General features: G+C 37.9%; 1 protein-coding gene and 1 long non-coding RNA gene across 2 annotated transcripts; both read right to left on the bottom strand.

The window, feature by feature from the left end:
* Positions 1-212: 212 nt before the first annotated feature.
* On the bottom strand, positions 213-3,069 carry TCF21 (transcription factor 21). The gene is made up of 2 exons (XM_518871.8): positions 2,620-3,069; positions 213-764 (listed from the first exon to the last, which is right to left on the bottom strand). Exons 1-2 carry the CDS (start codon positions 3,067-3,069, stop codon positions 675-677), a joined length of 540 nt encoding a protein of 179 aa, XP_518871.2. The 3' UTR covers positions 213-674.
* A 35,034-nt stretch (positions 3,070-38,103) lies between these two features.
* On the bottom strand, positions 38,104-70,803 carry LOC104006982 (uncharacterized). Its single transcript, XR_681021.3, has 3 exons — positions 70,215-70,803; positions 54,371-54,502; positions 38,104-40,890 (listed from the first exon to the last, which is right to left on the bottom strand). It is a non-coding gene; the product is annotated as an uncharacterized LOC104006982 (long non-coding RNA).
* Positions 70,804-72,089: the final 1,286 nt, after the last annotated feature.

Genomic DNA, 72,089 nt, shown 5'->3' with positions numbered 1-72,089 from the left:
TAATTTCTATTAGCCTTAAAAGTAACCGATATATTTCTTTTTTAAGGTTTCAGTATAAAACATAATCTGCATCTTCATTATGAAACTCATATGCAATTTTCTTCTATCTCTAGAAGTTTAGATTGAGGTTTAAAAGAACCATTTTCATTATCAAGCTTCCCCATAGTTTCCCACTTTCTTATTCCAAATATTTTTAAAAATCACACCAAATATCAGAGCTTTTAGCAATATAAAGAAAGATTTATTTTCAAAAGTAGCAAAACTTGTTTGAAAAAAATATATATCTTTAAGTGAATTACTTTATAAATGTGACTGTCAAAGTCAGCTATCCTATGATCTACATTTTACAACATATTGTACAAAAGATACATTGATAGGCTCTTATCTATTTATATATTTATAATTACATATTGCACTTGGACCAGCAAGGCTTGCAGAGTCATTCACGGTAGAAGTTAATAAAGTTAAATAGATGGCAATCTTTGTAAGTACAATTGATCTCCTCTGGTTTGGAAACGAATCTCCTCGTCGTTGTAAAGTGTTCTCGCGGGGTGGGACAGAGAGAGGAGCATTGCGAGGGGGAAGCAGAGACAGAGAGCACTGAGGGCAGGGGTCGCCTTCCCGGGGCCCGCTCCCCCCGGGAGCGCGCCTTTCCCAGACTCGCACCTCCAAGGTCAGGACGCGGTGGTTCCACATAAGCGGCTCGCGGTCACCACTTCCTTCAGGTCACTCTCGGGTTTCCCGGCCACCATAAAGGGCCACGTCTGCGGGAAAGAAGAGGGTGGAGGAGGTAAGTGGCCGTGGCGGAGGGGGTGGGGTGGACTCGGGCCCTGAGATGAAAGGAAGGGGGGCGGTGGGGGCAGGCGGTGCGCTGGAGAGACCGGTTATCTCTGCAATTTACTCCCGGTCCTAGCGCACCCTGCGGCTGCATAAAGCAAATAGCTGCTTTGGCGCCAAGTCACAGCTCGAAGTGGTGGTGGTGCTGGTGGTGGTCTTTTAGAACGAGAGCCAAAAGGGCTCATACTGGGTTCCCTGTGAGACTCAATGCAGGAAGCCCCGGGAAGCCGAGAGTGGGTGGTGCTGTGGCACTGCCTGGAGGCAGACGCTTTGGCAGTCTGAGCCGGGAAGCCCAGAACGACCTTGTGCCTACTGGGCACCGAGTTCGGGGCGAAGCGCCCTCCTGGCCTCCTTCTGAGGCGGTGGTCGGGTTTCAGGGCCCTGTCGCTTTCATCGCCTTTCATCACCATCTATTTCCCTAGTCCGACTTTCGTTTCTTCCATCGCAAACACCGGCTTTGACTACAGCTTCTAGATTAATCACCACCTCTTAAGGAAAAAAAATGCTATACTACACTGACTTTTAATTTAAGATCGTCTTCATGCTGGACTGAGAAAGTATGCTTTCTCTTCCTTTCTCCGGGCTGTTTTACAATAAAGCTCATTTAAGTTTCTTATTCAAAGATGAAGAGAGTAGCAGTTGTAAATATTCGAGGCAACACTTTCATTTTAGGTGGAGATTTTAAAAAGCTATTTACTCATTGGGGGGAAAAAAACCCCAAACTTTCAATTGGAGAGAAAACATTTTTCATGGCAAAATGTGGGTTTGCATCTTCTTCTCCAGCAATTCCAGAAACCAATTCGGTGAGAAGACAATTCAGACCCCTCTCACTACTGCTCTAGTGCTGGCTGATAAGACTTGCCTTTTAAAAGGAAAAATCTCTCATTCTTATCATATACAAACAGAGATCCTAGTAAGTTGTTGTTATTGTTTTTCTTTACATCCTAGAAATTTTAAAATAAAATCAAATGAAAAAAATTAAGATATTTTCTTAAACAGTAAAATACATTTGAGAAAAAAGTAGACTCAATGATTATCAGTTTTTTGTGTTAAAAAATTAGGCTCAATGGGCATTACTTTTTAAGATAAAAGGTAACATTTCTTAAATCTTGGATGAGAGTGACCTATTTTAGTATTTATTACACTCATACTAGTGAGGATTTACTGATTTTGCTGATCATTACTAGAACTTCTGGGATTTAAAAATATTAATCCACTTATAGGAGAAGCACAGAATATTTAAGTGGTTAAGGGCTTACATGGACAATTTGGGGGGCATAGATGTGTCCTTATCCAATGGTCCTAAATATGCTTGTGAAAGAAACGGAGTTGGGTGTTTTTATTTACAAGGAAAGGAAAATCAAGTTCCACTCTCTGCTAAAAGAAGAAAAAAGGATTAACAAAATGCCTGTCCGCTCGCAGCGTCTTGTCAGTGTTCTCAGTTCCGCAGCAGCCACTGCACCCCAGGGAGGATGGCGATGGAGCGGGAGCGGGGGATCCCTCCTCTGTGCCAGCTCAACACACTTGCCAACTTTTAATTGGGCTGCCACGTCAAACCCTCGCATAAATCACTCCCGCTCCGGGGGCTGGTAGGGCAGAGAGCGAGGGCCGTGTCTAGACCGCCCGCCTCCGGTCCCTGGAGGCTCTAGGCCCGCGGTGGTCGAGGTGTGTAAGTCACCGCCGCGCCCACACCCCCACTCCCAGCCCCGCGCGCACTCGCGCCCACCGCAGGCGGGAGTGCGGGCGCGCCTGGACTGCAGCTGCAGCCCCGGGAGCACTCACCAGGTTGACCGGGTGAATGTACCCGTTCTCGTATTTGTCGTTAGCCAGGATCTGCCTCAAGTGGGCGATGTAGCTGGACGCCAGCCTGAGCGTGTCCAGCTTGGAGAGCTTGGTGTCGGGGGGCACCCAGGGCAGGGTGGTCTTGAGTCTGGAGAAGGCCTTGCTCAGCACTCGCATGCGGGCCCGCTCTCGCGCGTTGGCGGCGTTGCGCTGGACCTGCTTCCCCTCCTGGCTGACCCCGCTCAGGGGGCTCTTCTTGGTGGGCGCCTTCCTCCTCTTGCCCAGGCCGCCGCGGCCCTTCTGGGGAGACCCATTCTCGCAGTTGGAGCTCTCCTCGGTGCTCTCGTTGGAAGTCACAAATTCCTTGTTCGAATCCATTTTCAACCCGTCACATTCCAACATCTCCACCTCTTGAAGGTCCTCCACATCGCTGAGGGAGCCGGTGGACATGTTTGGGGGAGTGGACGAGGGAGAGAGAGAGAGAGAGACAGAGAGACAGAGAAAGAGAGGAAGAGGGTGAGAGAGAGACAGAGAGACCCTGAAACCAAGAGGCCTCCCGAGTGTGGCGCAGCCACCTCCTGCTGGGAGCTGGAGTTGGGGTCTGGTTGGGTCTCACAACCCTTTCCCCTTCGCAGAGTTGTGAGAAGGAACCCCGAGGACTTCTGCAGCAGAGGAACCGGCTCTCTGTTTCCCCACTCCCAGAGTCGTGGCCGTAGAGGAGGGTGAGCGAGCGCTGAGGAATTTGGTGGACACTAGGAATTTATCTGGGGAATAGAGGGGCGGATCCTTGCAGCCCAGGGGAGGGGCCTGCCAGGCCCCAGCAAAGCGCTTAGACCCCTTTCACAACCGGAGGGAAACTCAATGCACAGACCCTGATTTGCAACTTGTAATGTAAATCAACTCAACTGCATCATGTACTTACCAGCCACCTTCTCCCAACTGTGGCCGGGCCGAGAAGAAGCATGTTCTGTCCATCTGTAAAAGGCCTTCTTTCTCTCTTAAGACGTCACAACTGGTTGTTACTGAGAACTTTAGAAAAACAACTAGATCGTTTGGCTCTTTCTGGGCCTTCCACCTATACTCCATGCCCTCTCTCCTCCCAAGAAAACACGAATTAAAATACAGGGAGTATCAACTGCATCCTGCCAACACCTCATAAGACTCCAAGGCTTTACCGAGATCTTCCACCTTCCCCGGGATAAATGAAGACAAGTGCTTCCTAGAATCTTTATGGTGATGGAAAAGTAAGTATAAAACATTTCACCTACACCTGGTCATTTTCAAGACATCAAAGGACTGCCTATGTGTACACAAACATACTTGATTTGCACACTCAAACCCAACCACACACAGCTTAGTGGGAGTGGGTAGGGAATGAGAGGGCAGTATGAGTGTGTGGAAAACATTATGTTAGTTGATCATCTTTTCCTAATAAATGGAAACTTTCCCCTCGGTTTTTTTTCTTTTCTAGAAATGCATTTAATATTGCCTTGAGAGTCTTTGTTGCTCTCAGACATCACCTTGCCTGGCACTTTTTGTGATGCACCGTCCCTTTCAATGCTGCTGTCTTTGTCTTCTTCCAGCCTCTTAGGTGCCAGTGTTCCTCACATGAAGCTGACATTACACAACACAAAGCAAGATTATCCTTTTGAGAAAGGTTCTTTTCCATCTTTAACCCCAGCTCGAACCACCTTTCCTAGAGAATAAGAAAGTCTCCTGGGAAGTAGGTAGAAAAAGCACAGGGAACCAGAACCTAGGGATTGGATGAAATTGGTGCAATGAAACCAGGGAGACTGAAGGCATAAATCTCTCTTACAATTTCTTTGCCAGGTTTTCTTCCCTTGCAGGTAGGCATTGAAGTTGAGGGGCTGGAGCAAAATGTAAGAGTGGTTTCTGAGTGGTTGGCTTAGGGTCTGAAGGCTTCTCCTACATTAAGATATCATATCTCTAATCCTAGGCTCAGCTGGGAATTCACTAACCTCTAACGTTTTGTTTTGCTAGCAGGGTCTTGTTTGCTTTCCCCCTATGCTGTAAACTAAACAGGTTGTCAGCAGATCAGTCTTTATTAATGAATTAGCGACCCCTCTTCCATAATATCTTCGCTGAGGATCCAAAATTTGTTAATCACCAGTGTAGAGATTTATGAGCTCTCTTATTTTCTGTTGTTTGTGCAGGTGGAGATTTAAATGACCACATCCACCCTAAGATTTATTGTGAGAATGATTGATGTTATAAACCAGGAAAAGGACTCTTCCCACAGCAGGGATGACAGAAATATCAAGCTGAAGTTGCCTTTGTCTTCACATACGAATGACCCAGTACTACAACACAGAAAGTATAATAATTTAATCTGAGGTTCAAGACAGCAGTGAGAGAACACCCAGCAGGCCTGTTAAAAATTTCTTCACTAATTCCTCAACCAGTTTCCTTTGATTTGCTCTCCCTTTTCTCAGTCTTGGTAAAACATGAAAGTTAAAGTTATTTTTAGACTACAGAGCTATGTGAAAATGGGCATTGGCCAATACTTTGTGAAATGTGTGTGTGTGTGTGTAGCTACTAAGATATCTGCAAAATAACTACAAATAATTAATTTGGACTCTGGAATGTGATAATTATTATAAATCCAAACTATGGCCTTACTGCATACATTAAGCTGTGATTTTTCTTGTTGGAGCCATTTTTTTTTCTTTTTGGCTCTGGGTCTCTGTTACACCTTAGTTAATGGACTGCTCAGGCTGTCTGGGGAGATAGTAAAAATCATAGTAATATGTACCACTGAAAAGATTTCTGTTGTCTGTATATTTTTCAATGTTGGAAACTTAAAAGTACCAATTTCTGGAAGCATGTAAAATTAGCCTCATGTCATAGGATGGTTTTTATGCTTAGCAATTATTTTTCTTCATAGCCATATAAGAAATAATTAAGTCCCATGTCCATTTATCTTGCAGTAAGACATTTGGGCTGAGAAAGGCTAGTGGGCTGATAATAAATTTTGGAGTGTTTCTAAAATTCTGTAAAAGATGGCTTCCAGTTTGGGAGTAAGAGTCAAAGAATACTGTTGCTTATGTATCTTGATATGAAGTCTTGGAGAGAGAATATTCATATGAAAAATACTTTTTTTCTTTTAAAATTTTGTGTCTATCCCTGCTAATAAACACTTAGGGACAAATGGGTGGGAGAAATGACTTCTTGTTGGATTCTACTGAGCAAGTCAGTTAAGCTGTAACTTAAGCTGTGCCAAATTCTCCCAAAATATAAACTATATTCTGTGAGAAGACAAGCACTTTTGAGAAGCTGTATTAACCCTTTTGGTAAGTTGACCACTTCTGTTCCAAAGCACGAAATAGAAAACTCGTGATTTGAAAGTATGAGATCATTTCTAAAAGTTCTTACCTGACTTTTAAGAAGCAGTTATGCCCCAGAGGCATCTGGCCAATTTGCTGCTCACTTCTAACAATTTGTTTTGCAAGAGAGACTATCTTTGAAAGATTTTAGTGCTAAGGAAATTTTATCTCTGAAAGCTGTAAAATGAAGATTAGGCATGGAATGTACCCTTGAACTTAAATCCTGGTTTATCAGCTGATACATTTACAGGAAGTTCAAATTTGATTCAGTTGCACTTGGATGGAATAATTTGCTTCCTTTTTTATGAGAAGGAAAACATCATAGGCTTCCTTTGAACTGACTTCATATGCCATTACATAATCTTTCTCAGGGGAAAAATATGCCTTTAAATTTAAATGTTAATCCTTTTCTCTTACTCCTCATCATTTGGTCAGGAGACACAGGCTGGCAAATTGGCAAAACTGCCCATTCTCTTTTTTCTTCATTTCTAATTAGCACCGCCAGATGTTTTATTCATTTTATTTGATGGTAACTACCACCACTTCAAATATTTGCCAACTTTCTATGCAAGTTGACGCCTTTTTTTTTTCTTTTTTTGATGGAGTCTTGCTCTGTCACCCAAGCTGGAGTGCATCAGCACGATCTAGGCTCACTGCAACCTCTGCCTCCCAGGTTCAAGAGATTCTCATGCCTCAGCCTCCCGAGTAGCTAGAATTACAGGTGCCTGCCACCATGCCTATCAAATTTTTGTATTTTTAGTAGAGGTGGGGTTTCACCATTTTGGCCAGGCTGGTTTCAAACTCCTGATCTACCCACCTCGGCCTCCCAAAGTGCTGGGATTACAGGCATGAGCCACCGTGCCCAGCCAGGTGCCTCTTTTTTGATTTTACATAATTATCTCCATATACTTTGTTTGCTGCTGATTGATTGTTGTCTATCTCCCACTTATATGCCTATCAAACTCTGACTTTGTTTCATTAAATTTTAACTTTATTTAATAAAGTGGGCATTACCTCTCTTTGCTCATTCTAAATTATAGTGGTGCTGTCCTGTTATATTTTGGCAGCCAAAGTGAATATGGCACTAGTGAGCTTGGTGGCTAGCTAAGAAGGTCAATAACAGTGATGCTGGGTGTTGCTGCTACCTTTACCTGGCACCAGCTGGGAGACGGTATAAATCCTGGATGGTATAAATCCATTCAGTAATTAGAAGTCTTCTGCATGTTCACTATACCCTAACCCCCTCTTTTCACATTGAATTCAGTGAATTGTAGATAAGATGCCACATTGCTAAGATTTAAAGGTGGCAAATAACAACAATAAAGTCTAGGGAAAGATTCTGCATGGTTCTTTGAATCCAGGAGTTAATCTTGCATTTCACATGTTCCACAATACAGCTTTGAAAGCAGCCAAGCCTATGCACTTGAAAGTCAGAGTTTACCCTAAGGTGTAAGTGGGCCAGAGAAAACTCGGGCAGACAAAGAGAGTTAAAAATTTTGCAAAGCCAGTTTAATGTCCTCCTAAGTTTTCTAATACTAGAATAATTTTATTAGACCCTCTCAGTGTTAGGAAAGAGAGAGAAAAGGACTGAGCGACTCCTGAGTCAGGTACCATGCAGGGACTTTTGCCTCCATTCTCTCATTTCATGTATTTTCTCTCCTTTCTGTTGGCACTACTAAAGAAAGAGCTGCCACATGAAATGAACAGTGTATTAGAAATGTATGCCAGAGGCTTTCCCCTGTAATAAAGTTTTAGAAAAACTGGCTTGAGTGATGACTATTCTGTATCTTAAAATAAAGCTTGAAAGCAAAACCTCCCAAGCTTTCACAAAAAGAATAAATCTTCTAGGTTGTATGGGAGACCTCTGTAATGCACTTATATGTTAAATATAGTTTATTGATGGGCATAAAACAATACAGGCCAACTTGCTGTCAGCCTCCTTCCTGTCAGCTTGGGAGAGTATGGGCACTGGAATCAAAGGCTCCTTCGGGTGATTACCTCTTTGGGATTATTTCCTGGTGGCAGGTGCTTTCAGCTTTGAGGAGACAAGAGTTGCAGGGTTTAGATCTTAGGACCAGCAGGAAAGTACTGAGTGTGAATCCTGACTTTAGGAAGATGAAATATTTCCAGGTGATGAAGCAGTTTAAAATAGAGACACAAAGTAATAGTTTGTCAGAATTGGATGGGGCTGGGGACCAAAGAGGCCATAAATAATCACAAACTCTGTTCCAATGAGGTATCAGGGACAGTACTGCCCACCTGACCCTGTGTCCTGATTTGCCTCGTATTATTCCTTCCACTGAGTCACATTGCCATGAATGGTTTTTGCTGTTTGAATAATCATAGTAAATGTGAGAAAGCTTCTATTCTGTTATTCCCTATTTAGAATATGTAACCATTGATCCCGAAATTATACAAAATGAGATAGACTTGAGCTGTCCTGGGATATAATGCTTAGAACCCTGTCTAAGATGGTTTAAGTAATGTAATCGCCAGAAGGACTTTGTTAAAATAAAAATCTCATCTCTACCGTAGAAACCTGATGGGCCATCCGAGGGCCACTCATTCAACTAACATATCCCCAAATCTGCCCTCTTCTCACCATTTCCTCTGCTAAACACCGGATCGAGTCACTAAAGTCACTCAGATGATAACAGTCTCTTAAATGGTCTTTTTGTTTCCATTCTTGTCCTCTTAAAATCTATTGCCAATACAGTGGTTCAAGTCAATCCCCTGCTTAAAATCTCTTAAAGCTTCTCATTGTGTTTAATATAAAATCCACACTTCCTATTGTGGCTTGTATGACTCTGGTTTGCTTGCTACCCTTTAACCACGCCGGCCATGTCTGTGCTCCTCCAAGGCACAACACCCATTCCTCCCTCAGGACCCTTGCCTTGCTGGTTTTCCAGTTTGGATGTTTTTGTCTGGCTCTCTGCATGGCTGAGCCCTTAGATTTCAGGTCTGAGCTCAACTGTCATTTTCATGTGAGAACTTTTCTGAGCATCCAATGAAGAATAGTTTTGTTCCATGATTCTATTTTATTTATTAATAATAAAAAGCAGTAGCTAACATTTACTGTTTATCACATACCAGGCACTGTTCTAAAGCCCTTTCCAGTTTAACAAATTTAGCCCTCATAACAACTTTATAAGGTAGGAACCTTACAGATGAGAAAACTGAAACACAGATAAATTAACAAACTTCTTTAGTTCATAAAATTAGTGTTCTAGTCGTCTATTGCTGTGTAATACCCAAATTAGTGACTTAAGTTATTATTATTTCTCTTGGTTCTATGGGTTGACTGAGCAGCTGGGTGGTTCCCATGTGGGGACTGTCATGGTGTTGCAGCCAGAAGGCATCTTACCTGGCTAGAGTCATGTAAAGGCTGGACCAAGCTGAAATCAAAGGGGACTTCATTCACACATCCAGGCCTCAGCTGGGATGGCAGGAGCAGCTAGTTCTGGGCCAGCATCTCTCTCCAGACGGCGTCTCCATGTGGCTTCCTCAACCTGACAATCTTAGGTGGCTGAAGTTCTAACACAGTAGCCAGCTTCCTTCAGAGTGAGCATTCCATAAGACCCAGAGGCAAGACAGAAGTCTTCTTATGACCTAGCCTTGGAAGTTACACAACATCACTTCTGCTTCATTCTGCTGGTCAAAAGTGAGTTCTGGGGCCATCCCAGATTGAAGAGCAGGGCTTGTATGAGAGCATGAATACCAGGAGGTATGGTTCAGTGGGGGCGGTGGGGGGTTGAGTGGGGGTCATCCTTGGAAGTTGGTTACCACAGTGCATAAATGCCAGAGTCTGGACTAACACACAGACAATCTGACTCTTGAGCCTTCACTTTAAACTACCATGTTCTGAAATTATTATTTTTTAAAATGTTGTTTACTTTGTTATTATCTCTCTGCCAACCCCTCTCTAACCATGATGAAAGCTTCGCGAGTACAGGGACTTGATGTGTCTTGCTCAGTTGTGTACTCAGAACCTAAAGCAGGGCTAATATATAATATGTACTTAATAGTTGTTGAATTAATGAAAGAATGAATGAATGAATGGATGGATATTTTATCTTTTTAAAAAAATTACTCAGCCCCCAATGTCAGATATTTTAGATTTTAACATTTGGAAGGTACACAGTAAACTGTAAAGTATAATAATTATTTAGAGTACTAACAAATCTTCAAAACAGAGTGGCTCAGACAAACCACAGATTTACTTTTCTCTTTCATATCAATGCAGACCTAGGCAAGTGGATGACTCTGCTCCATAAGGACACCCAGGGATCCTCGTTTTTTCTACCTTGTTACTCTCATCCTTTGGGGGGTGACATACATGAGTGAAGCCAGCTTACCTTCACCAGCCCCGAGGAAGTGCGAAAAAGAGGATGGAAGGCAAGCAGATTCCTTGCAATAATGGGATCTGAAAATTATACATATAAGTTCCATCTCCATCCATTGGCCTCTTTAGATACCGGGGAATTTGGAAGTATGGTTTCTAAATATGCCATGCTAAAACTTAGGGTTAGGGGGAATCTATTAGAAAAAAGAAGAGGAGCCAGTTCACAGAATCTGCCAGTGTATTTATAGCATAAATGATAAAGTTAACTATAATGTAAAGACCTGAGTCTTTTGTTTGACCCTGATATAAAGTTTACTTTCTGTATAAGTTAGCTTCATTGTTTTTATGCAGATGACAGTTCTCTGTGAAATTTATAATTAGTCAAAATCTAGTGCTAGTGGGCCTCAGGTCTTTTTTGGAGCTCAGAATCAGTTGAAAAACATTTAACAACTCACCTCTAGCTACGTGTTTGAGGTCACACACCAGTGTGAGGCATTCCAACTAATGTTGTCATTAACTTACCTTCAAAACAACAGCTTTATAAAATTACTGTTTTTGAGGCTAGACCAGTAAAAATATATAGGCTATATTTACTAACAATCATTGGCACTCACTAAAGCCCTCCAAGTTGTTTTATAAGAGTTGAGAGCAGCTCTTCAAAATAAGTTGCTCTGTCACTCAGGCTGGAGTGCAGTGGCACAATCTTGGCTCATTACAACCTCAGCCTCCTGGGCTCAAGCAATCCTCACACCTCCTCTTCCCAAGTAGCTGGGACTACAGGTGTGTGCCGCTATGCTTGACTAACTTTTAAATTTCTTGTAGAGATGAGGTCTCACTATATTTCCCAGGCTGGGCTCAAACTCCTGGACTCAAGCAATCCTCCTGCCTTGACCTTCCAAAGTGCTGGGATTACAGGCATGAGCCACCACACCCAGCCTGACATATTTTCAAGGTTTGATAGTAGTGTGCTCTTTTAGTCAGCTTAGGCTGCCATAACAAAATACCGTGTGGCTTAAACAACAGAAATTTATTTTCTCACAGTTCTGGATGCTGAAAGCCCAAGATCAGGGTGCCAGCATGATTAGGTTCTGGTGAGGGCTCTCTTCCTAGCTTTAACTTTAACTTCATTTAGCAGCCTCCTTCTCACTGTGTCCTTACATGGCCTTTCCTCTGAGTGCATACAGAGAGACAGGCAGAGAAAGACAGAGAGAGAGAGAAAGAGAGAAATCTCTTCCTCTTATAACACCACTGGCCCTATTGAATTAGGAACCCCCTTTAAGACCTCATTTAAGTGTAATTATCTCCTGAAAGTCCTATCTCCAAATACAGTTACACTGGGAGATGGGACTTCAACATCAATTTTGGGGATACACAATTCAGCCCATAAAATTCACTATTAGAAATTATAACCGAAAAATGTCTTTTCTTTATTATTATTCCCAGTTTTCTACCTATTCAAGATTAAGAGAAGATATGCCTAGGACTCTTCTCTCATTTGAAGATTTACTGTAGATTTTATACCATTGGCAATAATGGTAACAACGATAAACCTAAAGCATTGACTGTCTTGATTTTCCTTTTTGAGGAATCATTAGGATGAATTGTACATCTAGATTCATGATCTATGATGGGGGCAGGGAGGTCATCTGATTCTCATTCCTAAAATTTGCAAAGAGAGAGGAGGACTATTCTTTAGTTAGAAGCTGTAAATCAATTTTAAAGAACCATTAGTAGAAGAATTTAGGAATTCTTTATCTAGTGCATTTGAGTACACCACATCGCTCCCACACAGCAATAGACATGGGTTAGATCAATTTAGTAATAACATTTGCCAAATGATTTTGGTGGGTTACTCCATAGACAAAACAAACAGTTAGTTGATTGACTGTACTGGGGTCTTTTCAACTGGTCACTGTGACATATTTTAGATAAAGTCAGCAATATTTTAAGCTAGAATGTTAAGCACATACTACACTTCTTCCTCTCACATGAATAAGTAAATTCTTTTTCCTCTCAATCTAATTGCAAAGCCATCTACAGTGAAATAACTTGCCCAGGAAGGATAGGAGTCACACTTCTCAAATGAATTTGAGTGGAAGAGTAAACTAAATGTTGGATGGAAAGTATAAAGCTTACATCCTATCAAATTTTAAAACATGAAAGTCCTTAATAGAATTATGATTTTCTGTTCATTTTATATTTTTCTCTTAAATTATTGTGGTGGGAAAATACTCCTGGACTGTGAACCAAAGGACCAGGTCCAAGTTCTGCTTATACATCTAACTAGTTGTATGAACTTGGACAAGCCCTTTAACTTCACTGGGTCTCAGTGTCCTCTTTAATGTGCTGACAGCAGGGATGGGTTCCATAGGGCTAATTGAGATGATGCATATAAACGGATTTTGTTTAGTGCTTAACATGTAGTAAACATTTACAAATACTGGTGGTTGCTGTAACGGTAGTTGTTGCCGTCTCTTAGGCCCTTTTTAATAGTAACATTCCATTTTTTTTCCATTTCCATTTTTGGCTAGGGGTAAGATTTTATAGAAAATAAGACTTTCAGCAATAACAAAATAATAATAATAATAATAACTGAAAATGAGTAAAAGATGATAGTCATATGTTTGCATCATGAAAAAACATAGACTTGCATTGGATATTTTATGGAAAATGGAGCCAAATTTTCTATTGCTGATGAGGGAAGCCCTCAATCAACAAACCAACCAAATAAACAAAAATGCTGTTTAAAATGATGCTGTTGATACTTTGGGAGGCTGAGGTGGGTGGGTCACATGAGGCCAGAAGTTTGAGACCAGTCTGGGCAACAAAGTGAGATCCTGTCTGCATGAAAAATAAAAAAATTATCTGGGCGTGATGGCGTGCACTTGTAATCTCAGGTACTCAGGAGGGTGAGGAAGGAGGATCACCTGAGCCCAAGAGTTTGAGGCTGGAGTGAGCTCTGATTACACCACTGCACCCCAGTCTGGGTGGCAGAGCAAAAGACTGTCTCGAAAAAAGAAAAATGATGCTATTGAATAAAAACTTTAAACTTTTAGAAAAAAGGAATAAATAGTCATGCCTCTCTAATAATAATATTTACATATGATTTCCCATTAAATGGGGGCAGGTAATAGAATCATGAAGACTCCATTTCAGTCTTACTTAAACATATGCATTTTATTTTAATTTTCATATATGCATTCATATTCATATATATTTCTAGTATTAAAAAATCATCTGAGAACTGAACCAGTTATTGCATGTATTATTTATCATTTTGTCTTTAAGAAGAAATTTTAAAAATTATAGTCTATTGTTATGTCAAGAAAAGCATTGAAAGGCTTAAATGTTTCACCTTCAATTTTTCTATTTCTACCAAGTGACTCCACTTGATTCCAATTATTTTGCATCCTTTTCTCTCCCTTTAATTATCTTTTACAAGGTGTTCAGTCAGTATCTTAATGATGAATAATCTTAGAATAACTGTAGTTTATCTTCTCATGCCTTGTGGACTTTTATCCATTAGATCAAAAGCTTCATGGACTTCCCAAGCAATAAAGAATTAGCCTTAGAAACTTTACATAAACCATATACGTTAGGCAGCATTTCCATTTTTCCACCTTATTTTTTAATAACTTTTCTCACTGTGGAAAAGACTCTTGATCAGACAGATGTCTTTTCTTTTTCCCTTGGGCTCTTCCAATTTGTGTTATACATTTTTTAAAAATCCTTAAAAGACAACATGAATATAATATGCTTGGTAAGACGTGTTCTTCTTCTTTTTTTTTTTTTACAAAAATTAAACATTGACATATAAAAACAACTCACGTTTAAGGGGCTTCCATGTTTCATACTGAAAGTGTTACTGACACATACCATGTGAAACGAGTTAAAGAGTAATTTTATCTCAAAGCATCTGCAGCTATTTTTTTGTCCTTCACCTATACAAAATGACATATAGGAATAAAACATTCTTTATCACATCCTAGAGTACTCATGAATTTTTATATCAAGTGACTGATATCTATTTTTCAAAAAATATTGTTTTTGTGACATGAAAGAAAAATGTAGTATACTCTAGGCTGATGGCTATTTGTAAGATGGCAGCATACTTTATCATCCCACAAATATTTCAACAGGGAGAATGTTGAGAGGGATGATGTCTTTTTTGACTGCTTGTTTCTGAAATGTTAAATAAACTACATTAACATGCTTCACTTACATTGTTTCTAAATATGCAAAACCATCAGAGGAATTTTCATCATTAGGATAATCCATGCCCATTTTTTTCTTCAAAAATATAAAGATAACAAAGTGGAATTTTGGGAAAGAGCTTAAATTATGTAAATAATTGCCTTCCTTCCTCTGCTTCACAATAATTGTAAGTTCTTAAATATTCTAAAATATTTTAGTTTTCTTTTCTCATATTTTAATTTTTGGTCTGGGCCGGATTGAGGTAAACATGCTCTGTTTCATTTACAATTACATCCAAAAGAGTGGGATCACTTTGTCCAAATTATCTTTTTATTTCTAGTTTCTATAGTTGATTTCCTTTGATGACATGCACAATGTTAACTTCAGTTAACAGCCACCACTCCACAACCAAACTCAACTGAGAACGTAAACTTGTGGAAACAAAAAACTTAAATGCCTCTGACAAAAGGGAAAAGGATTTTTAAAAAGGTAGGCAAGGCATAAGTTATCATGAGCGCTGTGGGTAACTCTATAGTGTAAGTAGCTATTGACCTGTCTACCAAGTTACTGAAACCTCTCTGTAAGCTCCAGGAAGGAAAATAAAGTGTTAGTAGAAGTTTCCTGTAATCCTTCCTCATCGTGACATAAGATCCCTTGGGAAATCTGCTGCCGTTGTAGGATTTCTCCGCTTCTATGTGGAATAGTGGTTATCTTTCCAATGCCATATTCTAGGCCCCTTAGCAAGTGGTTCAATTCATTCTTACTCAGATACCATCTTCATCAGCAGGTCTTCTCAAATTGCTGTGTTTTTTAAATTCTAGTTTCACTTCAATATGGCACATAAACAGAGTATGTAAATATTAAAATTTAGCACACTGGAGCTCTTTCTTCAAAATGGCAAACAACGTATAGATAGCATTAATTGACTGAAAAGATAAAATAAAGTATTTTAGAGATATTATGACAGAATTTCACTTTTTAGCAGCTTTATGGAAGTATAACTTACATACCATAAAATTACCTCTTACAATTCAATGATCTTCGTAAGTTTACAGAGTTGTGAAACCATCACTACAATCCAATTTTAGACCATTTCCATTAATCCAAAAGTTCTCTCCTGCCCATTTGCAGTTAATCCTCACTTACCTAGCCCTAGGCAATCATTGATCTGTTTTCTGTGTCTAAACATCTGCCTTTTCTAGACATACTATAGAAATTATAAAATACATGAATCAGAATATGTAATCCTTGGTATCTTCCTTCTTTCACTTAACATGTTTTTGGGGTTCATCTATACGATGGCATATATTTGTATTTTGTTCCTTTTAATTGTTGCTTGGTATTCTTGCATTTCCATTTTTAACCAGATATTTGGCATATTATGGAAACACAGACCCACCTAAAGGACAGCGTTTTTGACTTTAGTATTAAGAACTATATATTAATTGTTTTAAAGAGAAACAAAATAAGTACTGTCCTTTCACTTCTGAAAACCATAGTGGAGTGTGATGACTAGTTCTTCCAGTTTCTACAACACTGTAATTTGTTGTGGGAAGGTTGTAATAGATAGACCAAATTTTTCTTTCTATCAGTAATTCCTCAGACAGAAACTAAGTTACTACCATGATCTTTTCATGCAGACACTGGCTTGGATATATTATTTCTGCTTCTATTCTCGGATTACATTAGGTATGAAGAAGGAGGGAAAAAATTGAACAACAATACAAGATAGAAAGCAAAAGCTTAATATTATGCACCAGCGATATTGAGACAAACTACAGCTATATGCAACATCATGGATGAATCATAGAAACGTGCTTAATCATAGGAATATTGAATGAAAAATCAAGCCACAGACTACACACAATATGATTGTATATTATATATTGTATGTGATAAAACTATCTAGAAACATAAGGGATTGTTGAAAACAAAATTCAGAATGTGATTTTATCTAGGGATTTTAGGGGTATGTGATTGGAGGAGCACAACAATAGATTCATAGGTGTTGGCAATGTAGTTTTTGTGTTGAATGGTGGTTCTGGGTGTTTTAAATGAATGGTGGCTAAGATGTTTGTGTGGATCAAATATTATGTAATTACGTACTTGTATGATATAAAACCATGAAACTCAATATAACCTCATAAGTTTTATAAAGTCATTAATTTATACCTTCTGGAATAATGTAGAAAACCGATTTATATTTATGGTGATGATAGTCATTCTTTCATAGTGCTGAATATTTCCATTGTTAATATTCAAAAGAAAATCTACAATCCACTCTCCAGGCATATGCCAGAAATAGTAACCCGTTGAAAGTGATAACTTCAGTGAGACCAAACAATTTTTTTTACCAACTTGACTGAATATATTTGGGGTTTACCACTTTAGCCTTTGGGACTGATGTTAAGTTATTTTTCCCATTCACCTTCTGGGATTTTTCACTACTCGTAAAGCACCTCCATTAGAGAGGAGGGAAAGGGAAGGAGAGGAGGTGAAATTCAAAACGCTCAATGTTATTTCAGTGTTGGTTAGCAAGCTGTACTGGTGAGAGTTATGGGACAGACACTGAAATTAATAGCCATACCAAATATTTTGGATTATCTGTGAAACTCACTATCTATTGAAAGGTGTTCTTAGAGTTACAAATAAAAATAGGCCTTTTGGATGGGTTCTGCATCAAGTGAGAGAAAACCCATTTTGATTTAAGAAAGAAGTGGGGAATTTATTGGCCCGTATATGTCAAAGGTCCGAGGATATAGTTGCCAACTATAGAGCTTAAATTATTAGAAATCAGTCCACATTTAGCCGGGCGTGGTGGCAGGCGCCTGTAGTCCCAGCTGCTAGGGAGGCTGAGGCAGGAGAATGGCGTGAACCCGGTAGGCGGAGCTTGCAGTGAGCCGAGATTGCGCCACTGCCCTCCAGCCTGGGAGACAGAGCAAGACTCCGTCTCAAAAAAAAAAAAAAGAAATCAGTCCACATTTCTCTCTGCCTTCTTTTTTATTTTTATTTTATTTTTATTTTTTGAGAGAGACTCTCACTGGTTGCCCAGGCTGGAGTGCAGTGGCACCATCACAGCTCACTGCAGTTGCACAGGCTGAAGAGCAGTGGTGCAATATCGGCTCACTGTAGCCTCAACCTCCTGCACTTAAGCGATCCTCCCACCTCAGCCTCCCAAGTAGAGGGGACTACAGGTGCATGCCACTATGCCTGGCTAATTTTTATATTTTTTGTAGAGATGGGGTTTCGCCATATCAGCCAGACTGGTCTCAAACTCCTGGGTTCAAGCGATCTGCCAGCCTTGGCCTCCCAAAGTGCTGGAATTACAGGCGTGACCCACTGTGCCTGGCCTTCTCTGCCTTCTGCTGGTTGACTTCTGTGTCAGGCTCCAAATGGCATTAGAGTCATTGCCTGATGGTCCGGACCTCTTCCCAGGCATAGCCTTGGTGGGAAGAAGAGGGAATGCTCTTCTCTTGCAGCTCCAGCAAAAGGTTTGCAGGTGTGAAAGGCCCACTGGACAGCACAGACTTAAACCTGAACAAATCTGTGGGTTACTTGTTCTCTATAGTCTTTCCCCCAGGCACAGATGAATATTTTGAGTATGTCATATCTTTGACCCCCACTTTCACCTATACTCACTCTTGTGATCAGAACTCTTTCCTTTCCAGTATTCTGAACTTGCTCTTGTAAGGCCACTGTCACATTTCTAATGAAAAATACCAATGGCCTTTTTCTTGGTTTTCATCCTCTTTGGTTTTTTCGTACAGCATTGGTAGCTGACTTATTATTGATTTATTATAAACATTTTATAGTGTTTACCACCAGTTTACACAAAGAGTGCGTAAGTATATTTTTTATGGTAAAGCTTCAAATAAAGCAGAATCAAAATGAGAAAGTTCCACTTCACACTGCTGTTCTACGCCTCCTCTTTTCTCCATGTGGTGGTCAAACTTAAAGTCCACCAAATACTTTTGGTCTGTGAATATCTATCATCTATCAATATAGAGATATAGACATGTGTGTGAGTATATATTTTACATATATTTTATAATGTTTTAAATTTTCTTCTTACATATTTGGAAACTTAACCACGTATATATTATTCTGTGATTTAATAATAGGGCTTGGGAATCTTTCCATCGTAGCAAGCATAGATCTACCTTTCCCAATGGTTGTGTAATATACTGTGGTATTACATCATAATTTAATCATTTCCTGATTGATAGGCATTTAGGTTAACTTTTAAAACGTTATTTCAAATAATGCTATATCACTTTCTCTATTTTTTTAAAAATACTCCTTTTGCTTGGATCCTGTGACGCTACACACCTTATATTGTTTTCACATTATCTTTGATCACTTGTTTTATTTTCACTGGGTCCTCTTACACAAACTACCTAAATGTGTTCTCAGTTTCTCTTGCTGTTTTTTTTTTCTTCATTTTCTTTCTTTACATTAAATGGTCATGGTCATTTCCAAGTCTTTAATTAGTAGTTGTACATGTATGGTTGTCCGATTAGGTTTTTCCTCTGGATTTAAATCCTGCAGTTCAGAAATGAATCTTCAAATGCCTTCTGGTCATTTCCTTATGCATTTGTCTCACAGGCAGCATGCCCCAAGCTAAGCTCTTTACTTCCTCTTTCAAACTAACTCCTCCATGTCAACATTGATCATTGATGAGAAGGAAGCCTTGGCTATTTGATAAGAAGAAATAATTGGGATTTCAATGAAATATTTGAGATAATTTTGATTGAATTAATTTGAAATTATTACTGAATGTTAGGGAATTTTTTGTTAAATTATATGTTTTGATTTATTAGTTGTATAAGTAGGGTTTGCGTTAATAAAACCATAATATCAATAAGTTGACCAATATAAAAAGTACAAACAATAGGAGTTATTCCTGTCCAAGCAGAACTCTCCTTAAATATATAAAATAATGCTATCAATACCTATAACAACTCATGCCTCTTGCCTGCCCCTCAAGCTCCTTTTTCATTTAGCAAATATTTATTAGTACATTCCATGTATCAAGTAATGTACAAGATTCTGTGGACTTTTATGATTTGCATGCCTCTCGTTCATCTCCATCTCCATCTTATTCTTTGGGTTGAAATACAAGGCACAGCATCTTGTTTAGGCCAGCAGGTTGTACTTTCAAGCTGCAAATCAACAGATGAAATGTTGAATGGGCATTTATTTTCTCCTTTCATTTAACACATGCTTTGAACTGTCACATTTTCCTGTCTTAGTCTGTTTTATCAATTTAGATTTGTGCCTTAAATAAAACAATTGAGTTTTTTTGGCTGCAAAATAGCCAGGTCTGAAGCGAAAAGGGATCCCTAGTTTATAGTGACTTTCCTCTTCTTTCAGTAAACTAGCTGCTGGAGAGAAATAAGTATCTATGAGAGGCAGAATAGTACAGCTAGGTTTGGTGCCAGATGAACGGATCATTCTGCTCCTTTCTGGCTGCATGAGCTTGGGCATAATTAACCTATGTAGCTTCATACGCTTGTTTTGAGGATGATGTGAGATTGTACAAATACACACACACACACACACAAATTAGCACATCTTAAGTACTCGATAAGTGTTAACTCATTATTACATGCTCTATTTTGTGTTTCCTGTATGTTCCAGGTTAGAGGTCTTTTTCTGCCATTTTTAAAGTAAAATATATGATTTCACGTATTTAGATGTATACCTTAATCTAAACTTTCTAGAAAAATCATCATTCGCTGTGTAATGTGAACTTTTAATGAATTGTCAGCTATCAATCCCAATTCTATGTGCTTGAGCAAACAAAGTTACCATGGAAATCTCTGTATAACAAAATGATTATAAAACCCATAGAATTGATGTATTTTAATAAACAATGTCTACACTGTGAATTTCAAGGCAATCAAAATATTTGAGATTTTAAAATACTTGAATTTTTGCTATAAAAGAATTAGATCCATATTGTTGTCATAATTTTGATAAAACTACTGAGCTGTGTTATACATGTGGACAGATATAAAAACACCATTCTACCATATGACATTTAAAGAAGTTCAAAGCAAAGAAATATATTTGAAAAATCTGGATCCCATGCCTCTTTAATGGCCATATTTCACTGCAATAAGATTATATTTTACATTTCTTCAATACATTTGGTAATTTCATACAAATATAAATTTTATATGATACTTTGTAACAATTCTTTCTGCATCGAGTGTTAAGTATTTACAAGAGTACAAGCTCATTTCATCAATATTAGACTCCAAAAGTACTATTTTCATTTAAAAGACGGTAAAATAATTTGTGCCAAGGTGCGCAGGACTAGCTGTTTTACATTCACTAATTACTTGCTTATTAAAAGCAAATTTAGCAATTCAAAAAACCCTCTAATTTGAAGGAAAAGATCTACTGTGTGCCAGATGGGTTGAGGGCTTTACATGCATCATCATATTCAATCTCATAATAATGTTTCTAGGTAGATAATATCTCCCTTTACACACATAAAACCAGAACTTAGAATGATTATTTACTCAAGTTCAGTCTTTCAAAGCAGGGAGAAGCTGATGAAATCCAAGTCTTTCTGAGTGATATTTCTCCATTGCCTCACACCACTTCCTAATTATCTGCTTGTGGTAGAAATATTTCTTAGTAGAGAAACTTCCAAATGCCTTTATTTGTTAGATGGACTGGTGTTCGCTCAGAGATGGATTCTTGGATCTTTTTAGAATTGTTCAAACGAATTCATTTTTATTTTATTTTACTTATTTATCAACAAAAATTTAAATATTTATTTATGTTTTAGAGGCAGGGTTTCACTCTGTCACCTAGGCTGGAGTGCATACCGCAGCCTTAAACTCCTGGGCTAAAGTGGTCCTCCAGCTTCAGCCTCGTGAGTAGCTAGGACTATAGGCACATGCTACCACATCTAGCTAATTTTTATTTTTATTTTTTATTATTATACTTTAAGTTTTAGGGTACATGTGCACAATGTGCAGGCTAGTTACATATGTATACATGTGCCATGCTGGTGCACTGCACCCACTAACTCGTCATCTAGCATTAGGTATATCTCCCAATGCTATCCCTCCCCCCTCCCCTGACCCCACAACAGTCCCCAGAGTGTGATGTTCCCCTTCCTGTGTCCATATGTTCTCATTGTTCAATTCCCACCTATGAGTGAGAATATGAAGTGTTTGGTTTTTTGTTCTTGCGATAGTTTACTGAGAATGATGATTTCCAATTTCATCCATGTCCCTACAAAGGACATGAACTCATCATTTTTTATGGTTGCATAGTATTCCATGGTATATATGTGCCACATTTTCTTAATCCAGTCTATCATTGTTGGACATTTGGGCTGGTTCCAAGTCTTTCCTATTGTGAGTAGTGCCACAATAAAAATACGTGTGCATGTGTCTTTATAGCAGCATGATTTATAGTCCTTTGGGTATATACCCAGTAATGGGATGGCTGGGTCAAATGGTATTTCTAGTTCTAGATCCCTGAGGAATCGCCACACTGACTTCCACAAGGGTTGAACTAGTTTACAGTCCCACCAACAGTGTAAAAGTGTTCCTATTTCTCTACATCCTCTTCAGCAACTGTTGTTTCCTGACTTTTTAATGATTGCCATTCTAACTGGTGTGAGATGATATATCATTGTGGTTTTGATTTGCATTTCTTTGATGGCCAGTGATAATGAGCATTTTTTCATGTGTTTTTTGGCTGCATAAATGTCTTCTTTTGAGAAGTGTCTGTTCATGTCCTTCGCCCACTTTTTGATGGGGTTGTTTGTTTTTTTCTTGTAAATTTGTTGGAGTTCATTGTAGATTCTGGATATTAGCCCTTTGTCAGATGTTTTTAAATTTTTTGTAGAGACGGTGTCTTGCTGTGCTGTGCAGGTTGGTCTTGAATTTCAGTCCTCAAGTGACCCTCCTGCCTCAGCATCCCAAAGTGCTGGGATGCTCAAACTATTTTAGGGACTTGGTTTAGTATCTTTGTAATATGTGTAGATATCTACTAATTGCATAAATATGTATATTAACTTATTAATTATGTCTCTATTTTCTTGAATTTAAAAATTGAGATACTCCTGTTCCCAGGGGTACAGGCCATGGACATAGAGCAAGCAAGCTTCATTCTTCTCAAGCAACACAGACTATAGGAGACAGAAACCCAGGATGGATTCTTGTTACTTCTTCCTGTCTCATTTTCCATATTAGATAATCCATCACCAATTTCTCTTAACTCTACCTTTGAAAAATCATTGGAATACATCCATTTCTTTCATCTTTCTAGCTAGCACTAATGTTGAAGCTACCATTATCCTTCACCCTGATAACTGCAACTGAATTAGTACAAAGAAGTCTCTCCATATCCTTTCTTGCTCACCTCTATTTATTCTCTGTGATGCAGCCAAAATAATCTTTGGAAACACAATTCTAATTAGGCCAGTCTTCTGTTTTAAACTCTTTCCTTTCCATTGCATTTAAGTTGAAAACTGTCTTAGTCCATCCAGGCTACTATAACAAAATGCCCTAGCCTGAGTAATTTAGAACCAATAGAAATTTATTGCTGACAGTTCTGGAGGTTGGAAAGTCCCAGATCAAAGCATCAGCAGATTTGGTGTCTTTTCCTCATAGATGGCACCTTCTGTGTCCTCATGAGGCAGAAGGGGCAAGGAGCCTCCCTCAGGCTACTTTTATTAAGGCACAAATCCCATCCATTAAGGCAGAGCCCTCATAACCTAACCACCTCCTAAAAGCCCCCTCTTAATACTACTGCATTGGAGATTAGGTTTCAACTAAGAATTTTGGGGAGACACAAACGTTAAAACTATAGCAAAAACTATAGCAATGGTTTTTGGTGGGAGATAGACTGAGTGTGGCACATATACTTATTTATTTAGTGTTTTAAATATGTAGAAATGAGTAGTGACTTCAATGCATCTTCTCATGGTTTAATATTATGAAAAGTTACTATTACCTGCTATGAAGATGAAACTTGTTTTTGTAGATAATTTTCTGAGCGATCATATTAGTACTAAAATTCACTTATAAGACCAACATGATAGATAGGAAGTACAGTATAAAGAGTATAGACTTTCCTGGAGTCAGACTGCCAATGTTTGAAACCTGTTCGTTTTGCTACTTCCTCACTGGAAAACTTACTTGAGTTTTCCGGGCTTCAACTTCTCCATCTGGAAAGTAGGGACACCAACAGTTCCTATTGTGAGGATTAAAAGGGAAAATACATATAAAATCTGCTTTGGAGAGCTTGGCACACAAAAGGTATTCAGTAACTTAGAGCTGTTTTCATTAGGTTCTTTAGTAGTTAGGCAAAATCTCGTAAAGAAGACCTACATGAAATATTTTACCAAACTGCTATTATTTAGATCAATAAATGAAAACTGAGCACGATTACTGTTCTTAAATGTTAAAATACGATACAAGTTAGAAAGTAGAAAGGGAAAATTATCACAGGTAATTAGGGAATCAGAAAAATTTAAAGAGATTACTTTAATTACTAAATTACTGTGAAGAAATTTCTCCTTAAAGAGTAAACACAGATCATTTTGGAGAAAAATATGATATAGCAAAACTTAAACTAGAAGAGACAAAAAAAATCCCCTAACAGTCCTTAGAAAAATTGAAAAGCTGTCAAGACTTTCTACTGTCCCCTCATCAAAAAAGCAACAAGCCTAGATGTTTTTTTCATGGGATTCTATTTCTAAGGGGCTGATAACTCCATTATTACTTATACAGTTATAGAGGATAGAGGGAAAAGAAAGTTTCCAAATTATTTTCATGAAGTGAGTATAACATCGATAACAAATTTTTTTTTTTATAAGTAGGCGGTTTATTTGGGTCAAGTTTAAGGATTATAACCTGGGAGCAAAGACTCAAGTTGCCTGGAATCTACACTTTGATTAGCAGCAGTTGCAAGAGGAGTTGTAAAGACAAAAACAAAGAGACAGAGAGTGGGCTGATACAGAGTTGTTTGCCAGAAATTTTTATTTATTTAAAGAAATAACATGGGTTATTGATTAGATATATATCATTATGGTTTAGGGTATGAGATATAGTGTCCAGTGTGGTATTATTAGTTTAATATATATCCACTTGTGGCAATAGTGAACAATTTCAAGAGTTGGATACATAATTTTGAAATATAAATTGTTTTAACTGAAGTATAGTTAAAATTTTTAAAAATGGTACATACATTACTACTAGTTTATTAAAATTATTCATACTTAGATATTTATATCTAATACCCCAAAAATTTACTACCAAATTGTTACAGTGGTTATTAGTCTGACATGCTTTTGATACCAAATGTTAAGAATGCTAGCACACTTGAACCTATGCATACGTATACCCAACCATCCACCATATCCAAGAACTGTGGTCCATTTTCATCTAAATCTTTGCAAAAATCCTAACCAAAATATTTATAAAAAGAATGAAGCAGCATATGAACAGACTAATATGATATATATAAGTACATTTATACATTTTTATATGTATGAAAACAATGATGTTTTAGTATCAGGGACTCTATTATCTATTAACATATTCATTATATTCATATGTCAGGAAAATCACATAGTCATTGCTATGGTCTGTGTATTAGTCAGGGTTCTCTAGAGGGACAGAACTGATGGAATATAAATATATGTATATATGTATATATATGTGTGTGTGTGTGTGTGTGTGTGTGTGTGTATATATATATATATATATATATATATATATGAGTTTATGAAGTATTAACTCACAGGATCACAAGGTCCCACAATAGGTTGTCTGCAGGCTGAGGAGCAAGGAGAGACAGTCTGGGTTCCAAAACTGAAGAACTTGGAGTCCGATGTTCAAGGGCAAGAAGCATCCAGCATGGGAGAAAGATGTAGGCTGGGAGGCTAGGCCAGTCTCTCTTTTCACATTTTTCTACCTGTTTATATTCTAGCCATGCTGGCATCTGATTAGATTGGGCCCACCCTGATTAACAGTGGGTCTGCCTTTCCCAGCCCACTGATTCAAATGTTAATCTCCTTTGGCAATACCCTCACAGACACACCCAGGATCAATAATTTGTATCCTTCAATCCAATCAAGTTGACACTCAGTATTAACCATCACAGTCTGGCTCCGTGTCCCCACCCAAATCTCATCTTGAATTGTAATCCAAATTGTAATCCCCATGTGTGGGGAGAGGGACCTCAAGGGAGGTGACTGAATCATGGGAGCAGTTCCCTCATGCTGTTGTCATGATAGTGAGTGAGTTCTCACAAGATCTGATGGTTTTGTGAGGGCTCTCCCCCTTTGCTGTGCACTTCTTTCATTCTTCTCCTTCCAGACACCATGTAAAGAAGGATGTATTTGCTTTCTCTTCTGCCATGATTATAAGTTTTCTGAGGCCTCCTCAGCCCTACGGAACTGTGAGTCAATTAAACCTCTTTCCTTTATAAATTACCCAGTCTCAGGTATTTCTTCATAGCAGCGTGAGAATGGACTAATATAGAAAACTGGTTGTGGTAGAGTGGAGTGCTGCTATAAGGATACCTGGAAATGTAGAAGTGACTTTGGAACTGGGTAACAGGCAGAGGTTGGAACAGTTTAGAGAACCCAGAAGTAGACAGGAATATGTGGGAAAATTTGGAACTTCCTAGAGACTTGTTGAATGGCTTTGACCAAAATGCTGAAAGTGATCTGGACAATGAAGTCTAGGCTGTGTTGGCCTCAGACGGAGATGAGGAACTTGTTGGGAATGGGAGCAAAGCTGACTCTTATTATACTTTAGCCAAGAGACTGGCAACATTTTACCCCTGCCCTAGACATCTGTGGAACTTTGAACTTCAGAGAGATGGTTTAGGGTATCTGGCCCTGATGCCTTCGCTCTTCCAGCCTTCAGGCTTTGGAGAGTCTGAGCCAACTCTGGGCAGAAGGGATCCCCCCAGCACAGCACAGCCGCTCTACCAAAACATGCCCAGACTGCTGCTTTAAGTGGGTGCCCAATCCCATTCCTCCTCACTGGACTGGTCCTCCCAACCAGGACCTCCAGCCGCCCCTGCCCAGGCTCTCCAGCCAACACAGACCTGAATTCCCCTGGGGCAGTGCATCCAGAGGGAGGGGTAGGCCACCATCTTTGCTGTTTAGGCAGAGTGTCTGAGGTGACCAGGAGCTGAAGTGGACCCCCAGCATAGCATAGATGCTCTAGCAAAACATGGCCAGACTACTTTTTAAAGTAGGTCCTGATCCCATTCCCCCTTATTGGGTGGGACCTCCCGTCCAGGGTCTCCAGCCACTTCCTACAGGTGTCTTTGGACCAGCAATAGGTCTATACCTCCCTGGGACAAAGCTTCCAGAGGGAGGGGCAGGCTGCCATCTTTATATTTTTGCAGGCTTCACTGGTGACACCTCTAGGTTCTGGAAAATCCAAGGTGGCTAGAGACTGGAGGGAGCCCCAAGCATACCACAGCAGCCCTACAGAAAAGTGGCCAGACTGTTACATGAGTGGCTATTCCCATAACTCTTTACCAGACAGGGCCTTTAGTCCTGGGCCTCCAGCCACCTCCTGCCAGAGCTATTGAGCCAACACCAACTCAGCAACTATCTGGACAGAGCCTCCAGGGGAAATTGAAAGCCTCTTGGCCACTCCCCCTGCAGTGGAACTTCCCTTGCCACCTCAGACTAATGAAGTAGCAAAGACCCTAAGTGCCTTATCCATACCTCCAACAAGCTGTAGTCAACCCAAGGAGAGGAGGCCAGTCCATTTCCCATAAGTCCCACACATTTGCCATAGCTCATCACTAGACAAGGAACCCCTGGCTTGGGCTCACAGCACAAACCCTCCATCTTGCTGACTACACTGAGTGATTGCTGACCTGCATCTCTCTGGGGTGGAGCCCCCAGGAGACAACCAAATGGCCCATGGCCACAGCCACTACTAAGATCTCTTCCTCTGCTGCCTCTAAGCTGGGGAAGGAACATAAACACTGAGATTGTCCCAGAGCTACAGTGGGCAGCCCAGGAGTGCCAAGTTGTGAGCTACAGGCAGCACTCAAGGGGGAGAGGAGTCCACACTTTCAGAGAACTGAGAGGGAGCATGGCTGCAGCTGTGAGGAAACATAGGGGAGCCACATAACTGAGCAAGAGTCTACTAACTGACCAATATGCCTCAGTGTCACCCACTGGATCACACCCCAAGGCTTCAACACCAAAAATATCTCACTAACATACCTCTGAAGCCACAGGCAAGAAGTCAGCTTCAAATAGAGACCCTACACAAAGCCTTGGCCCAGTGAAAACGTCCAAAAAAGAAGTCTATTGACCATACTTAATCTACACTGGAGTTAAAGGAACACCCACACACAGAGATGACAAAGAACCAATGCAAGAACTCCAGTAACTCAAATGGTCAGAGTGTCATATGTCCTCCAAACAACTACACCAGTTCTCCAAAAAGAGTTATTAACCAGGCTGAACTGGCTGGAATGACAGAAATAGAATTTAGAATATGGATAGGAACAAAGATCATCAAGATTCAGGAGGATAGCAAAACCCAATCCGAGGAAAACAAGAATCATGATAAAGTAATATAGGAGCTGAAGGACAATATAGCCAGTATAAAAAAGAAACCAATGGTTCTGACAGAGCTGAATAACACAATATAAGAATTTCACAATGTAATTACAAGTATTAACAGCAGAATAAACCAATTTGAGGAAAGAATCTCAGAACTTGAAAACTGGTTCTCTGAAATAAGACAGACAAAAATAAAGAAAAAAGAATAAAAAAGAATGAACAAAACTTCTGAGAAGTATGGGATTAGGTAAAGAGGGCAAATCTATGAATCACTGGCATTCCTGAAAGGGAGAGGGAGAAAGCAAACAACTTGGAAAATACATTTCAGGATATAATCCATGAAAACTTCCCCAACCTTTCTAGAGAGGCCAACAGTCAAATTCAGGAAATACAGAGAACTCCTTCAATATCCTACACAAGAAGATCATCCCCAAGACACATAATCATTAGATTTTCTGAGGTTGAAATGAAAGAAAGAATGTTAAATGCAGCTAGAGAGACAGGGCATGTCACCTACAAACGGATCCCCATAAGGCTAATAGTAGACCTCTCAGCTGAAACCCTACAAGCCAGAAGAAATTAGGAGCCTATATTCAACATTCTTAAAGAAAAAAATCTTCAACCAAGAATTTAATATCCAGCCAAACTAAGCTGCCTAAGTGAAGGAGAAATAAGATCCTTTTGAGATAAGCAAATGTTGAAGGACTTCATTACTACCAGACCTTCCTTAGAAGAGAGCCTGAAAGAGGCACTAAATATAAAAAGGAAAGACTGCTACCAGCTAATACAAAAACACGCTTAGACACACAGACCAGTGTCACTGTAAAGCAACCATACAAACAAGCCAACATAATAGCCAGCTAACAGCACAATGACAGGATCAAATCCACACATATCAATACTAACCTTGAATGTAAACAGGCATAATGAGCCACTTAAAAGGCACAGAATGGCAAACTGGATAAAAAAGCAAGACCCAATGGTATGCTGTCTTCAAGAGACACATCTCACACATAATGACACTCAATGAAGGGATAGTAACCCTATTGAGGGAATGACATTCTATGAAGGGGTAGAGAAAAATCTACTAAGCAAATGGAAAATGCAGGGGCTTCAATTCTAATTTCAGAGAAAACAGATTTCAAATCAACAAGATAAAAAAGGACAAGGAAGGGTATTACGTATGGCAAAGGGTTCAATTTATCAAGAAGACCTAACTATCCTAAATATATATGCACCCAACACAGGATAATGACTTCTTCTTGATGAATTGAGTACCCAGACTTATAAAGCAAGTTCTAAGCAACATAGACTACCACACAGTAATAGTGGGAGACTTCCACACTCCACTGACAGTATTAGACAGATAAGGCAGAAAATTAACAAAGATGTTCAGGACCTAACATTAGGGTTGAACCAAATGGATGTGATAGATGTTTACAGAAGTCTCCACCCCATAACAACAGAATATATATTTTTTTCATCACCATATGGCACATACTCTAAAATCGACCACATAATTGGACATTAAAAAGTCTTCAACAAATGTAAAAGAGGTGAAATTATACCAGACACACTCTTGTACCACAGTGTAATGAAAATAGAAGTCAACACAATGAATATTGCTCAATACCATAACATTACATGAAAATTAAACAACATGCTCCTGAATGACTTTTGGGTAAATAATAAAATAAAGGCAGAAATCAAGAAGTTCTTTGAAGATAATGAGAACAAAGATACAAAATACCAGGATCTCTGGGACACAGTTAAGGCAGTGTTAAGAGGCAAATTCATAGCACTAAATGCCCACATGAAAAAGTTAGAAAGATCTCAAATTAATAACCTAACTTCACAACTGAAAGAATTAGAGAAGCAAGAAAAAATCAACCCCAAAGCTAGCAGAGGATGAGAAACAACAAAAATTAGAGCTGAACTGAAGGAAATTGAGACAGGAAAAACCATTCAAAAGATAAATGAATACAGGAGTTGGGTTTTTGAAAAAAATAATAAAATAAGTAGGCCACTAGTTAGGCTAAAAAAGGAGAACAGAGAGAAGATCTAAATAAATACAATTAGAAATGATGAAGGGAATGTTACTACTGACCCCACAGAAATAAAAACAACCATCAGAAACTACTAAGAACACCTCTAACCACACCAGCAAGAAAACCTAGAAGAGATGGATAACTTCCTGGACACATACACCCTCCTAAGACTGAGCCAGGAAGAAATTGATTCCCTGAACAGACCAATAATGAGCTCCGAAATTGAATGAGTAATAAATAGCCTACCAACTGAAAAAAGCTCAGGATCTAATGGATTCACAGCTGAATTCTACCAGATGTAAAATGAAGCACTGGTACCATTCCTATAGAAACTATTCCAAAAAACTGAGGAGAAGGGACTTCTCCCCAACTCATTCTATGAGGCCAGCATCATCTTGATACCAAAACCGACTAGAGACATGACAAAAAAAGAAAACTTTGGGCAAATATCCTTGATGAACATTGATGCAAAAATCCTCAACAAAATACTTGCAAACCAAATCCAGCTACACATCAAGAAGCTAATCCACCGTGATCAAGTAGGCTTCATCTCATGATGCAAGGTTGGCTCAACATATAAAAATCAATAAATCTAATTCATCACATAAGCAGAACTAAAGGCAAAAACCACATGATTATCTCAATAGATGCAGAAAAGGCTTTTGATAAAATTGAACATCTCTTCATGTTAAAAACTCTCAACAAACTAGATATTGAAGGAACATATCTCGAAATAATAAGAGCCATCTATGACAAACTCACAGCCAACATTATGCTGAATGGGCAAAAGCTGGAAGCATTCCCATTAAAAACGAGCACAAGACAAAGATCCCTTCTCTCATCACTTCTATTCAAGATAGTATTGGAAGTCCTAGCCAGAGCAATCAGGCAAGAGAAGGAAAGAAAGGGCATCCAAATAGGAAAAGAGGAAGTCAAACTCTGTCTGTTTACAGACGACATGATTCTGAATCTAGAAAACCCCCTAGTCTCGATCCAAAAGCTCCTTCAGCTAATAAACAACTTCAGTAAAGTTTCAGGATGCAAAGTCAATGTACAAAAATCACTAGCATTCCTATACACCAACCACAACCAAACTGAGAGCCAAATCAGAAAGGCATTCCCATTCGTAATTGCCACACACACACACAAATAGCTAGGAATACAACTCTCTGGGGAGGTGAAAGATCTCTACAATGAGAATTACAAAACACTGCTCAAAGTAATCAGAGAAGATACAAACAAATGGAAAAATATCTCATGCTCATGGATAGAATAATCAATATCATTAAAATGGCTGTACTGCCTAAAGCAAATTACAGATTTAATGCTATTCCTATTAAACTACCAATGACAATCTTCACAGAACCAGAAACAATTATTTTAAAATTTATATGAAACCAAAAAGAGCCCAAATAGCCAAGGCAATTCTAAGCAAAAAGAACAGAGCTGGAGGAATCGCGTTATCCAACTTTAAACTATACTACAAGGCTACAGTGACCAAAACATCACAGTACTGGCACAAAACAGGCACATAGACCAATGGAATAGAATATAGAGCCAGAAATAAAGCCACACATCTATAACCATCTGATCTTTGAGAAAGCTCACAAAAACAAGCAATGAGGAAAAGAGTTCCTATTCAATAAATGGTGCTGGGATAACTGGCTATCCATATGCAGAAGATTGAAGCTGGACCCCATCCTTATACCATATACAAAAATTAACTCCAAATGGATTAAAGACTTAAATGTAAAACCCAAAACTATAACAACCCTGAAAGACAAACTAGGCAATATCATTCTGGACATAGGAATGGGCAAGGATTTTATGACAAAGACACCAGAAGCAACTGCAACAAAAGCAAAAATTGACAAATGGGATCTAATTAAACTTAAAAGCTTCTGCACAGCAAAAGAAACTATCAACAGAATAAACAGGTAGCCTAAAGAATGGGAGAAAATATTTGCAAACTATGCATCTGACAAAGATCTAATATCTAGCATCTATAAGGAACTTAAACAAATTTGCAAGAGAAAAACAAACAGCCCCATTAAAAAGTGGGCAAAAGACATGAACAGACACTTCTCAAAAGATGACATATGGGCCGGGCACGGTGGCTCGTGACTGTAATCCCAGCACTTTGGGAGGCCGAGGCGGGCAGATCACAAGGTTAGGAGATCCAGACCATCCTGGTCAACATAGTTAAACCCCATCTGTACTAAAAATAAAAATATTAGCCAGGTGTAGTGGCGTGTGCCTGTAGTCCCAACTACTTGGGAGGCTTAGGCAGGAGAATCACTTGAACCCAGGAGGCGGAGGTTGCAGTGAGCCGAGATCGTGCCACTGCACTCCAGCCTGGTAACAGAGCGAGACTCTGTCTCAAAAAAAAAAAAAAAAAAAAAAGAAAGAAAGAAAAGAAAAGAAAGAAGACATACATCTGACCAACAAGCATATTTAAAAAAGCTCAATATCATTGATCATTGAAGTAATGCAAATCAAAACCACAATGAGATAACATCTCACAACAGTCAGAATGGCTATTATTAAAAAGTTAAAAAAAAAAAAAGAAACAGATACTGGCAAGGTTGCAAAAAAAAGGGAACCCTTACACACTGTTGGTGGGAGTGTAAATTAGTTCAACCATTGTGGAAAGCAGTATGGAGATTCTTCAAAGAGCTAAAAGCAGAACTACCATTTAACCCAGCAATCCCATTACTGGGTACATACCCAGAGGAATATAGAGCATTCTACCATAAAGACACATGCACGTGAATGTTCACTGCAGCACTGTTCACAGTAGCAAAGACATGGACTTAATCTAAATGCCCATCAATGACAGACTGAATAAAGAAAATGTGGTACATATGCATCATGGAATATTATACAGGCATAAAAAATAACAAGATCATGTCTTTTGCAGGAACATGGATGGAGCTGGAGGTTATCATTCTTAGAAAACTAACACAGGAACAGAAAACCAAATACCACATATTCTCACTTATAGGTGTGAGCTAAATGATAAGAAATTATGAACGCAAAGAGGGAAACAACAGACATGGGGGTCTACTTGGGGGTAGAGGGTAGGAGGAGGGAGAGGAACAGAAAAGATAACTACTGGGTACTGAGCTTAATACCTGGGTAATGTAATAATATGTACAAGAAACCCATGTGACACGTGTTTATCTATGTAACAAACCTTTACATGTACCCCAAAACCTAAAATAAAAATTAAAAAAGTAAATAAAAATGAAATAAAATCTTATAACTAAATAGAAATGTTAATAATATCACAAAAACATATGATGAAGCACTAGACACAGTCTCACTGAAGTCAAAGACAAAAGATATATTATCTCTACTATTATTTATTATGGTTCTGGAAGTCTTAGCCAAGGCAAGTAAACAAGAGGAAGAAATTGAATTAGTAAACTGCGTAGGACAATTTATTATTGTTTTCAGATCATAAACCTGTATACCTGGATAACTGAAGAGAATCAATTAAAAGCTATGGAAAGGATAAGAATAATAAAACAATAAAACAAAGGAAACAATATTTAGAAAAAAACTCAAAAAGCAATGCTCAGGACCTAATAAAAAGAAGAATTTTTTTTGGAGCATTTGCTAGTGCCAAACATTGTTTAAGTGCTTTGAATGGAACTTTACATTATTTTAATTCATTTAATTCTTATTACCACTCCCTGAGGCAGGTGCTATCGTTATTTCTATTTTGTCTGTGAGAAAATGGAGGTACAAAGTGTTTATGCAGCTTACTCAAGGTCTCATAAACATGAGTCTATGCTCTTAATCAGTATAATATACTTCTTCCTGGACAATCTAAATCTCACTGAGGAACATTTTTATAACTTGGGGAAAAAAACGTCTGCCATAAAACCATAGTTGCTCTTGGGTCAGAAGATTCAATATTTTGAAGACACTAATTCTCCCTAATTAATAAATCCAATGCAATCCCAAACATAATATATGTACATTTTTTAAAGCTAGGTACACTTGTTCTTATATTGCCAGAAACATGAAAGAAAAGAATAAGTAATAAAGTAATGAGAGAGGAATGATGTCATAAATTAACATATATATACTAATTTAAATAATTATGTGTTGACACCTGAGTAAACAGACACATTATTCAACCAATGTGAAGAGCCTAGAAACTCAAATATAAATAAAAATTTAATTTATGGGATAGCTGATATTTTAGATCAATGGAAAAATATATTCCATAAATTGTGTTAGGACAAATAAACTGTATCCTTACTTCACTGCTTGAACCCAAATAATTTCTAAATGGACTGAAGATTTAAAAGTAAAAAATTAAGACTATAAAAGTACTAGAAGAGAAGTGAGAAAAGTTTTATAAAGTGTAATTTTATCGTGTGTGTGTATGCAGAGGAGGGAGCTTTCTTAGCAAATGTAAAACCTAAAAACCATGAAAGAATAGATTGATAAATGTGTTTACATATACATGTAAAAATAAACAAAATAGAAAGACACATTTCAAGTAGAAAAACATTTGGAAATATATGATAGAAAGACAGCTCATTTCCTTAATCTATCAAGAAATTTTCAAACCAATAAGAAAAAAGCCAACAACTTAAATTGCAACATGGATAAAGGAAAAATACTTCTATCGTATAATCATTTTGTATTTTAAAATTATATACATGTAAAACTTTTGAACAAAAAAGTAGAACATCATTATCCTGTGATAAACCACCTCTCTATATATCTTCTCAGATCTTTTTTATGACTTTATTTTTCACAAAAGATGAATTATATTTTATGATAATCCATTTTGTCATCTAACGTCATAAATATCTTTGGATGTCATAAAATTTTCTTCTATGACATAATTGATGACAAAACAATTTTTTATGTTGTATATATTTATTCCTAGTTTTTTATTACTGTGAATATTCTGTAAGTAAAATCTTTGTGTATATCCTTATTTTTTATCAAATAAATTCCCTGAAATAGAATTGCTAAAGTTAAAGGGTATATGCATTTTAAACTCTTTTACTAATACCTTTGGACATTCCTAGGTTGTTCTAATTTACATATTCTCAAACAGTATCTGGGAGTGGCTGTTTCGTTGAATTCTTGTCCATATTGGGTGTTATATATTAGGAAATTTTGACCAATTAGACCACTTGAAAGACAATCCTATTATTATTATAATATTACATAAATGATTACAATGGAGATTGAATTTTAATATATATGCATATTGGTTATTTTTTCTTTTGAGAATTTAGACATCTATTTAGAAGAAATTAATACTGTGCCTACTTGGCTAAAATAACTATCTGGCCTGATCATTTTGCTTTCCATAATCATTAAGTAGGTAGTCTTGCAATCAGTTTAACAACAGAGCCACAAATAGTATCTTGACTAAACTCTTAAATAGCTGCTTTTGTCAGGGAACCTATATATGCAGATTCACCAAGCAGCCATACAAGAAGGAAAGCCTGATGAATTATCACAAAATTTAGATGGTTCTCCAGTGTTCATGCAGACAGTAGAGTTTTTACAATTACTTCCTCTACTTTTTTTCTTATAATTTCTTTACATAATAAACCCGATAATTTAGAACTCTCCTTTCAACCGGATTGGTTTCATTTCCAACAGTCAAGGGAAGACACAAACAGCTCGGTGTTACATTGTCAATTAAACCAAGGTGGAGGAGGGGGAGGGTGGGCACAGTGATAAATGAGCAGTCATTTCAATGTTTTCTTTCCAGCAGAAATCAGAGCCAGATTACACTTTATCTCACCCTGACTTTTAGCAAGATAGATAGCCACGCAAAATTTTCAGGTTCAAATAGTCTCCATCAAAAGGGCTAAAACCCTCATCTTCTGGCCACATTGAACTTTCATCTTTTTAACTCAAGGGATCTGATTCCTTTTACTGAATAAGAAAGAATTTTATTCAATTTATTCTCCCAGTCTTAGGTCTTTAACCAAAATAAAAGCAAACAATTAAACAAATTAACCTCACTGCTTCATGCACGGCTTTTTAGATATTGTCCAAAAAGTGCTGTTTCAGATCCTGAAAGCAAAGTGATTAGGTTTACTTGTTATCAACGGGGAGTTCTTGTTCAGAACTACGTATTTTAGGTATCTAAGCCTGCATATTCTGATAAGACAGCATTGGCCTTAAAGCTGAGGCAGCAATAAATTACATTAAAAGTAATAGACTTCTGGAAAAATAATTCCTTTTGATTGCATAGCAGTTAGAAATTTACCTATTTATGTTGATGCGTAGATATTTAATACAAATGTCTCTGTTTTTAAAGGATTTTAATGTAGCACCTAATACACTAACAACAGAAATAAATAAAGTTCGGAAATACAGAACGAATGAATGTGGCAGTGGTTTGTTCTTTTCACGTTAGAGCTGTAGGAGCAAGGCTTGCAGGGTTTTGGAGCGGATCTACTGCAGAGTGGCTGAGACACCAAGGGTTATCTGCTGTTAAGAACCAGTATATTTTAGTTACATTTCATATTAAGTGGAATTAAATTTCACGTTCAAATCACTTGTCAGCGCTTAAAAAAAAGGCTTCTAAACGACCTCTCAGATATATGACCCGGATGCTGCCAGACCAAACGACTTTTATCCAGGTGGACCCTTCGGGGGTACTGGGTCACCTGCAGGGTAACCGGGCAGGATCTCAGATTTGGTGACCGTCCCAGAAGCTGGGGAGAAGGTGCCGCCAGAGAGTGAGCGGAAATCTCCCTTGGAGGCCTGGAGGCAGCAATACGAACCCCTCAAGCCGGGAGAGGGCACCCTGGCTGGCTGGGGCCGGCAGCGCTGCAGCCTCGCGGCCGCAGGTGAAGATGCGCTCCCGCTGGGCATGCGCGCCCCCTGGGGCCAGGAGCAGGTGGGAGGTTCCTACCTTCCGCCCCAGCACCGCCTGAGGTCAGAGGGACTGTCCTTTCTTGCACTGCCCAATTTGTCAAGGTCCCGTATCGAATAAATAGCTGTCTCCCCAGACCTTTATACTGACTAATCCAAATAAATCGCAGTCACTTTTACTGTGCGTTTCAGCGGGCAGCCTGGCTTTAATGGCTCTGCCTCCTAGACCTCCGGGGGAGACTCGCCGCGGCCTCTGCGAGATCGTCAGCTCCCCTGGCTGGCCTCAGAGCCTCAGCCTCCCCTCTGGGTTTCGTGGGGTCACTGGGAGCGGTCGCAGCCCATCCCCTGCACGCTGGCACTATCTGCTGACTGGAGTTTCCCTCTGGGGTTCCCAGGGTTAAAAGCGAGGGTAAAGCCTCCCATCTTCAATGTGCGCCTGTCTAATGTGGGCTCTCCTCTGAGATCTTGTTTACTCCCTACCTTTCCACCCTCTTCCCCTGCTCCTCTAAACCTCAGAAATTCGAATTATCTTCCCCATTCCACTTAAACCCCTTCGGCCAATCAATCCGGATGTTACCGATTTCCTCTGGGATATTTAAAGCTTTGATCCGCAGGCTTACAGCTCCATCTTACGCACTCCCATCTTTCCCCTCTGGGATCCCTCTAGATGCCTGCTCAAAATACCTGCTGGCGCCAGAGGAAATTCACATGTAACAGATACCCAGCGGGTGTGAAACCAGCACTCTGCTTCCAGGGTCGTTTTCCTCCTCACCTTCCCCATCAAATTGTCGATTAGTGAGTGCTAACACTAGGCATTACTGTGAATCATGAGTGCGGGGCTGGAAGATATGGAACCGCTTTAATAGAGCCGATGATTGCTAACTTACACGTGGCATCGCGCACTCCACCCTCCCCTACTCGGGGCAACCCTGGGTGCCCGACGTCTGTAAAATTAATATGAGCCCCAGGATTGGTCCGCAGGTAGCTTTTGTAAAGGGGTCCAGAATGACTTCAAGCAAATTTCAAGATATCTAAAGTAAAAGATAATTATTCACTTGCTTCTAAAACTGTTACTGAAGTAGAAAAAAAAATCAGAGGAAAGCAGTAAATCTCACTCATTTTATTTTGGTGAAAACAAACTACTAGGAAGATTTAACAGGTAACATCAATTTTGCAATGAATTTATTCCAGATATGTTTTATATTTCATATATAAGGTGAATTATCCATGAAAACAACCACTTTATATGAATGCAGATGTCCAGGATGTTGAAAAAAATGAAATTGGCTTCAGAGAGAAACAGTAAATATAAAGGGAGACACACTTTCCCTCCCTAAACATTTGCAAGAGTGTCAGGTAGGTTTTATTTGAGCAAATAACCTTATTGTAATATTTCTTTTCAAAAAAGCAAAAACTGGTAGTCCATTCATAAAACTTTTTTATTGTTGTTGTATTTTCTCATTCAATTTGTTTAATATCTGATCTTTTTCAAATTTTACAATTTACAAATCATTTGCCATACATGTGATTGTCATCAAAACTGTTGAACTTTATAAAATACTGAAAAAAAGTATGTGTTGTGTTTATATTTCTACACATTTGAATTTCTTGGGGAGATAGTGGATAATCCCCAGTGGTTTTATTTGAAAATCTCACCTGACAATTTTCTTTCAGAGGAGGTGTGGCTCTGGAGTTGTTTCTGCCTGGCTCTGTCTTTGTGCTGCTGACCAGAGCTCTAGGCTCTCAGTAGAAGCTCACAGAATTCCTTTTGATTGATGGCGAGGGGTGATGGCCTACGCAAAGGTCTCTACTTCCAACTTCCCTGTCTTCTATGGCAGCTCCAGATTAGCTCAGTGGGTGTGGGGTGGAATTTTCAGTCAAGATGCATGATGCCTCACGGTTTGCTTTCTACTATAGCATCACTCTTATGGTTAAGAACTTCTGGAATGCTGTTGAGCAGTTTCCCCATTATCGATTTTGGAGATCTTGGCCTATGTTATTTAGAGATGGATTTTAAACAGTGATAAAGATAAGGTACAGATTTACACTGAGAGTTAGTAAGATCTTCCTTTGGAAAAAGATCTACCACATTTCAGAGGTTTGGAGCTGTTAGTTGAGCCAAGAATGACATATAATTTTTGTTACTTGAGGTCTTTCTTGTTTATCAAGTTTTCCAGTTTGCTTTTCTGCCAAACAGAAATGGCAGAAAACATCAGCATATGAAAATTTTAACTAGAAGACAATATCATCTAGGTTCTGGGAAAGCTAGGATGATTTTAAGGAGAATACCAGGGAGAACATAAGAAATACTTTACAAATTACATTTAGATGTCAGTGTTATAATTGTTGTTTCCTGAACCTTTTAGAGAACTTGAGGGAGGAACTAGGAGCAGGAGGGAGTTTCTTAGGATTATCCAATTAGATTTCTAAGTTGTCCATTATAGATTTTTTGTTTGTTTGAGACAGGGTCTTGCTCTGTCACCCAGACTAAAGTGCAGTGGTGCAATCACAGCTCACTGCAGCCTCAACCTCCTGGCCTCAAGGATTCTCCCACCTTAGCCTTCCCAGGAGCACACTATCATGGTTGGCTAATTTTTGTATTTTTAGAAAAGATAGGGTTTCACCATGTTGCCTAGGCTGGTCTTGAAGTCCCGGGCTCAAGCGATCCACCTGCCTCGACCTCCCAAAGTGCTGGGATTACAGGCACGAGCCAACAAGCCCGCATATGGAATGTATTTGATGGTTTAATTGTGCAAGGTCGGTTAAACTGATTGGATTTTCTCACTCCAGAGTTTGGTAGGTGGCAGAGCATAACACTGTTGTTTGAGATATTAACATCCTAAAAATAAGTCACTTTTTGATAACACCTAAGGTAAAATTATTAGCTTCAGGTTAATAAAGCATGAAAACAAAGTTTCATTTTGTTAAAGCTGAGGTAAGTTATTATAGCATTAGAACAGACAAAAGGCAACAACAAATGAATGGGGAATAAAATATTAAGATCAAAACAATAATTTAATGCCAATTGTGATGATTGTATCACTTTTGATTATCTTCTTTTGAAAGTAAAATTTTAAAAAGTGTATTTTACTTTGTAACTCTCAGTATTTGTTTTTTAAGGGAGAGATTAAGAAAACCCTTAAAAACAGTTTTGAAATACAGGAATTACATTATCAAAAAAGTACAGCCAACAGTAGTTTTCTAGTGAATTTGTGTAGGAAATTAAGTAGGTAATGGTGCCTCCAAATAACAAATCTAACCTCAGATAATTATTCAAGCCTCCTCTCCATGTTTTCACCAGAAACCTCTTGCTCACTGGCAGTCACTCCTATTCTCCTCTCCTGACCCCAGCCCTATACAATCACTAAACTATTTTGTCTTTACAGATTTGCCTACTTTAGAATTTCATATAAATTGAATAATACAATTTGTGGTCCTTGATGGCTGGCTTCTTTCACTTAGCATATGTTTTTGAAGTTCATACATGTTGTAGCATGTATCAGTAATTTATCCTTTTTAATGGCTGAATAATATTCCATTGAATGGATGCACTGCATTTTGTTTATTCATGCATCAGTTGGTGGGCATTTTGGTTGTTTCCATTTTTTGACTATTATGAATAATGCTGCTGTGAACATTCATATCCAAGTTTTTGTGTTCTCCGCCTTGATTGTGTAGATAGTGCCATGCATGGCTTGGTCTGTATGTCCATGTGAGATTATGAAAATTTGCTCTCTACCTTGAAAGAAATAGAATTCTAACCCAAGTTTTTCCTGTTCATTTACCAGGCTGAGAGTTGTTTTCTCTGATACGTGCATGTGGTTTATCTCTAAGAAGTACCATCGGAATGAAGAGTTGTCTATTTATTTGAACCAGTTGGAAACAAGGGATCTAGGAAACAGAAAAATATTTGTTTTGTTTGAAGATAGGCAAATTAATATAACTAACCAAATTAAGTTACTTTCAAGTGTTAGGAACTAACTATGTTTGCTTATGGACTTTCCATCTGGTACAATTTGGATGATTATTTTTTGATTCTGCTAATCCCTAACTCTTGGATGCTTGCTATTGTAATTCCTATGCAGAAGGCTCCCGATTTACAATGGTTTAACTGAACAATTTTTCAATTTTACAATGGTGTGAAAGCAATATACATTCAGTAGAAACCACACTTTGAATTTCGAGTTTTGATCTTTTCCTGGCCTAGCAATGCACAGTAGGATACCCTCTTCTGACACTGGGCAGTGGCAGCAAACTGCAGCTCCCAGGCAGCCACGATCACAACAGTAAACAACAGATACTACACAGTGCACTGTAGTCAATAAATTACATGAGATATTTAACACTCTATTATAAAATCGGCTTTGCATTAGATAATTTTGCCCAACTGTAGGCTAATGTCAGGGTTCTGAGCACACTTAAGGTAGACTAGGCTAAACTATGCTATTTGGCATATTAGGTGTATTAAGTGCATTTTCAACTTATGATAGTTTCAGCTTACAATGGGTTCATCGGAAGGTAACTCCCATCTTAAGTCAAGGAGCATCTGTATTCCCATAGAATATGCATCTTACACTTTAGGTAGTGTTCTATTCCATTTGGTAAGCATAGTTTCTTTAACCTTTTTTTGGTTTGATCCTATCAAGGAATATCTAATTTCTATGGCAGCAGGCTTATTTGTTTTTGTTTGTGTGTGTGTGTTTTTAGGAGGTTTAGCAGAATACTTCTGGTATTCTGTCTTGCAATGGTGACGAATCTGGCTCACCATGTATTTTAAAACAATTAATGTTTCCAAAGTAGAACTCCAGGGACATAACATGGTATGATGTTGGATTGTATGAATGGCTGTTAGCACTTATACATGTTCTCTGTAAAAAGGGGTTATACATTCATCCAACAGATATTTATTGATTTCCAACTATAGCTATTAAAATCTCTGCTTTAGGATATTATAAAAGTGTTATTTATTACACAGATTCACCTAGCATCTCTTAGACTATCTGAGACCTTTTGGAACTCAAAAATTACATGGAACATGATCTGTAGCACACAGCAGTTCACTATCTTTGAAATAACGAATGTAATTCCAACTGAATTAAGGTTTACATTGCGCAGAGTTAATTATAGAGCTAGTGGTTATTACTACATAGTTAATACACATTAATAATTGCAGATAATTCAGAAAACTTACTTTGGTAGGATCAGCAACACTTTTGCAAAAATCTCAACATATATCATTTGTTTTGTTTGTTTGTTTTTTGTATTTTTTTTGAGATGAGTCTCACTCTGTCGCCCAGGCTGGAGTGCAGTGGCGTAATCTCAGCTCACTGCAACCTCTGCCTCCCTGGTTCAAGCGATTCTCCTGCCTCAGCTTTCAGGGAGCTGGGACTACAGGCACATGCCACCACACCCAACTAATTTTTGTATTTTTTGTAGAGATGGGGTTTCGCCATGTTGGCCAGGCTGGTCTTGAACTCCTGACCTCAGGTGATCCGCCTGCCTCGGCCTCCCAAAGTGCTGGGATTACAGACGTGAGCCACTGCGCTTGGCCAAAAATCTCAACATATATAATGTTTCAAATAAAATAAAGTGGATCTCTTTCAATTAGCAAGAAAGAATCTTAGACAGATTCTAGTTATTCAGGCAGCTATGGCGTCAGGGTTAAAATAATAACCCCTGAAAAAGATGTCATTGACTGTTTTATAATCTCAGCAATCCAGATCCAGTATTTATATTTTGTTTGAAAGAGAACATGGGCTTTCCTGAACTGTGTAAGCTGTACAGTTAATGCAATAAGATTCAACAGGATTTTAGAGCTTTCCAATTCCCTTTCTCTCATGTGTGATCTTGATTAAATGCATCTATGTTCTAAACCTTGATGCAAGCTTTATCCCTTACCTTGAAGTCTCTTTTTAAAAACTTGTATAGGCAAGAAGTGTGTTTTGGAATTGGGTACAGTTAGTTGTCTGAGTCAGAATTTTAAACATGGCAGCATGGTTCTTGCAGTATGGAGTTCAGGTGAGGATACTTCACTCAGTTGACATCTTAATGGCTAAAGCTTTTTACTGTTTTGTCCTGACTAGCACTTCAAAAGATACTCTACACAGCAAACATTCCCTTAAGTGTTGGAAAGCTTGGTTCCAAGTGTGCTTCTACATGGAACCAAGGATATTTGGGTGTTGAATACTGTAGGAAGGTTCTTTGGTGCAATGAAGAATGTCGGAACTATTTGACAATGTACTTGGGCACACCAGACATAGGATTCTTCATTGCACAATTATTCTCTAGCAATTTTCTTTGCAAGAAAAGAGACCTGACTTTCTTTCATGGATATAAATAAACTTAATATTTCTTATAGCTGTGCATATTTATCTTCTTAATGACACAAATTTATAACATAAATATGTTATTTACATATCCCAGGACAAGTAGCAATTTATAACATAAATATGTTATTTACACATCACAGGACAAGTAGCATCTTGACAAACTGTCCTCAGAATAGAATACAGTAACTAATAGAATACAGTAATTAATCTTTGTGTGTGTGTGTGTGAAAACAAACACTTCTTTAATAATGACTTTTGAAAAAAATGATGAAAAGTTATAAATGAACAATCAGTGTTCAAATGAGGTTTCTGTGATTTCTATAAATGCATAGCATCTTACAAACACTATAAATTAGTTGGTGGATATTTAATATGATAGAAACTATTCCATCTGAATTTTCTAGGGAGGTCAAAGTTACTTTGGTATTGTAACTCTTTTAAGCCAAATTAATTGGGTTATGTTTTCTTTTTTTTTCTTTTTCAACTTTTATTTTAGGTTCAGGGGATACATGTGCAGATTTATTACATGGGCAAATTTCATGTTGTTAGGATTTGTTGCATAAATGATTTTGTCACCGAGATAGTGAGTACAGTACCCAAAAGGTAGTTTTTTTAACTTCTCCCTCCTCCCCCACTCCACCTTCAAGTAGGCCCCAATGTTTGTTGTTTCCCTCTTTGCACTCAATGTTTACCCCCCATTTACAAGTGAGAACATGTGGTATTTGGTTATTTGTTCCTGCATCATTAATTCACTTAGGATAATGGCCTCCAGCTGTGTCTATGTTGCTGCAAAGGTCATTTAATTCTTTGTTATGGCTGCGTAGTATTCCATGGTATATATGTGCCACTTTTTCTTTAGCTAGTCCACCATTGATGGGCATCTAGATTGATTCCATGTCTTTGCTATTATGAATAATGCTGTGATGAACATACATGTGCATGTGTCTTTTTAAACTATAGGTATTTTGACATTAGTAGTATGCAAATCACTTTCTAAAACCATTGTATAGACTGTCTAATGGTTTCCAGTTAAACTTAAAAGACACAAAGATAAGTGAATAAATAAGAGAATGAATGATGGAATAAATATACTATAAAATCCAGATGTCTGTTGTCTTTGCAGGAGGGAAGAAAAAATTTACCATGGACTTTTGAATCTAATTAGGAAATTTGCATTTTATCATCTTCTCTCTTGTTTCCTTGCACTGTAAGAATACAAGTTACTATTATTACTACCTGGACACTTAAACAGTTTGGGCTCTTTTACTATACAGGCTTTCAAGGCTCATGTTCTAGGGAAGAGGGAATGAATACTTGGAAGATGAGCACGTATCTCATTGGGAATTTAAAATGTTTTAGTTTAATTCTTTTGTAGATTCTGTGATAATGGGTGGGGGCTGGATCTTGATGAAAATACAGAGGACAAAGCAACTGTCATAAACACTGATCTTCTCACTTTAGGAACCTGAGCTCTATTATTGTCTAAAAGCATGAGTGCCCAGTAAATGTCCAATGATTGCTTGAATAATTACTATGCGTTCAGATATACAACTCTGTGCTTTTGTGTGTGCACATGTGTGTGAAAAAAGGAGATATAAAAGAACTTGAACTTGCCACTCTGTAGTAACTAACAAAATTAGGTACATAGTGCTCAATATAAAATTTCATATTTAGGATTGTTAGAAGAATAAACAGAAAGAGAATTATTAAATTGTTAATTTTGTAATAGGAGACAGAATAAACTCAGTTTTCACTATAGTACAGTATTCTTTTAGCAGCAATCCTTACAAAATATCAACTGAAAATCAATTACATAATTTATCCTTCAAGGAAAGAGCTCATATCTTTGGTTTCTATTACTCCTGAGTTTTTATTGTCTTTGTATATTTAAAAGATGGGCTAGGACATCAATGGACAAGTCCTTGGAACATTAAAAACTATTATTCTAATTTCCTTCTTTTAAAAATATGCATATTTAATCTATTTTGGAACAATTTGGAAATTCAGGAAGCATAAAGTAACAGATAATTATAACCATGACTCAATTCTGATTAAATGTCATAATATGACTATCTTTCTTTTTTTAATGGTTGCCTCTTCAATGTGCTAAGTAATGAACACCTTCTATACATTACACATACAACAGAAAGATTACAGGATCTCATTGTGCAAAATTGGTATAAATGAATGCCTCTTAAACTTCTGCTACTTTGCATGGATAAACAGAAATAATAACAAGTATAACAAATAGACCAACATTTCTTCTTTTATTTTGAAATTGAGGGAAATATGTCCAGCTGGTGGTAAGAGCTACACATTGTTTTATTTCAGAGGAAATGGAACTTTAAAGAGTTATCTGTGTTCCTTTGGGTTGTAAAACTTTCAAAATATGTACTAAAACAAGAAATAATAAATTATTGTTGTATACAGTTCTTTTTTCCTAGGAAAGAACAGTGGAAAGCTGAGAAATTATTCAGTTCAATTGAATCACTCTTATGAAATAAAAAATGCCGCCCTAAGAAACTGTGACTTTTATTTCAGATAACCCAAACCTGTCAGGGTGAACCCAATCTACACCATCACTTAAAGCTGACAGGAAAAAAATGTATACCATAACTTTTAGTTTAAAAAAATACCACTATGTATGTTTTTATAAATTATTCAAGTCAGAATTAAAAAATTATGTATCATTCAATATTAACTGAACAATTCAGAATAGCAGGTTTTTGTAGTTAATATTTGTACAAGCTTCTAATAATTATTAAAATGGCCTTTATTTGTTTTTTCTTGCCACTGACCTATAGGATATACTAAAAGAAGACAGATCAGTCTCTCTCCTGATAAGAAGAGTCACCAAGAGAAACATCTGCAACAACTAGGTTGTGAGGAATTTCTTTTTTAAATGTACATAAAAATATGTTAATGTACACTGCCTTGGGTAGATGAGATGTGTTATTTCTTTAATAAGTTTGCAAACATTTACAGAAAAACAGTTAACATAGGTACTTGCTTCTTTATTTTTTGTAAAGAAAGGAATTAGTAAAAATAGAAGTTCCAGAAAATGCTAATTTCTTAGAATAAGATCTGTTTAAATTTTTCCAGTGCATAACAAAACACTTAAAACATTTTTTCAAACATTAAATTTAACATACTATGTTTTAGAAAATATGTGAAAGCAACCTGGATTTAGAGGGTTTAGATCAAGCCTTTGAAGTATCTTAAATCTCCTTGAGACCTAAAAGACTTGTTTATAACTAACAGTTGCTTTGTAAAAACAACATTATGAGATGTTTGAAAATTTTCTTGTTAAATTTTTATAAGAATATTTCGGTTGGGGAAGGAAGCATCTGTATTGCAAGATGATTTCTATTATTGATTTATTTAATCTCAGGAATGGAGAACAGGATGCCTTGCAGGGAAGTTTATCTGTGACTTGTAAACATGAAGCGACTAAAAATATGGAAAGTTCTATCATCTTTGGATGGGCCTAATAATTTCTCATTATGAGTATAAGACTAGTGATATGGCATGTTTAGCAGATTTTTGTGTGTCTTTTTTTTTGTAAGACTACTGGAACTTAATCCTGGTTCACCCAAGTTTGAGAGTACACTGTGAGACTATTGAACAGATCAAACCCACTAACATGTAATTTTCTCCCAAGTTTTGCTTTTAAAGTGATCAGAATTTATTTAAAACAGATTGACATAAGAAACTTATTTGGAAATAAAGTCTGCATTAGTATTTGGGACTATTGATAGGGAGAGAATTTTTTTCTAAGAAAAACATTTCACTGTCTTGTTGTATAATAGAAGAGAGTTTTTCACATTTGCTCTGTGCCTCACTCACTCTTGGCTATGTACTTTTGTAACATTGTCAGACTTTGCAAGAGAAGGCCAAGGAACAGAGGGAGATTCAACAAAGATACCACATTCCAAAATGCCGAGTTCTTATTTCTCTACTATGAATTAGTCTGCTAGTCATTTATTTCACTAATTAAGTCCTCCAGGAAAATGTGAACTTAAATTTGTACAGCTGTTGAATCCTAAAGTGATAAAACAGTTAGGTTTTAATTAAGAGATTTAGTAGATGGTTCAATATACTTTGCATGTTACTTATATTATTAATATATACTTTAGTATATATTAATACTAATATAAATATATTTAATAAACATATAAATATATTTAATATTAATACATTATCTAAATCTATTTAATGTATATTAATATATTATCTAAATATATAAATATAGATGAATTGCACTTATTTTTTCTCTGTTCGATCACATACACATTCTAGAATTTTCAGAATTGGTTGCAGTGACCCCCATCGTTTTCCTCCTATTTTCTCTAGATTCATTATTCAGACTATTAACTTATAGTCTCCAATACTTTGTCCTTACATCTCAATAATAAATGTATTTTGATCTATTTCTTTCTTTAGATTTTGAGGGCTTTATTATTACAGGGTAATAGTCCTAGATTTCTTAATATTTTGGGAATTCTATCATGAAATTACTGAGTGATTTGGGGAAAGCTATTTTTTTGGGAAGAATTGCTTTGCATTTGGTGTTTAGTTCTGTGTTTTTAGTCCTAAACCCTATACTCATGACAAATTGGACATATTTGTGCTTATGTTGAAAAAACTGAATTGAGATTAATCTTTTTCTTTTTTTTTTTTTTCTTTTTTAGACAATCTTGCTCTGTCACCCAGGCTGGAATGCAGTGGCACGATCTTGGCCCACTGCAACCTTTGCCTCCCTGGTTCAAGTGATTCTTCTGCCTCAGTCTGCTGAGGCAGAAGTAACTGGGATTATAGGTGTGCACCACCATGCCCGGCTAATTTTTTGTATTTTTAGTAGAGACAGGGTTTCACCATGTTGGCCAGGCTGGTCTTGAACTCCTGACCTCAAGGTGATCCATCTGCCTCAGCCTCCCAAAGTGTTGAGATTATAGGCGTAAGCCACTGTGCCCAGCCCGAATTGAAATTAATCTTATAAGAATTATACTTCTACTTCTCTAAAGAATCAGTGTTTATTGAGTAAATACATTCAGTAAAAAAGGCAGGCTACAAAAAATGCATTAGATATGATGTCATTTTTCTAAAAACAATATACACGTAGGAAAAGATTTAAAAGGATCTACATCAAGGTACTTGGTGGTTTTTAAGGAGATTTCCCTTTGTATATCTGTATTCAGTAATTTTTCTACAGTGAATCTTAATTGATTTTATAAGTACAATAAATTTTAAAAATAATTCATGTTGTGGAATTGAGTATAGAAAGCTAGCCACACTGGATCTTGATAGATTGAGGTAAACTTTATACTTTGTCAGCAGTTAAGTCAGAAGCCACATCCTCATCTGAGAGCTGAAATTGGGTGTGGGGAGGATGATCATAACTCAAGAATTGTTGAGTGCTCATCTTATAAAGAACTCTGGAGCTGCTGCTAGGGAAGTCTTCTCCTCCATCCTATGGATGAGGTCACTGAAGCCCTAGCTATGAGGTCATGAGTCCAAGTTCACATGGCTACATGGCTAAACCTGGTTTTAATAAGTTCTTTTCTTAGAGGTCACAGATTTGTGAAACATTTGCTGCTACGTCAGGTCTGCAGGCCTATGAATATTTAAGAATTTGGGATTCGTGTCTGCATTTAACAATCAGGAGTATTCACATAAAAATCCAGATGTCTAAGTTATCTTGAGAAAAATCTTGAAAAGCCATACTTCATGTTCTTTTCCTAAGGTAACAGGTGGAATGGGACACAGATTGCCCATTTTATGAGGGGCACAAACTTTTGTTCTCCATTGACCTCACAAGAACCACCTGGCCCCGTAGGCCTTGGAATTAGCAACTTATGTATACTGGCCCCAAACAATGAAACAGTGGGAGCGTGATTCTTCATTGATAGTAATTAGGATCACCATTTCTCAGAATGTCTTATTCTCAGAATGCTTCTTTTCTTCCTATACTTCTATGTCATTTGGGAATCATTACTGAAGAATAAAAAAACTCATTACTGAGTTATTATTCAGTAATAATGAAGTTATTATTATAGTGAGAGGGTAATTCCTAAACAATAGCTTGGAGCACTTAGTGTCAGACTAAGTTAGGAAACACAGCTTAAGAATGTGGATTTGTCAATCCTATGATACATGGATAGTCAGAAAAGAGAAAGCAGCAGAGGAGATGGCTCTGGTCCATTGGGCTTTCCTGAGACCAATTTGAGACAGCAGGAGGTAACACTGCCTTTTAAGTGTCTTTTTCCCTTGACTCATAAACCTTCCACTTATATTCATTTATATAGTTATTGATACTTGATTTTTAACTCTCACAGCACCCTGAAGGAAAGCACATGTTTAATCCATAATGTGAAAAATGCATTGCTAAGTCTTGACTTGAGTTCGAAGTCAAGAGGATGTCTTAGCTGTGATGTTATTTCTAGACTATCCCCTCTGAAAGCAAATTATCAAGATTTGTTAGAAATACCTATTCATCTTACTAACCCCTTTCCAAGATGGAAGCGGATTCTGAGATGGATGTTAGCATGACAATTAAGGGTAAATGGCAGGACATTTTACTCAAGAGGCAAAGAAAAGCCATATATGGTTTAAATGGGATGCCAAATAAAGTACTTACTTTTCCCATGCTTTATAATGCTGACACTTACATCTTGAAGACATCGTAAGTTTGGATTTGTTTGGAGGTTCCATTATACATTGTCATACATGCAAAAAATTTTATCCATGCTATAGTTAGAGATTCCAAAGTACTTTTGGTTATTTGATACTTTTCTAGAATAACTCTCATATCTTGGCTCTGAATGACCAAATGCCTTGATTACTGTACATTCATCTTTATAGCTGCATTATTGAGCTTGACCAGTTTTATTTGAAGGAAAATATTAATCTAAGCAGAAGCATTCAGAACATGTGTGTAAATCATTTCTCCCAGTACACATTTGTTTTGTTAACTTTAGTTCTCAGTGTCTCACCAAGCTGCCTCTAGCATCATTTTCTTGTTAATCTAAATAGAGAAGTCTTCTTCAGTCCTGCATGACTGTTTACATAGGCTGTTGATCAATTTTGTTTGATTTTTAAAAGTTGTTATTAAACCTAAAGAGAATACTTAATACTTAAAGCATACCACTTTTAACATCTTTTTCCTGTTTTTATTCCTAATTTAATAATTAGGACATGAGAAACCAACTCCTAAATAGTTTTTGGCTTAAAATCACACACGGTTTTTTTTTTTTTTTTTTTTAACACAATGCTTAGCTATGGCTTTTGGCCAGCGTTTATTCCTTGCATGTCATTTGTGAATGCCTTCAAATAAAAAATGTGCAGAGTTGAATTTATATTTTTGGCCTCAGAGCCAGCATAAAAGCTGTTTCCATTTTAATTTTAAGCTAGTTCTGTAAAGAGATATAATGCTACTTAAATTTTAAACACATCAAGGATCTCATACAGTTAGTATGTGTTATGTTATCACATCTGGTCATTCTTGGCATTAGGATTATTCCTAATGTTTTGCAATGTTCACTACTTGGGCATCCAAAATCTCAATAACAAACCAAGACCCTAAAGGGTCCCTATTAGAGAGCTATTATCAAGAGTAAAGAATAGTATTGAAATACACTTTCGTCTTTAAGACCAGTTTTTAAAGTTTTGGGTTCATGGGTTTCTCTGAGAATCTAATGAAAGCTGTATAGCCTTCTCCAGAAAAATGCACACACAATGGAAAAATCTGAATATTCAGTAAAGCTCTCATCATGTCTCTAAGTTTATAGGTCACAGGTTAGAAAGCCCTGTGACAAACTAATATAGATATATGTTCATAGATTTGTATGTATGCACTGTATATGCTATAGGATATACATATATTTAATTTTTTAAAAACTTCCTTTAAAATCTCCTCAAGTAGTTGAAAGCTCGAAAATCTTGGTTGCTTCTATCTAAGGATTCTTTACTTCTGTAGAAGGCAGGTAGAGGTACTGAGTTTTAGGAATCAATATATTAATAAAATAAGAGCATGTCTAAAACAAGCAACTGACCTAAAGGTAGGTTATCTAACTGCAGCTGTATGACACCATCATACCCTCATCCCTTCAACAGTTTTTGACTTCTAATGTTCATGACATGCCAGTTTTCCAGGTATGCTTATAAAAACAGATATTACATTCATTGTCTTTAGTCACATTCAGATCAACATGTTTCTAATTTTATTTTTGATGTCTTCTTTGGACACAGGAGAAATTGAGAAGTTTGTTGCAGAATTCCAAAGTTCCCAGAAATGTCTTATTAGATTTTTTTATAATTTTCAAGTATTTTGGGTTTTTATATATTTCTTTTTGTTTGTGTTTTCTGTTTTCTTTCTGCTATTGTCAGAAAACATACTGTGCATGATTTCAATCCTGTGGAACTGATTGTAATTTGGTTTTTATATAGCCCATTTAGTTGAATGTTTTAGATGCACTTAGAAAGACTATTCTGCCACTGTTGGTTATAGTGTTCTGCATACGTCAATTAGATCAAGTTGGTTGATATATCTTTACTGACTTTTGTCTCTTTTGTCAATTACTGAAACTGGAGTGTTAAAATCTCCAAATTTAATTGTTGTACTCGGTTGAGTGGTGTTCCTCCAAAATCTATGTCTACCCAGACTTGTGCATGTAACCTTATTTAAAAATAAAATCTTTGCAGGTATAATCAGGTTAAGGTGAAGTGGAGCTGGATTAGGGTGGGCCATAATTCAATGGTTGGTGTCCTTACACACCTAGAGATCTGGACACAGAAGTAAAGGGAAGAAGGCTATGTAAAGAAGGAGGCGTAGATTGAAGTTATGGTCAAGGAATGGCAAGGACTGACAGCAAACACCAGTAGCTTGAAGAAGGAAGGAAGGATCCTTCCCTAGGGCCTTTAAGAGAGCATTTCCCTCTGATACCTTGATTTCAGACTTCTGGTCTCCGTAACGGTAAGACAATAAATTTCTGATGTTTTAGGCACCACCCCCGCCCCCCCAAAAATAAAAGGTGTTAGGATGCAATGATAATTATTTTGACAGATTTCTCTGGAAAGCTTTAAATTTTTTAAAAAGCAAAAATACTCCATCACTATCCTGATAACAATCAACATGTAGTCAGATGCTTTAGCTAGCATAGTCTTACTAATATTTGTATCAATGAGCAGGGTTATAGTATTAACATTTTCAACATGGTAGCAAATATTTGTCCCCTGCACTTCTAATTATAAGGTCAAATTCAAATAAAAGTAAGAACACAAAAATGAGAACCCTCATCCAAATTTCGACGTACATTATTATTTATCAATCATCAATAGACTCTGTGCCAAGCACTGGGCTGGGTGCTGTACCTTTTGAGGATGCAAACGTAGAGTAAAAGCAGCCCTGTCCTCACGGTGCTCTGGACACTGTGCGGGGGAAGACATACAACCAGCGACATCGTAATATGGGCCATCAGTACTCTAATAACGCTGACAGGAGTGATGCTTCGGAAATACTTTTCAGTTCGTGTTTCCTTATTGGCTAGCTACGCTTTCTCTCCCCGCTCCTTGCCTATCTTAAAGAATCCAAGAAAGGGGCAGACCAAAGCTACTTAGGAGACAAGAGCGGTCTTGGTGAGATTGCAGCAAGAAGGGGAAGGTTGGTGGGCGTGGTGGTGGGTGCCTGTAATCCCAGCTATTCTGGAGGCTGATGCAGGAGAATCGCTTGAACCCGGGAATCGGAGGTTGCAGTGAGCCAAGATGGCGCCACTGCACTCCAGCCTGGGCGACAGAGCGAGACTCCGTCTCAAAAACAAAAACAAAACAAACAAAAAGGTCGAACGCGGTGGCTTACGCCTGTAATCCCAGCACTTTGGGAGGTTGAGGCAGGTGGATCACCTGAGGTCAGGAGTTCGAGACCAGCCTGACCAACCTGGTGAAACCCCGTCCATACTAAAAATACAAAAATTAGGCGGGCATGGTGGCGCATGCCTGTAATTCAAGCTACTAGGGAGGCTGAGGCAGGAGAATAGCTTGAACCCAGAAGGCGGAGGATGCAGTGAGCCGATATCGCGCCACTGCACTTCAGCCTGGGCAACAAGAGCGAAATCCTGTTTCAAAACAAAACAAAACAAAACAAAACCTGCACTAGAATAAGTGCTAGTTCTTTTTTTCTTTAAAGACGGACAAGATGAAATGTTTTAATTCTCATTTTACCTAATAATAAAGGATGTACCTACCGTTAAAATCAAGTAGGAATTTATCCTTGTCTTATTGTCATTTTTTAAAAATTTTGCTATTCTGCACAGGACCAGTTTCTCTAGAATGTTCCCTTGCTGACTTTTCCTCTGGTAGTATCAGTTATACTGAAAATCAGTTGTATTCTTTTGCTTTATTTCACTGGGCACCATCAAACTAACAAAAGAGGAGAGTAATAGAGTAGGAGAAGATGGAGGATGCAAGGGAATAGGACACCTGTGTCCTAACCTCCTCTTGGGTATATATCCCAGGTTGGGGAACTCTTTCCACAAGCCCGGAGAGAACTGGTAACAAGAGGGCGGGGCGAGTGCGAATTTCGATCCAGATAGGGCCTCCAGGTGGAGCGCCTGGGATCAAACCGGCACCTGGCCCTCGGGCGGGCGGATTCAGCCCCCGGGGAGCAGGCGCGGGAGTGAGGAGCCCCGATTGATTCTGCATGGGATGGGCCACGGCTCAGGGGCCAGAGGCGGCGCCAAGGCAGGGGGCGCGGATCCAACACAGCTCCTTCCCGGCCCAAACCGAATAAAACTCCCAGCAGCCCACAGTGAGACCCAGTGGAAAAGGCGCCCTCTGCTGGAGAGGCGCAGACGGGCGGAGCTGGAAGAGACAAAACCCAAAACACCTGAACATTTATTTCAGCAACTAGAATACTTCAAGTAGGAGGCGGGGGAAGCCGTGCCTTGTCAAGTTAAAGCGGACAACTTGTTCCTTCTCAGCACACCTCACTCCCAACTACCCTGCAGGATGGAGGTGTATCAGGAAAAACAGTGCTCCGGATCCCTTACCTGAGATCTAAAGACGCCACATTTTCTTCACAAGTGTTCTTAAGTCAACCGGGAGGACAAAGATTGCGTGAGTGCTTGGCTTATATGGTTTCATTTCTGTTTTCCAGTTGTCATTGTAGGCATGGTCAATCTCTGCAAAAACAAAAAGAATAGGTTTAGGAGTAAAATATCCCTGAAATTAAGATTTCTAACCGTTCCCTTTCTAAGTGTATTTTAAAAGGGCACACCCAATTTCTTGATGTTTTGGATGTATTATTATTATTATTATTAAAGACAGGATCTCATTCTGTCGCCCATGCTGAAGTACAATGGTCCGATCATAGCTCACTGCAGGCTTGAACTCCTGGACTCAAGCGATCCTTCAGCCTCAGCCTCTCAAAATGCTGGGATTACAAGCGTCAACAATTTCTCCCGGCTGCATTTTATTATTCTAATTGCGCAGCTTTGTCTAGTAAAGGATGGAGGACTAAAGGGAATAGGACACCTGTGTTCTAACCGCCTCCTTTTGGGTAGAGATCCCAGGTCGGGGGCCTATTCCACCTGACGGAACAGAGAGGTGCGGCTGCGCGTTTCGGTCCGGAAGAGGCCTTATATCAATGGTAGTTCTCCCTGCCTTTATATACCTCTTCTGTTAGTTTGATAGTGCCCAGTAAAATAAAGTAAGAGTACGACTGATTTTCAGTATAACTGATACTACTAGAGGAAAAGTCAGCAAGGGAACATTCTAGAGAAACTGGTCTGTGCAGAATAGCACAATTTTTAAAAAAGTGACAATAAGACAAGGATAATTTCCTACTTGATTTTAATGGTACATCCTTTCTTTATTATTAGGTAAAATGAGAATTAAAACATTGCATTTTGTCTGTCTTTAAAGAAAAGAAAGAACTAGGACTTATTCTAGTGCAGGTTTTTTTTGTTTTTTTTTGTTTTTTTTTTGACGGAGTCTTGCTCTGTCGCCCAGGCTGGAGTACAGTGGTGCAATCTCGTCCCACTGCAACCTCCACCTCCTGGGTTCAAGCGATTCTCCTGTCTCAGCCTCCCGAGTGGCTGGGATTACAGGCATCTGCCACCACACCCACCTAACTTTTGTATTTTTAGTAGTGATGGGTTTCGCCATGTTAGCCAGGCTGGTCTAGAACTCCTGACCTCAGGTGACCCACCTGCCTTGGCCTCCTAAAGTGTTGGGATTACAGGCCTGAGCCACTGTACTCAGCCTTTAGTGCAGGTTTCTACATTAATCTTCCTCTCCTTTGTTCTCGTGAGCTGACTATCAAGACCAGATTAGGATATGTGGTTGTTTCCTAAGAGACTTAAGCTTGGGGGACATGTGTTTGTTTTGGGAGTATGTCAGTATGTCTGTGTGTGTGAGTATGGTGGGCAAGGGAAAGAAAGATGAGATCCTCCCTCTCAGTTTAAGGTAGCCTAGGTCTCAGGAAAGAAATGAGGTATGAGCTGCATAACATTTGGGTAATGAAGCAGGTCTTCGAAGAACCAGTAGGCCTCCAATGTCCCCATCCATGGCCATACACGTGGAATCAGTGAAATGGATGAGAGTAGGTTCCCAGTCAGGATCATGTACAGGGAGTTGAGAATTCACTTTTCTTTCTTTCAGAAGACCAATTTTAATTTTTCCACCCAACAGGGGTCAGCAACACACAGAAACTTGTCTTAACTAACTCTTTCCCCTTCTTTAAAATATTATCTATATATAGATAGTTTCCCCTTCTTTAAAAATTATCTATAAAATTATCTCTCTACATATATCAATAATTTTTAAAGGGGAAGATATATACATAAAGATATATATGTTTAATATATAGATAATTATGTATATCTCTGTTTTATTTTATATATATGATAAAACAGAAAGAGAGAGACAGTGTGTGTGTTTACTCTCTTTTTTACCCAAGTACATATGCCTTTCTAGTGCTTTGCAGAGTACTTTGAATAAGAAGGTTCAGAGACATCTGAAAATTATCTGTGAACTTTTGCTATTCTGATTCTTTTAAGGTGGTATATTATAAAAATTTTAAATGTACAAAATTACTTTAAAACAGCCAGTGGGTTAGCAGTTGGTAATGCTAGTAACTGATAGTAGATGACATGTAAGTGCTCACTATGCCACTATGCTGGACAACACAAGCAAATACCGCACATACATTATAGAACTTGATTCTCACCAGCCTGATAATATCAGCGTGTGTCAGGCTTTCTAGGTGGTATCCACTGCGCTAAACACCTCAGTATGCACTATTTGATTTATTTTTTCTTAACCTTACAAAAGAGGAACTACTATCAATTCCACCTTAAACATGAGAACACTTTTGATTACCTCTGTAAAAGAGAAAAAAAAAAAGGAAAAAATGAGAAAATCAAAGCTTAGGAAGGTTAAACAATTAGCTTAAAGTCACACTGGTAGTAAGTGGTGGCACTGGGATTTGAGCAGGCAGGCTAGTCTTCGCCACTCTTGTTATTATACATTCTACACTCTTACAGAGGAGTTAGTTCAGATTCTTTAGAGGTAAATCAAATCATGTTACTCTTATTCAGTATCCTTTAGTGAGTTCCCATTTCTATCAAAGTAAAATCCACATTCTTTATTATCACGTACAAGGCCCTCTGAGTTCTAGCTCCCTGTTACTCTGACATCACCTGCTGCTGCTTTCTTGTTCTCTGCCAGCCATAGCTGTCTCTTTGCCCAACATGCCAGGCAACACTCTTCTGTCTCGGGGCTTTTACACTTGCTGTTTCCTCTTTTGGGAATGCTTTTTTTTCTCAGCTATCCGCATGACCTCAGGCCTGGTGAAACATCACATCAGGAAGTTAGGGACTGTTCTATTCCAAGTTGCTACCTTCCTTTCTACTCCTAATCTTGACACTCCCTATTCTTCTTCTCTCATTCCTTATATTTTTTCTTAAATGTCTATATTTTTAAATCCACCTATTTATTAACAGTTATTTTTCCTCTTTAAGATATAAACATCACAGAGGGCAGGTATTTTTGCTTCCCTGTTTAAATTGCAGCATCAGCATTTACAATAGAACGTGGCATAGTAACAGGCACTCAATAAGTATTTGAATGAATGACAAGAGCTTAGGAAACTCACCCAAGTTCACACAGTTAGCAATAGGTGAAGTGAACTTTGTTACAAATCCAGTATTGGATTTATCCACATATCAAATGCATAAACCATCTTCCTGGGCTCTTCTTAGAATTCCCTTGGTCTTTAATTATAATAGACTGAGTGAACATGAATAAACAAACCAAACAGGAAAAAGGCAGCATTTGTTACTGTCTCTTAAAGTGGGATACTTTAAAGTGAGATCAAATCAGAGGCCAGGTCAGTGAAAGGGGACACTGGTCTTTAACAGAAAGGGAGTTGACAAGTGATGAAGTCAGGAATGTGCTGATGTTTCTGGGCTGCGTGAAGGGGCAAAGTGTGGGAAGGTCCTGGATGAAGCTGGTGTTGGGTTAATTAATTAGGGTGGGATGCCTGTGCATTAAGGGGAGGAAGGAACCAAGGGGATTGATTTGGAGTAGACTGGAGTCTCAAGTAGCATTTACAAAGGATCCTGGAGGCACAGGAAGGATGGGAGAAGTGTTGGGTACAGATCAATTTGGCGAGTGGCCAAAGAAACATGTCAGATATTAGTGAAAACAGGCCACAGCTGCTGCACTTTACAAGCTAAATGGCAGGCCTTTCCTTAGCCCTCCCCCACCCCAGCCCATCTTATGTCGTGTAATAGTTATTTTCTTCCTGAGACAGCCAGCCATAACTCAGTTCTCACTTGAGGGCACAGGAGAAGCAAAGGGATGCTGAGGCTTCATTGCTAAGGGAAGAGGGTTCAGAGCATGAATGAAAACTCAATTTCTCCTGAAGCTGAGAATTTAAATGTTAGTGTACTGAAGACCCACCTCTTTCATTCCCAGGATAATTTTTAAAAAATCACGGTTATTTCTCTTTAATTTCGTGATATCTAAACTTGTCATTTCTAAGATTTCCAGAATACTTAAAAGTCTTTTAAAACTGTTTTCCTCTTCAAAATGTATTTGTACATTTTGTATATTTGTATATTTCTCCTTTCTAGAAAAAAAAATCCTAGATAGTTCAGAGTAAAATAAATGTGTGCATATATATATATATATATCTATATCTCTCTCTATGTATATCTATATATATATCTCTCTCTCTATATGAATATATACACACCCATATACGTATACTACACTGGAGTGTTTAAATATAGAAAGAACAAAAACACTGAAAGAGAACACATGTTGTTACTAAATAATACAATTTGGTTAAGCTGCTTGGTAGCATCTCTTCCCTCCTCTTTCTTACCCTTTTCCCACACTTACCTTACAAAACTTTGCAATTAGGTGCATGGACTCTGGAATTCATAGCTGCATTTCAATCCAGGCTCTGCCACCTTCTAGTTGTGTAACAGTGCCCACATTATTTAGCTTTTATTTTCCTTATTTTTCCTCATTTGTAAAATGAGACCAAAAATAATTAACTAAAGGACATTCATAATAAAATAGTATTAAATGTTGAATATTACTATTATTTACAGACATTTTAATTTTTTTTTAAGTTCAGGGGTACATGTGCAGGTTGGTTACATAGGTAAACATGTGTCATGGGGGTTTGTTGTACAGGTTATTTCATCACCCGTGTATTAAGCCTCGTACCCATTAGTTATTTTTCCTGATCCTCTCCCTCCTCCCACCCTCCACCATCAATAGGCTCCAGTGTGTGTTGTTCCCCTCTACGTGTCCATGTGTTCTCATCATTTAGCTTCCACTTAAAAGTGAGAACATACAGTATTTGGTTTTCTGTTCCTGTGATAGTTTGTTAAGGATAGTGGCCTCCAGCTCCATCCATGTTCCTTCAAGGACGCTGCATAGTATTCCATGGTGTATAAGTACCACATTTTCTTTATCCAGTCTATCACTGATGGGCATTTAGGTTGATTCCATGTCTCTGCTACTGTGACTAGTGCTGCAATGAACATAGGCATGCACGTGTCTTTATAATAGAATGATTTATATTCCTTTGTGTATATATCCAGTAAGGGGATTGCTGGGTTGGATGATCTTTCTGTCTTTTAGGTCTTTGAGAAATCACCACGCCGTCTTCCACAATGATTGAACTAATTTACACTCCCACTAAAAGTGTATAAGCATTCCTTTTTCTCTACAACCTTGTCAGCATCTGTTATTTTTTGACATTTTGATAATAGCCATTTTGACTGGTGTTAGATGGTATCTCATTGTGGTTTTGATTTGCATTTCTCTAATAATCAGTGATGCTGAGCTTTTTTTTCATATGATTGTTGGCCACATGTGTCTTTTTTTGAGAAGCATCTGTTCATGTCCTTTGCCTACTTTTTAATGAGGTTGTTTGTTTATTACCTCTTGTAAATTTGTTTAAGTTCCTTATAGATGCTGGATAGTAGAACTTTAAGTTCCTTATAGATGCTGGATATCAGATGCATAGTTTGCAAAAATTTTCTCCCATTCTGTAGGTTGTCTGTTTACTCTGTAAATTCTTAAATAATTTTTGTATATATTTGGAACTTCATATTGGCTGCTCATCGTTTAAAGTCTAAAGCGGGTGGGAAACTGGTTTCTTAACTGGTTTTATACAGCACTTAGGAAAACTACTTCAACACTTTTATCATGTTGAGGAAAAGAAAATGTAATTACAGTTCTAGCCAAATGATGCTTCTTATTCTTGATGAAAATATAAATGTATATGGCATATGAAAAACTCTTCTATTTGGTGAAATAAAAGTTAATATAAAATTAAGAGCAGGTTCAACATTTAGGAAGTGAATTTACTGTTTTCTTAGTATCAATTTTTCTTTCTGACATTGTCCAAATGTTGTGTGAAGTTGTGTTTTTTTTTTTTTGAATAACACTCATTTGAATGCTGAGATGGTGTAAGGTCCATGACCCCAGGAACTACCTGCTGTTTAAGATGAGGAACGTGGTGGTTTATCAAGCACACATGATAAGAATGAAGATTTTACTGTAATTTCTTCCTTGATTTCTTCTAACATGAATTGATACCTATGAGGGCATCATGAAGCATGGATAAAGATTGTGAAAAACGTTGAAACCAAACTAAATCTTATGTAAGTTATCAATGAATAGATTTACCTCAAATTGCTAATTTTAAGTGCTTTATTGGTTAATCAGTTGTTCTGTGGTCAGTTGATTATTTAAACTAAACAAATTATTGATTTTTTAAAATCAGGTGCTGAGCTTTGTTAAAGGGGCTAAATATAGAAAGTTGCATAAGACAAGTCCTGCCCTCAATAGAAGTCATTTTGTATTAGGAGAGATACAAATTATCGTCTTTTAATTGTAATGCACGTGGTAATGCTATGACAATATAGGACTAGGAGGATGCTAAAAAGACAAGGGCTAATTCTTCTAGAATTAAGGGGTGTGGGTGATCTTGAAGGATGAATAGAGGTAACACAGCGTCAACTCAAAGAGCAGCCAGAGAATACTTGGTGTTTCTGGTACATGCAAATAGTCTATTGAAGCAGGAGTATAGGTTGCGTGGTGGAGACTGTCGTGATATGTGACTGGAAAAAGGATAAAGCTGAAAACAAGGCAGTGACAATGAAAATGGCGAGGAAAGTATTTACTTGATAAACATTTTGAGGTATGATAGACAACACATGCTGACTAATGGCCGTGAAGGTCTAGGGAGCTAGAAATTGGAGATAAAGTGGCTTGAGTTTGTAATATTATCTGAGATAGGAAACACAGCACAAGTTTATTTTTGTTTTATGCTTTGCTTTTGCTTGGCAAGGATGTGCATATTGCTAATTCAGATTAAAGTGTTTTGAGTTTAAATATGTTGTCACCATGCAACCAAACTACCTTTGCCTTACTGGTTCTGGTATTCAGCTAGTCACAGCATCCTCTTAACTTGTATTTGCACTGTGCCACGCATCTCATGGCTGGTCTGGTTCATTCTTCCTCTCTTACGGAATGTTGTGTACCTTTTTCAGGGCTCTTAGTTTTTAATGCTAGCGACAAGCAATAGAACTGGCTAGTATCAACTAAAATAAAACAAAGAAAGCTCTTTCTATGATTCAAATACGACACATACCCAAACAACGTAACCCATTCCCCTGGGCACAGTATTCCAGGTGACTCTTTTGGTCCTTAGAAACTTCTAGATCCCTAACCAGATGTGAGAGTTAGCAAAAGAAGTAAACAGTTCATTTGAGTGCACCAGGAAACTTCTCTCCATTCCCAGATACATTCCTATTCCTGAGAGTTATGCACAAGTCAATAAAGATTAACTAAACAGTTGGAAATACAACCAAATAAAAGCTGAGACTTTTAAAATCACTCAAGAATATGCACATTGTAAGCCATTTGGTAGGAAACTGCTGCATGTTTGTTTTTGCTCTGTTTCTTAACACAGTTTCTAGAAAAATCAGCTTTGAGACTGGGCGCAGTGGCTCACGCCTGTAATCCCAGCACTTTGGGAGGCCGAGGCAGGCAGATCATTAGGTCAGGAGTTCGAGACCATCCTGGCTAACACAGTGAAACCCCAACTCTACTAAAAATATAAAAAGTTAGCCGGGCGTGGTGGCGGGTGCCTGTAGTCCCAGCTACTCGGGAGGCTGAGGCAGGAGAATGGCGTGAACCCAGGAAGCAGAGCTTGTAGTGAGCCGAGATGGCTCCACTGCACTCCAGCCTGGGTGACAGGGCAAGATTCCATCTCAAAAAAAAAAAAAAAAAAAAAAAATCAGCTTTGGCAGAAAAATGGAAGATCCTCTGTAAATGGATACTTGAGAGCTTGGGCTGTGTTCATAGTTTTCTTCTTAAACTGAAAGCCTTAATTCACACTACTGATGGATGAGCTATATTTTTTCTCCCTTTAAAACTAATTTCTAACTATAGTATAAAATGTAAACATAGGCTGGGGTGCGGTGGCTCACGCCTGTAATCCCAGCACTTTGGGAGGTGAAGGTTGGCAGATCGCTTGAGGCCAGGAGTTTAAGACCAACCTGGCCAACATGTGAAGCCCCATCTCTACCAAAAATACAAAAAAATTAGCTGGGCATTGTGGCATGCACCTGTAAACCCAGCTACTTGGGAGGCTGAGGCGCTTGAATTGCTTGAACCTGGGAGGTGGAGGTTGCAGTGAGGTGAGATTGCACCACTGCACTCCAGCCTGGGTAACAAAGCGAGACTCCATTTCAAAGAAAAAAAAAAGTAAACATATCAAAGTGGCATATATTAAACAAAAGCATATTTTAAGAGTTTTTAAAACAGATGAAGGCAAATATTCTTTTGGCTTATACATTTCTATTTAGATGTTAGTCTAAGAGTACTTTAAGGTACATATAATTGTGACTAGTATTTAATTTTAGAGAACAGTTATCCAATTTGTGGACTCAAGAGATAACATGAAGTTTTAAAAAATGTCATTAACTTTTTACTTTTGGTCTTGTAATTAATTTGTGTATTTTTTCAGTATGAGGATAGAAAAATGAAACAAATCAATTCTACTCCCTGAATATAGCTCTAGTACAAAGTCAGGTGGAGTTGAGAAGATTTAAATTACTCTGGAAACTGGAATAAAGTTTCTAATGATGTGTGCGTTTAGATTTATTTACACCAGTTCTTCCAGTTACAACGTAGAATTGAAAAATGGATTTAAATTATAGGAACCATACATATTTCAATGCTAGAATGTCTTCATTGGAGAGAAAGAAATACAGAATCAATAATTTAATAATATATCTTTTTCTTGTAATTTGTACAAGTGTATGGGCTACACATGCAATTTTGTTACATGCGTAGATTGTGTAGCCGTCAAGTCAGGGCTTTTCGGGTATTCATCACCCAAATAACGTACATTGTGCCTATTAACTAATTCCAAATCATCCTCCCTCATACCCCTTCACCCTTCCAAGGGTCTATTATCTATCATTCTACTCTCTATGTCCATGTTAACACATTTTTTTCTGTTTTTAGCACACACTTATGAGTGAGAACATGAGATATTTGTGTTTCTGCTCCTGGAGTGTTTAGCTTAAGGTAATGACCTCCAGTTCTATCCACGTTGCTGCAGAGGACAGGATTTCATTCTTTTTTAAAATGGCTGAATAGTATTCCATTGTGTATATATTCCACATTTCCTTTATCCGTTCATCCATTGATGGACACTTAGATTGATTCTCTATCTTTGTTATTGTGAATGGTGCTGCAATAGACATATGAGTGCAGGTGTCTTTTTGATATATTGATTTATTTCCCTTTGGATAGATACCCAGTAGTGGGATTGCTGGATTGAATCGTAGTTCTATTTGAGTTCTTTGAGAAACCTCCATACTGTTTTCCATAGAGGTTGTATTAATTTACATTCCCACCAACAGTGTATGAGAGTTCCTTTTTCTCTGCATCCTCACCAACATCTGTTATTTTTTGTCTTCTTAATAATCGTCATTCTTGCTGGTGTGAGATGGTATCTCATTGTGGTTTTAATTTGCATTTCTCTGATGTTGATAATATACTTTCTTTATAAAGAGCTAAAAGTTGATTTATTTAAAATCTTCAAATGCTTTAAATATCTGTCTAATAACTCTTATTTGTGGTTTCCAGAAGAAGAATTGAGCCAGCATTGCTGGTTGTTCTGCTCAGAGGAAGGGCTCCTCTCTGGCATAATCAGTTATTTTACTCATTTCTTTTTTTAACAATAAGTTTGAGAATTTACCAGTTGCCAGAAAAGGGAAACAAAAGTTTTTTTTTTTAGATATAAAAGGCTTAAGAAGATATTTTTTAAAAGTTTTGATACTTGATGAGTTCATTTAAAAGTTTTCAAAAGTATTTCAGATTTGACTAATGTACTTATGTCAGAGTTCCTATTAGTTTTGAATAATTTCATTTTCAATTCGTTTAAACTTGAATGTTAGTACAGACTATAAAAATAATAAAATTAGTTATTTATATTGATTAAAAACTATCATATTAGTTTTAATTGATCACTTCAGTTTTATTTTTTCCTCAGTTGAGGTTACTAGCAGAGCCATTTCTAAATACATTGTTGACATGCAGAATATTCCCTCAGAGAGTAATCTTCTCCTTCTTACCATGAGGCCAGAAACCTCATGTATTTCGTGAAATAAGATTACCCACTGTAGAGCCTCCATCTCATGTTCTAGAATTTTCTTTCATTCTCTCTGTTAAAACTTCTTTTGTCTTTCCTCTTGGTTTTGAGCTCTGTTCCTAGGCCATCATTAAAGCATTAATGGCCAATATGCCTTAATAATAAGTTACGCCTTCCAGGCAACATCTTTCCACACTTCCAAGAGAAAGTAATTTTAAGGAAAAAAAAATCAGGAGTGCTTTATTTCAAGGGGAACCTTTTCATTATTTCCCCAAATCATACTTTTAGAATCTGCTTGCCTACTTTGGTGCAATAATTCCTAATAATCCCACAGAGCATTTTATGGGTCACAACCTGAAACCATACAGGAATGCTGCCTTGATGGGCATTGTAATACTCTAGGGCAGTGGTTCTGAAAAGATGATTATGTCCCTTTCCCTCCTCCACCCCGAAGATATTTGGTAATGTCTGTAAACATTTTTTGTTGTCACAACTGGGGAAGTGCTACTGGCATCTAGTGGGTAGAGGCCAGGTATGCTGTTCAACATTCTATAATGCAAAGAGTATCCTCCTACAAGGATTACTTAGCCCACAAATGTGAATAGTGCTGAGGTTGAGAAACCCTGCTCTCAGACAATACCAGCCTAGGATGCAGATAATTAATCTAGCCAAAAGGCTTTCTTTTTAGTCTGGAATCAGAAGTGAAGTAAATTTTGATTGACCACTTAGAGTGGCGCAGCTATTTATGAGATAGTCTACTACATTTTTGCTTTGGCAGAGATAAATAGTTAAAATATATATACTTTCAAATTGGAATTTAAGCATTTTGTAATAAATGAAACAGGGAACTTTAGAGTTTTGCCTTGGTCATTAATATTATAGTTTTAGAAGTAACACTTTTAGTGCTTTTCCTTAGTGTTATTTCCCCACTCGGATTCTTTCCATTTTCTCTAGTTTGGGACAGATAACCCAGCAAGCTTCTTGGGTTTGTGTGAATGCACAATATTTATTAATATTTACTATATTTTCTTCTGTTTCTTTAAGTTACATCTTTCTATGTTTGAGTTTTTCAAAGCTTTCTATAGTTTGAATCATTCACTAATTTATTCATTAAATAAATGTTTATTGTCAATTGATCCAGATAAAGTATGTTAGGGCTACAATAATGAATAAAATGGACAAAAGTCCATACAGTCAAGGAGTTTATATTCTAGTGGAATAGAGAGACAAAAAAAAAAATACACCAGAAAATTGCACAGGGATGAGTGCTATGGAAACAATTAACACAGAAAGAGAAGGGGGAGTTTCAGGGTGAGGGATGGGGGTAAAATCTTAAATTGATTGACAAATACAGACAAACTGAAAAAGTGGCATCTGAGCAAATACCTGAAGAGGATTGGAGATGTGCCATATGGAAATCTGGGAGAAGTACGTTCCAGGAAGGGGAAATTACAAGTGCAAATGTCCTGAGGCTGGAATGTACTTGGTCTGTTTGAGGACAGCAGAGCAGTCCGCATAGCTGGAAGAGAGTGAACTGGAGATGAAGAAGAAGCAATGGAGTCAGGGAGGTGATGGATGAAAGGATCATGTCAGAATTTACAAGGTTGTTGGAGAGATGTTGGCTTTTACCCTGAGTGAGAGGGGGAGCCATTTGACACTTTTGAGAAGAAGCACAACAGAATCTGACTTGTGTTTTAAAATGATCACTTTGACACTTACTTATACACTGTGGTGGGAATGTAAATTAGTTGAGACACTGTGGAGAGAAGTTTGGAGATTTCTCAAAGAACTAAGAGTTGAACTACCATTGGGCCCAGCAATTTGATTACTGTACATATATACCCACAGGTTCTACCGAAATGTGCACCCATATGTTCATTGCAGCAGTATTCACAATAGAAAAGACATGGAATCAACCCAGGTGGCCATCAATGGCGGACTGAATAAAGAAAATGTGGTACATATACACCATGGAATACTATGCAGCCATAAAGAATTAAATCATATCCTTTGTGGCAACACAGATGCAGCTGGAAACCATTATCCTAAGCAAACTAACACAGAAACAGAAAACCAAATACTGCATGTTCTCACTTATAAGCAGGAACTAAATTTTGGGTACTCATGGACTTAAAGATGGGAACAATAGATAGTGGGGAATACAAGTGGGAGGAGGGAAGAAGAGGGGCAAGAACTGAAAAACCACTTATTGTCTACTATGCTCAGTACATGGATGACGGATTCATTTGTACTCCAAACCTCAGATCATACCTTTGTTACAAAGGTATGATTAGACCTGCACATATATCCCTGATTCTAAAATAAAAGTTGAAAAAAATTATCAAATAATGTTGTAGAATTCCAAAAGAAGATAATTTATTAAACTCACATTTTAATAACTAAAATAAATAAATATATAAAATGTTCACTTTTGCCCACTATCTGGAGAATAGGCTAGTGGGGAAAGGGTAGAAACAGGAAGACCAGATAGAAACCTGTACATGGCATATGGACCAGGGTGCTCAAACCTAGAGGTGGTAGATCTATTGATGGATTTGATTTGAAAACAGGAGAGGAGCCAAGAGTTTTAGCCAGAGCAACTGGGGGACCAGTGTGGTAGACTGTTTTACTGTTTACCAAATATTTTAGTTTCACTCCATGTAGGCTCCTTTCCCGTGAGGGGACAATACACCTCTGCCCTGTGGAAAATGGGAAGCCATGTGACTTGCTTGACCAATAGAAGTGGTCAGAAGCTTTAAGAGCCAGCACTTGGTTCGTGTGTCATTTTTCCTTTTGCCACAAATCCAGTAATTTTCCAGATAAAGGTTATTCTGTCATTCTGGCTCCTGGAGTAAAGCTGATGTGGATGGCAACTATAGGAGACAGGCAGAAGATAGGCAGCAAGAAATAAACCTTTGCTTTTGGAAGCTGGTACAGTGTTAAGTTCGTTTATTGCTTCAGCAGAACCCAGCCGAGCCTGACCAATACAGATAGGGTTGGCATTAACTGAGATGGAGATGTCTGCTAGAAGAGCAGGTGTTGGATGTGTATGGAGAGACCAGGAGTTTCAGTTTAGGTAAGTGAGATTTGAGATGCCTTATTAGACATCCAAGTGGAGCTGTCAAGTAGCTGGTTGTCTATAAAGAGCTGGAGTTCAAGGGAGAGGTCGTGGATAAGGATCTACATTTGAGAGTCTTCAGCCTGAGATTGAACAAAATTACCAAGGGAGTGTATAGATGTATAAGAAGCCCAGGAACTGAGGTTGGGAGTATTCCAACAATGAACAAATGAGACTGAGAAGGAGCAGCAGTAAAAGAGGAGGAAGACTAGGAGAGCATATTATCCTGGAAGCTAAGTGAACAAAGTATCTCAAGAATGATAAGCTTGTCATATGGTACTGATACATCAAGTGAGGTCAAGACTGAGAATTGACTTTGTGATGCAGCAATGTGGAGGTCACCAATGACCTTGACAGGAGCAGCTTAGACAAAGTGGTCTGTAGGAAAGCCTGAATGAAATGGGTTCAGGACGGAATGGCAGGAGAAGAGTGAGACAGCAAATATAGATAACACTTTCAAGGAGTTTTCCTGTAAGATGGAGCAGAGAGTGATAGCTGGGTGATATAGTTTGGCTCTGTGTCCCCACCCAAATCTCATCTTGTAGCTCCCATAATTCCCATGTGTTGTGGGAGGCAGCCAGTGGGAGAGATCTGGTGGAAGATGATTGACTCATGGGGACAGGTCTTTCCCGTGCTGTTCTTGTGATAGTGAATGGGTCTCATGAGATCTGATGGTTTTAAAAATGGGAGTTTCTTTGCACAAGCTCTCTCTTTGCCTGCCGCCATCCATGTAAGACGTGACTTGTGCCTCTTTGCCTTCTGACACGATTGTGAGGCCTCCCTAGCCATGTGGAAATATATATATAAGTCCCTTAAAATCTCTTTTTCTTCCTAGTCTCTGGTAAGTCTTTATCAACAGCATGAAAATGGACTAATATACTGAGGAAGGAAATGGGGCAAAAAGGTGTTTGTGTTTTGCTTTTTTTTTGGTAAGATGGGTAAAGTGAAAACCTACTGATTTGCTAATGAAGTGATCCAAGAGAGGAAAAACAGTTGATGAGGCAGAAGAGGGAGGGAGAATTGCTGGAGACATGTCATTTAATAGGCCAGAAGAGATGGGATATGGTACACAAATGGAGATGAAGGACCACATACAGTCCGTTTACAGGAAGAGGATGGGAAGGAAAGTATGAGGATATAGATGGGTGTGGGGTGAGAGCTTGTAGAACTTCTGATTGCTTCTGTTATTTTCATTAAAAATGGAAGCCAGGTCATCCACTGAGAGTGAGGATGGGGAAAGAGCTGCTAGAGATTTGGCATAGTTGTGTGTTTTTCTCTATCTATGTTCAGTTGGATGTAATGTAAGTGTGGAGTGATGGAAAGATGCATATAACCATGGTTGGAGGTTTTCCTAGCAAATTCAACAAGGCAAAGGAGGATGAAGTGTTTGGGGGTGTATTCAGGGGAGAAATTACAGTGAACAACCATGGAATTTTAGGTGGGTAAGGGGAGATGTGAGGAACTGGGGGCACTGAGAGACAGTGAGAAGGCAGTACTGTGAATGGATTGGTGAAGTTGGAGAAGTAGAAGGAATACATTGCAAAAACAGAAGCTGTTGGTCAGAGAATGGGCTGCTTAAAATTGAGATTCTAGAAAGGCTGCAATTGGTAATGGCAAAGGCTAGGGTATGTCAATGGAAGTGAGTAGGGTGTAGGACAAGATCCTGGAAGTTTTTTACACTGAAGTTGCTCTATTTAATTCATTTCTTTTTTCTTAAGCATTTTCTTTCACTGAAACTCCTCAATTAAACTCATATTTCTTGCGAGTTCCATCCATATGGATTTCAAATCTAATGAAAATTTACAAAGCCAAATTGAGTAAGGAAGGAGTTTGTTGAGTATTATTTCAATAACTAAGATGTGTTCATATCAAAGATGACCTAATCACTCATTAAAGTCCCTAAATATATTAGACAGTTAAAAATTTGTTATTTATTTGTTTAATATTTGGCTTCATGCTACCTTTATAAATTATTATCTTTAATATCACTCTTCTCACCATCATCTATTGAACTATTTATATTCTTAAGATATTGTTTAGTGTTGGGCAGCCACTAATTATTAGGTTGTGAAAATCAGATAGGAGATACCTAATTATCAAAAAACGTGAATGTATTGTTTATCTGAAACAATGGAGAAAGTCCTGTTTTATACTTGACAAATCACAGAACTATAAGTTAACTTTGAAGCATCAGGGCTTCAGGTCAGTTTTGGATGCTTAGAAAAAGTTGAAGGTAAATCATTGAATTTATATGAAAAAATAATTACAAATAATTTAAAGTCTGAGACTAAGAATGAGACTTACTGCTAAGGAGAAAATACGGTTATTGATCCTAACCTGACCGACTTTATGTCAGTCTTTTACATTGACATTTGATTGATATAAATCTCATACAACCCCAAATTTTGGATTAGCTTTTTTCCAAATGATTTCCAATGAATGCGAATTCATATGTATTTCTAATTTACATGTATGTCATATAAATTTAATTTTATGACTGATTCTGAGGTTGTTAAAGGTCTCTAAGGCAGAAACTGTTATCTCCCAATTATCCTTCTCCTTTCTTTAATATAAATACCTGATTTTGTCATAGCATTTTTCAGCTTAAAGACTACATTTTCCAGGCTTGAAAGCAGCCAAGTGAGCTTTGGGACTAGGTTGGGGAATCTTAGGTGGTTCTTCTTAGAAGTCTTCTTTAAAGTGAGCGTGCATGCCCTTCTTTTCTCCCTCTGTCTGGTTTCCTGGAACTCAGATGTACACGTGATGTCTGGAGCTCTGGTCGCCATGTTGGATGATGAGATGAAGGAGTTACTAGCACTAGAATTGGCAAAGAAGACCTGGAAGGTGCCTGGGTTGCTGAAGAGCTCATGAAGCCACTGCATCAGCCTGGACTGCTGAATATCAGTTTTCTTGACAGAACAAAATTTTATTTGTGTAAATCACTATTTTCCAGGTCTCTCTTAGTTGCAGCAAAATTCAATTTCTACAGATAAAGTAAGAATCATTCGTTCTCATCCCACCCATATGTCTTTTAAAGAAATTTTTCTTTTATTGACTGCTCTTCTGATACCTCCTCATTTTTCTATAACTTCCTAGGAAAAGACAAACTTTGGGTGGGCCGCTGTTTTCATGTACAAGGTTTCTAGCCACTTGTCTTGGTGTTCCACATCTATGACAGCAGTTTGATCTCATTATGAAGTAACAGCTCAAACAGTAATTCTAAATGAGGATGAGGGTGGGGGAGTTGTAGAATCATTTTGGGGAGTTTTTCCAAACTACACATTCCTAGCTCCATTATCTCTGCAGAGATTCTGATATTCTTCTATCAGCTCCCATTCGAGACTCACTTATCTGTAGCACATCCGCAAGTGTTTACTTGCTTCCAATTGGCAAAATTTAACATTAAAAACAAACCAGGAATTCTGTGAAGTGAAAAACTGCCTAGAGCATTACAAGGTAGTAGAAAAAAGGTATACATTTTTTAATATTTTGAAATCCACTTAGAGGCTCACAACCTTTTAATTTAAATGTGCCTTGAATCTTAGTTTGAAAAGCCCCAGTCAAATATAAGTGGCCTAATGTAAGTGACTATATATTTTTTCTCCACTAGTTTCTTCCTAGAATTCCTCCTTTAGAAATATGGGGAGAAAGTATGGAGGAAGACACTGGGCTGTATGTCTGTCAAACAACTATTTTTCTTTTCGTTATCACACTTTCAGTAATATATATTAAACACTAAAGCATATGTATTGCTGTGCTAGGTGCTATATGCATTTGCCAATGGCAAAACACAATTATCTCCTGTTTCCATCAGAAGCTCTTCCAGGTCTCTGTGGGAGGACTCAGGGTCTTCTTTTTACTCTCTTGGTGGGTGGCCTGTTGATTTGGGCTTACACCGCTCAGCGTGTACTCATTAGGCTAAGCTGTAATTAGATCAAGACTGTGGCATTCCTTGCTTTGTCTACAAGACATGGTGATAGAAGAGATAAAGACTGGATTATATATACCTGATATATTTGATGAAGAAGTAGTGTGTTCAGGACAGGTGAACTCTATAAATAAAAATAATCGAAATAGAATTAAAAACTGAAAAGAGAGCAAGGTTACATATAACAAGGAAATGACCTTACCTCAGAGGTGTGGCAGCAGCATTGCTGATTTTAAAATTGAAAAAGAAATCGTAGACTGCCTTCAATGATTAGTTCCACAATTAGAGAGGAACTAATAGGATGCAAATATTATACTTGTGTGTACTCAGAGCATTGCAGAACAGTGTCTTGTGCAAACCATATGTTCAGGGAATGTGTATTATTGACTGATTACTTTCTTTTAAGTAGTAATTTTGTGCTTTGGGTGATACTGAAAGTTCATTTCAATCTGAGTATGCTTTTGATTTAAAAAAATCTTATTTGTGTAACTTTAATTGCACAGTCTTATATTCTTTGCTAATTTA

The sequence above is a fragment of the Pan troglodytes genome, chromosome 5 (genome assembly GCF_028858775.2).
Source record: "Pan troglodytes isolate AG18354 chromosome 5, NHGRI_mPanTro3-v2.0_pri, whole genome shotgun sequence".
Lineage (NCBI taxonomy): Eukaryota > Metazoa > Chordata > Mammalia > Primates > Hominidae > Pan > Pan troglodytes.
The sequence above is the reverse complement of the archived record's forward strand: the minus strand, read 5'-3'. Positions and strand labels throughout refer to the sequence as shown.

What these genes read in the sequence shown, in the direction of transcription:
- TCF21 (XM_518871.8), bottom strand. Translation starts at nt 3,069, where the DNA reads ATGTCCACCGGCTCCCTCAGCGATGTGGAGGACCTTCAAGAGGTGGAG. An exon ending in ACATTCACCCGGTCAACCTG is followed by an intron (nt 765 to 2,619) that starts GTGAGTGCTCCC and finishes TCTTTCCCGCAG; the next exon opens with ACGTGGCCCTTTATGGTGGC.